Source organism: Strix uralensis, chromosome 23, assembly GCF_047716275.1.
Source record: "Strix uralensis isolate ZFMK-TIS-50842 chromosome 23, bStrUra1, whole genome shotgun sequence".
Lineage (NCBI taxonomy): Eukaryota > Metazoa > Chordata > Aves > Strigiformes > Strigidae > Strix > Strix uralensis.
This window is the reverse complement of record NC_133994.1, coordinates 7842105-7908888: the sequence shown is the minus strand read 5'-3', so window position 1 is coordinate 7908888 and position 66784 is coordinate 7842105. Positions and strand designations below refer to the sequence as shown.

Below are 66784 nucleotides of genomic sequence, written 5' to 3'. Positions count from 1 at the left end.
TCCCAAAACGCAACCGGTGCCGCTCCAAGTGAGAAGTTTTGGGTTGAGGAAGTGGGGGATGAGCCCAAGGGATGGCTTATTAAAATAAAAACCCTCCCAGGAGCTAAAACGAACAGCTGTGAAGCTCGCCGAGGGCCCACGAGGAGATGAGATGTCAGATCCCCCCACTGGCAGCGTCAAACCCTGCAAAGAGCGTGGATTCCAGGTGAAACGGGCACGGGAGGGCGAGGAGGAGTGTGCTGCCCTTCAAGAGAGCAGAATAAAGCAGAGGGCAAGGGGGTGCCTCGTACAAAGGCTTTTCCCCAGCGCTGTCTGCAGGGTTCACAGGAGGGGGAAAGTATCAAAACAACCTGAAAACAACCCAGTTTGCTTTCTGCACCTCCCCCAAACAGGCTGGGCAGCAAGACGCACAGCCCACCTCTCCACCTGAACTCTGCTGTTAGCAACAACAGAATTATTACGACTTTCTCAACTCTATAAGCAGTAAATCTTCTGGAAGAGAGCGCAAGCATGGCCGCAACCGGCTCTGTCCTGCAGAGCTGCAGCTCTTGCACAACCCCATCTCTGTCCCCGTGGGTTTTCTCACCTCCCGCTCCCATCCCGGCTGCTCCCCAGAACACGGCGAGCGAGAACGGGCTCTCACCTCGACTCGCCGCGCCTTACCCCGCCGCTTGCGCAAGCGGAGCCGTCCCCGGTTGGGATGGGATCGGTACAACCGTCATCACCTGCCCGCCGGAGGACGTGTCCGGGAAGCATTCGGCGGAGGGGAGGGCAGAGCGCCGCGAAGCTGCGCTACCAGTTTGAATCGCGGCGCAGCGGCCACACCTTGTCGGCAAACACGGCGTGGAGGCACCCGGCCATCCCTCCTCCGGCTCCCGAAGCTGAGGGGGTTTTACCCCTGAGCTCATCTGGAGAGCCCTGGGGAAAAGATTTGCTTCTCTCTCTGCTGCTAAAGGGGGATTGAGGGGACGGGAACAGCCAGGAGCGGCTGCAAACTCAGGGAGGGTCAGCGATGCACCAGCCTGGCTGGCAGAGGGAAGAGGGGAGCCACGATTCCCAGCTGATGCCAGGTTTGCGTGGCCAAAATGCTGCTTGAAGTCCCAGCGCCAGCTCCTTGCCTGGCTCCGAGAAGAGTTGGTGCCCTGTCTTGCACCTTTTAGAGAACCACCACGCGTCCCTGCTGTCAAAGTTTGGGGAAAATTGGGGAGAAAGCTGCTCAGGATGACCTGACATCTAGCACAGGTCCCAGCAGGGGAGGACGTACCCTCTGACACCAGGAAGTGAAGCTGGAAACCTGGAGCCTGCACATCTCATGGCACTGAACATCCCTCTGCAAAGCTGCCCCAGCCCTGGCAGCCACTGTCTGCAAACACCAGTGCCTGTCCTTGACCTGGGATTTTGTGCCGAGACGCAGCCTTTCTCCCCAGCAGCACACACACACTGAAAGCGGACGCATGTTGGTCCCAGAGTCCTTCTCCACAAGCTTCCTTTGCAGCCACGGCCCTTTTACAAACACCTTTCTTGAAGCAAACAAACCCCAAGGGGACTTGGGATCTCCGTCCGCTCTCATGGTCCCCATTGGATGCTCAGGGCTTCCCAAGCAGCAGCATCCATCCAACCCATATTCATCCATCCATCCATCCATCCATCCATCCATCCATCCATCCATCCATCCATCCATCCATCCCTCCCATATCATCCATCTACCCACCCCACATCCATCCATCCATCCATTCATCCATCCCTCCATCCCTCATCCATCCATCCATCCCTCCACCCATCCCTCCCTCCATCCATCCATCCCTCATCCATCCATCCATCCCTCCACCCATCCCTCCCTCCCTCCCTCCATCCATCCCTCATCCATCCATCCCTCCCTCCCTCCCTCCCCCATCCATCCATCCCTCCACCCATCCCTCCATCCATCCATCATCCATCCATCCATCCATCCATCCATCCATCCATCCATCCATCCATCCCACATCCCTCCCTCCCTCCCTCCCTCATCCATCCCTCCATCCCTCATGTTGCATGCAAGAAGAGGAAGGTCCACCCAGGGAGGTTACTGCTCTAGCCAGCAAGGTCTGCTGCTGTCTGGTCAACGGAATGGGGCTGGCAAGGTCAATCTGGGCCCTTGAAGACGGGTACATGGAAAATCAGGATGAGACAGAAGTAAGGAATGAGGGATGAGTAAAGGAAGACGACATTTGGGGCACGCAGGGCAAGATTTAACTCGTGAGGATCTTTCAGAGCAGCCTTCAGGCTCTAGTTTGGGATGAGAGATGTCCCAGCCAGCTGCAAGCCCAGACCCAGCGAGGGGTTGGGATGAGATGGCGTCGATTCTCCTGCCCTTTCCACCAAGCCAACATAAACTTGTCTGTGTGAGCCAACCGGAGAGAAAAACGTCGTCCCGCTTGCCACGCAGCCGGAGCAAACGTGTTTTACCAGGCGGTCTGGTCCTACCCAGACGTGGCAGCATCTGCTGTGGGGGGGGGAGCGCAGCCAGAAAAACGCCCCAAGACTGGAAGAAACAAAAGGACAAGACTGGCTTGATGCAAGGTGAGGACATGGAAGACAGGGATTCAGGCTCTGCCGTTGCTGGTAACCCCAGGGAAATCACTCTCGTGCATCAGGCCCTTGAGATGGGTGAGAAAATAAAGTCCTCATAGGCGAGGCACCCTCCCAGTAGACCTGTCCACCTCAAACTGGTTTCAGTTTGGATTTGTAGGGAAGGTTTGTCCACGAGGAGGAAGTCAGCAGCACAGCCAGCGTTTTCTTTGCCACGTGCTGACGACACCGGCTGAGGCCACGGCGGTCAAACCCTTCCAGCAAGGCGGGCTTCTCCCCTACCTGGGCAGGCATCGCCCTGACCTCTCCTGCACCCAGTTTTGCAAGACCTCGCTGTACGCCAAAACCACCTGCCAAGCTGGAGATAAACGCCCGGTGGCTTCAGGGAGCATCCTTCCTTGGGCAGCCACTGGCGAGGGGGGAAGAAAAAGGTCGTTTATATCCAAAACTCCCATTTTCCCCAAATTGTGGTTAAATAAAGGGCCCTTACCTCCCTCAGGGAGAGAGGAGCTGTGCTTCTCGCAGCCCATCATCCCTGTTTGGTGTGTTAAGCCAGGATTAGAGAATCTCCCGGCCCTTGAGCCAGCCTGCCAGGCTGGCAGCATTAAACCTGGGTACCCTGAAATTAAGCAGCGCTGGAAAAAAAAGGGGTGAGGTTTAACCCCCAAGTGCTGCTATGCTGCAGAGCTGGAGCAAAAGATGGGCGAAGGGGGTCTGAGCGGCCGTGAGCGGGGTCACCACAGTGGCAGGGACAGCGGTGACAGGGACCATGGCGGCGGCACAGCTGGGCAAGCCCCACAGAGCCCAGTCTGGGCACCCAACAAGCCTTACGAGGGGCCACAGTGCGGTCACACTCCTCCCTTTCCTGCCACAAAGCTCTTCCTTTCTCACGCCCGTGCCGCCTTCAAGAAACTCCTCCGCGCTGTCTGGGGCAAATTCGAAAGGAAACGGGCAAAGGTTGCACAGGCTGCACCACTTCCGTGTGCCCTGGAATGAGAAACGCTGCCGACACGAGGGATGCAGGCGCCGTGGTTGCTTTCTCCAATGCAATACCGCACTCAGCACGAGGCTGAACCTAAATCCGTGTTTTTTAGCCTCTTCTGAATGCCTGGGTAACTCTTCCCCCTGCCAGTCGTGACCCTGCCAATGGTCTGTAAGGCCAAGCCACGGCCGGCAGAGATGCCGGTTCAGGGCTCGCTTACCCCACGTCGCGTTACATCCTTTATTGATGGGAGAAATCCCCGGGATTGCTCCGCTCGTGGGGTCAGAAAGGCAACGCAGTCCTTTGCAACCTTAAAACCCACCCCCATTCCCACGCCACTGGCCAAAGGGATGCTTCGCTCCAGCTGCACACCCCGACTAGCTCGGAGCCTCCCCGAACGCCGAGTCGGAGCGACGGGCTCGCGGGGCTCCAGCTGTGGGGTTTGGCAGTTGTCGGAGCATCCCAAAGCGACACCTGAGTTTTGTTCCCCCACGTTTTTCGCATGGATTCATCGGCGCACGCCTCAACGCGGAGTCTCACGCGCCGATGTCGCCAGCAGCGGGGCCAAGAGCTCGTGTCCCGACGGGATGAAAAGCAAAATAGTTCTGCAGTAACGAAGCACCAACTAAAGGCTGCAACATCCCGCGACAGCAAACGCACGAACCTGCTCAGCCGCAGCCTCAAAGAGCGTTTTCCAGACCCACAGCACCCCAGGGTGGGCAGGGGGACAGTGCTGTGTCCCCCCCCACCTTTGCTCGGTCACCCCCCAAAGCTGCGATGCCAGGGAGGGGGCAGCACCCCGCTTTGCAGCATCCCTGTCTCCTCCTTTTGCAAACCTTGCTGGAGGGGAAAATAAAGCAAAATAAAGCAAAATAAGGCTGCTCTTCTCTCTGCACCCCGCATGCAGCCCCCCCCCCCCCCCCCCCCCCTTCCTGCAGAACCCACCGCACAGGCACGGCTGACGGGGGGTGAGCGCAACCCCCGGGGGCCACGCAAAATGCAACCGTGGGGCCACGCACACCACACGAACCCCGGAGCTCCCCGATGCAAGCCGGGGAAGAGGGGGGACGGACGGACAGGGACTGTGCAGACCGCGCCCCCCCACCCCACCCCACGCGTGGGTCCCCCTGACCTGAGCTCATGGCGGGTGGCCACGCGTGGGTCGGGGTGCGGGCACCCCGGGGCCGGAGCCCCACGCACACCCAGCTCCACGGCGCTCGGCGGAAGGGCGGCTCGCGGGGGCTGCTGGGACTTGTAGTTCTTTACCACCACCCCCCCCCCAAAAAAAGGCAAAAAAAAAAAAGCAAGGAAACACCCCGAGTGCTGCCCTTCCCCCCCCCCCCCGGCGTTTTGCAACCCCACCGTGGCAGGGCACAGGGCTCACGGGGGGGGGGGGGGGGGCTGCACCCCCCACAAACAAAATACCGGGGTTCTGCCTCAAAAAGACCTTTGCACCCCCATATCTTGTAAGGAAATACACAGCGTTTTGCCCCCAAAAGGGCCTTGCACCCCTATATCTTGTAAGGAAACACACAGGGCTCGAGCCCCAAAAGGGGCTTTGCACCCCCATATCTTGAAGAAAACGCTCTGGGTTCTGCCCCCAAAAAGGGGGGTTTGCACCCCCAAATCTTATAAGGAAATGCACCGTGTTCTGCCCCAAAAGGGGCTTTGCACCCCCCCATCTTGCAAGAAAATGCTCCGGGTTCTGCCCCCAAAAGGGGCTTCGCACCCCCACAGCTCATAAGGAAATACACAGTGTTTTGCCCCAAAAAGGGCTTTGCACTCCCCCCCCCCCCCCCCCCATCTTGTAAGGAAACGCACAGGGCTCAGCCCCCAAAAGGGGCTTTACACCCCCACAGCTTGTAAGAAAATACACAGCATTTTGCCCCAAAAAGGGCCTTGCACCCCCATATCTTGCAAGAAAACACTCCAGGTTCTGCCCCCAAAAGGGGCTTTGCACCCCCATATTTTGTAAGGAAAGGCACTAGGCTCTGCCCTAAGAAAGGGCTTTGCATCCCTGTATCTTGCAACAAAATACACCATGTTCTGCCCCAAAAGGGGCTCTGCAGCCCCCCCTTTTCTCCCCCCCTGGCTGCACCCCCTGCATGCTGCCACAGCTCCCACTGCAGCAGGGCTCCCACTTGGAAAGCTGCAGGAAAGGGGATTTTTGAAGCCGGGTGTGGACCCAAATAACCGGGTGCAGACCCAAATAACACCCCTGGAGCAGACCCCTGCACCCGAAGCGGGGATTTTTAGGGCTCCAGTTGCTGCAGAACCAGTCAGAAATATGAACAACTATGAGAAAGGCTGCTCCTGCCCCCCCCACTGCACCCATCCTTGCACGAGGGGTTTTGTTTCTTTCACAGGAGGGGAGATAAGACCAATGTTTCCTTCCAATGGGCCTCAGGTAGAGCCTGTGCTTCCTCCCGAAGCCAAACATGAAGCAGATTTTGCTAATCAGATCAGAAAAAAACCCCTCATCCAGCGCAGCGACTGCCACGGCAGCAAGGGGCTGCCTTCGGCTCCTCAGCACCCCGCTGTGTTTCCACCCAACCCTCAGCAAGCGTGCCTAGCTTTTAAACAAAACAAGGCAAAACCCAGTTCATTTGTGCTCAAAAAAACCCACGTTAACTAAAGAGAAGGGAGTAGTGGGCGAGGAGGGGGATCACAGAGCTCTTTTTATACAAGCTGTTGCTGGGAGCCCCTTGGATTTTAGCAGATGAGATTACGAAGCGCAGGGATGCAACAAATATAGAAATATCAGTATTGTGGGACTGATAACACGTCCCTGCTGTCTAACATCAGCTGAGGGGGCTTCTCCATCACAGCACCTGCACACAGGACCGGCGCTCACCCATCCTTAACCACAGCTCACTCCAGACACAGAAAATGGGGGGAATTCAGTGACATGGAAGAGCAGCGCGACACACGTGGATTTTAAGTGTAAAATCTCTGACCTAGGGAGGTCTGTCTCACATGAGCTCTTGGGAATGAAGGCATTAGCTCCAGGAAAAGAAGTATTTCTGTAAATGGAAATTAAGGCACCATCATCAGCTTGGCTTCTTGACACAGCCACAAGGTTCCCTTACTGCAGGATATAGATAAATGTATGGAAAAACAGGGTCATTTTTGGGGTAAGCCTTTCCAGAGCTGTGCACAACTTTTATGTCACCTCAATCTTCCAATTTGCTGCCCACTGGCAGCATCCTGGTTACCACACCACATCTCAGAAGCAGCATCATGACATGTCTAGAAGTTTTCACAAGTTTTCAAATTATTTTTTTTTTTTTTGGTCTAAACGTAGTAAACAGCAAAACAGAAAGCACTGCAAACAACTGCTTCAAAGCAACAACCTACACAAACATCACAAGTTTGAGAAATCTGGAGCTAAAAAACACTTGTACTAGAGCAAAGAGAAAGATTCAGCCCTGTTGTGATAAATCTCATCTACTTTAGGACTTGGAATGAAAATAAGCATCCCAGCAGGGCAGTGGCAAGACACCTCTTTCCTAGTGGCACGGCCACAGGTATTTTGCCACCTGCCTGCACCCTGGGAGCTCCAGGTCCTCACTTTGCTCCTCGCCAAGGAGCTCCCAGGGGATTTCAGAACAGGGTGAGATTCTTCCAACATTCCCCTTTCCCAGCCACTTCCATTGTTTTCTTGCTAATCGCCACAGGGCTTCCTACTCTTCCCACACAGGCATTTGCTTTCAAGACATGGGATCAAGGTCACTGCAGAAATTCTGTCTCTGTTCATCTCTGCTGCAGGGCCACTTCATCCCACAGCAGAGCCTCAGAGGTGACCCAGCTGCCCGCAGAGTCAAAAACTGCAAACCAGATTTGTTCTTTACAGTATTTATTGTACATGCAAACCTATGAGAAAAATGCCAAACTCCTTGCTGGAACCTTCTCTTGCTAAATCATGTATAAATTACTTTCAGGTAAAGCACGTTTGTGTGTTACGCTTCCAGTCAGGGAACAGCATTACGCAGCGGTCGCCTTCTCTTTGTAAGTTGCCATCATCTTCTTGATCTCAGCAATTGCTTTGCCAGGGTTCAAACCCTAAAAAGGAAAAGTTTGTTAGCTCCTCGGACATCAGCATGTCAGAGCATCCTCCCCCCGATCTAAGTCGTAATAAACTCAGAAATACGCGCTACTCAAAAATAGCTGGCAGAGGAGGTGCTCAGCACCCTTTTTTCCCCCTAAAAGCTGGTGTTCAGCCTAATATTGTGCTTCCTTAAAGCTGGGAGGTTAGAGGAGGCGGAGGGCCAGCTCTCAACAGCCTGCTCCAGGCAGGTTGAGCATTATGGTATGCAGAGCCCCTCGGTTAAGGTGTGCTGATGCAGGTTTGCTGCACTCCAGCCTCAATTTACAAGGAAGGAGCAAGGCAGCCTGGAGTAGAGACGCAGTGCTGGGAGCTCACCTCCTCTACCTGGAGGCTGAACCAGCAGCACTTCCCACCGCTCGAAGAAAAACGCTCATTTGACTTTGGAGGATTGGTTTTAATCAGCAACGCGAGGATCAAAGAGAAGAATGAGTGGCAGAGCGATAGGAACTTTTAATAAAGCTCAAGTAGGACTGAATTCAACACTTTTACGGGTGTTACAAGATGACTTCTGGAGGCAGGAAACTGCCTTGGAAAAGCTTGACAGTGACAGTACAAGAGAGGTGGTTTTTCTCCTTGTCTGAAAAAAAAAAAAAAGTTGTGTATGGGAGGACACTAGAAGTGAGCAAGAACACTAAGTCACAAGGTGAAAATGCTCCTCACACAAAAGCCAGCTAAGCTTTCCTAAGAAGGTTTCTCCACAATATAGACACATGTCATGTTGCAAAGGCCCTTAATCCTGCAGCACTGCTACCAAACCAAGCGTGCCTAATCTCAAAATGAGAGAGGGATCACAGCTGCCCTGCGCTGTCGTGATTACAGCAGCAGCACTGTGGGACAGAGAACGACCAGGAAATTACCCTGGTGCAAAGCTCACCATGCAGCCTTTCAGGGCTGATCAAGACAATAGCCAGGATTTAGAGCATGTGAGTGGAAAGGCGTTATTAACCACAGATGTGTCTCAAACTTGACAACAAGAACTATTTCCCTACACTACGTACATTCCTCCGTACAGCCAGATCTTCAAGTCAAACCTTCACCTTTAGCTGAACCATGGTTGACACCAGATCACAAGCTAGCTCCCCATACAAAGGGGGGCATTATCTGTAGTCAGTGAATCACTTTAGAAAAATACACAGAAAAATCAGCATGCAGTGCTCCTGACAAACACATCAACCCAGATCTCAGGCATCTCATCTTCCCCACATCCGTGATCTACTCAGACATTTGCCTTTATATTATTTCACAGCTCAAGGAGGATTACTCCACCGCCACCAGGTGCAAGCAAAGGCTGGCTAGAAAACAGCACAGCTGGCAGGAGAGCAAAACTTGATAATCTGCCCAACAACAGGCACAAGGTCATTACAAGACGAGGAAGAGGCATGCTCTCCGATTTGGGAAAGCTTGCTCAGTTCTCGAAAGAAATACTAGAGAGAACAGACCGTCTGGGAAATGCCCTGATAGCAGGACGTCAGCATAAAACATGTTCCCCAAAGGTGTCGAAAACTTGCTGAGGTCTTCTCCATTACACGAGTTGCACAATACACTGCTACTGCTGGAGTTTAAGGTTGCACTGTGTGTGGGGGGGGGTGTTAAACATATTACCCAAAGCTCACACCACTGACGGGATGAGGCAGGACAAACTTCCCTGTACTGTTTCCGGCAGTGTCCCTCGCACGAAAAGCATCCTAAATCTTGGAAACACAGGTTCTCAAAGTCCCAGCCTTGCTCACAAGGAAGATATGTGTAATACAAACTTTACCACATCCTCTTGTACAGTCACTATCATAAGCACGACTGCTGGTAACTCACTGTTTCAGGTTGAACAACCCAAGGCAAGGAAAACAAAAGCCAAAGCGAGTATTTTCCTACTGGTTTCAAGCAGGGTGTTTGGAAACGAGCCAGTAACCCTAGAAGGGACGTACGCAGGACACACACATACCTTAGGGCAGGTCCTTGTGCAATTCATGATAGTGTGACAACGGTAGAGAGAAAATGGGTCTTGAAGCTGTGCCAGGCGTTCCTCTGTGTAGTCATCTCTGGAGTCAATCATCCAGCGATAGGCCTGAAAGTCAGTGGCATTGGACACACCAAATGCTTCTCCAAGGTGTTGCAATCAGTGTGTGATTTTAAAAGCACCACCTAACTCAGGAATTCTGGTCCAGGATCTGGACTACGTAATACTATCCCACCTGCGCTCGCAAATATTTGTACTGCTCTTAGATGGGGAGTTCCTCAGCAGCTCCCCCCCTGAGAAACGGGGTCCGTCCTTACCTGCATCAGTACTGCAGGACCCAAGTACTTGTCCCCGTTCCACCAGTAACTGGGACAGCTGGTGCTGCAGCAGGCACACAGGATGCACTCGTAGAGTCCGTCCTGCACAGGGGTGGGAGACCACAGTCAAGCCACTCCAGAAACCCATGACAAAACCTTTTTTTTTTTTTTTTTTTTAAAGAGGGTATTTACAAGAGCACGTGCTCCCCTCACCGCTTTCCCCTCTAGTGTCTTGCCACAACAGAGCGGCTCCAAAAACCTTACACTGAAGAAGCACCACTGGAAGAAAGTGATTCCTACATGCAGGTCCTCTGAAACAAGACGCACACAATCCTCCCAGCTCGACCCATATAACAAGCTAGGGTTTTGTGGCAACGCAGGGAAAAAGCGTAAACTGAAGAAAAATGTGAAAATTGCTTGATCTTCCTGCGTTCCTCCCTTCCAGTCTGTCCCAGTAAGTGGCCAAGAAAAGGAACAAATACGTAACCAATTAAGGCCACGCTACAGGAGAGAAGGAAGAGCAAAGTCTGCCCAACAGCCTAAGGGAGGATAGCTCCTAGTTCAGCACGTGCTTTGAGGGGATCCCCAAGCATTTACAGAATGGAAATGGTGCAAGTCTTTAACCACTTCACCATTTTTACAGAGATTAAGGCCTTTATATTTCAGGCCTGAAGAAAAGAAAGTCAGACCTATGTGGAAGTGACACTGGGTAGAAGACAAACTCTGAAGAACAGAGGGTCTCCCAAGTCTCCCAGTCAACCCCCCAGGCTAAGAGACAGGGTCCCGTCTGGCTTAATTTACACATCTGAAAGTTGTTCTGGGACAAAGGTCTCATTAAATTTAGTCTAGAAAGATACCTGATGCTAGAACTCCCGGGATCTTGTAACAGATCTACTGCATTAGTCTTTTGGAAAGCTAGGCAAGTCACAATTACCTTCTCACCCTAAATTTGTCTTATTTCTAATTGTAACATTTCAAATGATTGAAAGAAAAAGGTGGGAGTTTTTCAGATGACACTGTATCCAAGTTTCTCCTGCACACAGGCTGTTCTCAAAGCAAGAGAAGCTTCAGCAATGAGATAAAAAGCAAGCTTATTAGTTGTGAGAAAGATTCAGGCAGCTCTTGCAGTCATTTTTAGGTTTGCTTATTTCTACTTGAATGAGAAAGTGATTTCAAGGATGCTGCTTTATGAAAACCACGTGAAGGGAGAGTCCCTTTTCGTATGGATCATGTAACGTTATGAAGGGTTGCCCGTGGATAGAGATTCTTTCAGACTGTAAAATCCTGCGGTTGTTAAGACATCACAGCACCAGTCGCACGGTGCTGCGACCTCTCGGGCACATGACCTATTCATCGACGTTAACTTCACATCATGGAAAACTTTCAAAGATCACTGCAGAGAATTAGGCTGCAGCTCACATGTTTTCACTGAATCCCCTTTAATCAGCCTTCCTCTTTGCTGTTCATATTCACCTCTTTTACTACTTGCCAAAATCTAGGCTGCTCGCCCACTTTGTGCCTGCTCAGTGACAGCACCACAGCAACGATCCCAGCTGAGCACTGACAGGTCGAGCTTTGAACTGGGAAGCGAGTGATGGATCCATCAAAACATGTCAGAGGCCAAAGAGAAACTGATGATTTAATGATACTTACTGTGGCAGCCAAGGAAATCCAGATAAGAACTTACCCACACTATCAGCTCTTTAAAAAGCTATTATGTCCCAGCTGTTCACGTGGCTCCTCAGACACCCTTCAGCTTTATGCAGAAACTTGGGACCAACACCACCACATTCCCAGAAAATCCCCTTAAAATAACGCCGTGCTCAAGACAGGCAGCGGAAGACTTGCACTAACACATCATGCTTGCACCTCCCCATCCAAAAGGGTTTAGCTTTGGCCATTAGTTTTTAGGGCTGTAAAACCCAGCAAGCAGCAACACGAGCGCGCTGCTCAGCATGCTGCAGCTAGACAAGACGGTGCTGAGCCCCAGAGCTACACGCCGGCACAAACTGCAGTGCCTTATCTCCACTGGAATATTACAAGCCTGTAGCCTTCACAGTGTTTTCACAAACACACACGGTTTCGCAGCGCAGACAGTGGAAATGAGATCAGAGGCCCCATCGCAACCGCGACTGCATTTCATTAGCAAACGTTACCCCTAGCAATGCTGGCATGCCATGACACTGCATTTCAGGGAGCACATTCCACCCACGTCGGGTTTTGCACCAGACAGCTTTGTCATTAAAGGAACTAGAAGCTACTGCATGTTAACGTTTAACCCTGGTCTTATCTGGAAGGGATTCCAACAGCAGAAAAGAAGCAGTAACCAGTTTCTGACGGTCTTCTATGGACTGCAGGTACTGCTCCTTGCCCTGTTTCGACTCATCCTTCTTCTTCAGGTAAGGCTCGATGGATTTGTACTGTGCATAGAAGTTACTCAAGTCCTAGGAGTCAAAAGGCAAAGAGGTCACATTTATTAAGCTAAATTGATGCATGAGAGACTGAACATCTGCTACCACTCCAACAGAAGAAGGCATTTTCTACCTCAACCTGCCACATTCCTCCAAATGAGGACAGATTTAGTCACTGCTGTGAAGCTCAGACCCACCCAAGCCAGAGAACACCAGCAGGAGTAACAAGGGAATTGTGAGACCTGATCTTGTTGGCACCTCCCAGCATTATCCTTTCCCAGCCAATCTGAACCCCACGCTGCCTGGAACCCTTGGTCCCAAGCTGAGGGAGGCAGATACTCACCGGAACAAGGTCTTTCACCACATACATGTGGGGGAGAGGGTAGATTTTAGTGATCTTGTTGAGATCGGGGTCAATTCTTTTGATACAGGCCAGTGTGTTTCCACCTGCAATGTTCATAGCACAAGAGCCACAGATGCCTGAGTGGGGGAAAAGGAGGGAAGTATTAGATATTTACCCTCTTATCCTACTCGAGGAAGATCCTCTTGGCCCCAAACATGCCCTCAGGCTGTCTTCAAGAAACTCTGTACGTGACAAGGAAAACGCCAGAACTTGCCATTGGGCCAAACACGTTGCAATTTAAATAAAGAACAAACACAGGAGTCATTTTCATTAAAGCTCAAACACATCCTCAGTGTTGAACTTCCTTCCACAGCAGAAAACAAGTGGCTTGGACACTTCATCCCTTTCGCATCATTCATTAATTTTACATGCTACTTAGGGTGGGGAAGACATTCAGCTTTGTTCATAAGTTTGAAGCACAAGTTCGTATCGATGCGAAGCAGCTAACGCTAAGATTGTAACATGGGAACCAGGCGCATCCCCCATCAGCCCTAGTTACGGTCAAAAGCATCCCTGAAGGTCAGGGACATAAAACAAAGTCCCTAAGACAGAAGCTTCTTTCTGTGCCTTCTGCACCAGGGTAGAGTGGTGCCATAAACTGCATTCATTAACTCCCAAAGGTGAGAGGACAGACACTCGCCAGAACAAACAGCATATAAATAGCTTAACAAATGGATTAAATGACACCACTAATGATCTCTCAGTAATAGAAGGATCAGATGAAGCGCAGGAAAGGCCAAGGTTTGCAAGAAAAACCACTGCAGAACTGTCGCAGATACTGCTCAGGTCAGGAGCTTGGTATCCAATTCAGAGCGATGCCTAAAACATCAACAAGACAAATGTTGAAAGGGCAAAACTCTAATTTCGGAGAATTTGACACATATCAATTGATATGAGTCAGAGGAATGCCACTGCTCCTCCCAGTGACGGCTAGCCCGCCCCAGCACCTGATGCACTGGCCCCTCGCTGCCAGATAAAGGCTGGCACTTGAATGAGGTTATTGCTCCCACTCGAGGAATGGTTACAAGTATTTTCCAGTCAGCTGGAGAGGGAACCAGGGCTGCAGACACAGGTCTGAGTATGCAACAACAACTGTTTGGTTTTTTTTTTCCTGCCTGGTATAAAAGGGGCAAGATTGAACCAGTCCAGCTTGAAAAATCTGTCTTCAGGTTCTCAAAGTACTCAGGGCAAGTAATTCCCACAGCGTTGGCTATCTGAGTATCAGACAGTGAGAACAAGCACACCAGATGAAATTCCTCCACCTGCTATGCAGATTCTACAGGAAACGGCTGCGTTAAAGCATGCTTTTCATTTAGATCCAAGTCAAAACATCTTTAGACACCTTTCTCAGACTTGCAAACCCACTTAATTAAATCAAAGGTCATTCCGTAAAGGCATCCTCCCTCCTTGCATTTCCACAACTATCATTTTAAGCTCAGTATCCCAACATTACCCAGGAATTAGGATTTATTTTTTTTTTTAATAAGGAAAGTCACCCGGACAGGTAAGTTTTAATGCAGTTAAGGAGACATGCTGATTTGTACCTGCATGAGAACCAGCCGCTCGCTCTGCCATGTTAAACCACCAGATGGCCTTTTCCTCAATCAATCATGTAGCTTAGTCAAAGGGCCAAAAAAAGATTCCTGAAGCTATTCCTAGAAGTCATAAGCACTCTTCCAGTTACACCCTTTCTTATTTCAAAGCAGCACTAGATAAAGCAGCCCCTACAATTCATTCCCATTTGCCACCTCTGCCCCCTCAATTTTGCTGTTGTAATCTCTCCTGCTGTATTTCCCTACGCAGTCCGTCACTGGAGGGCAGCAAGATGAACAAGATTAGGACAGAAACAGGAACGACTGGGGCTGTTTAAGCATATTGCTCATAGCTCAGTGCTGTGCGATTACACCCTGTGAATATAAGCTTTAACTTTACTACTTGATTCACTGTGGTATTTCATACGCAGCAGCTGGAAGAGGAGAGTGGTACGCTGCCATCTACCCTGAAGTTTTCTAGTGGTTACATGTACACTGTCGGCAACAAACAGTCTTCAAGGACAGTCTTCAGTTTAGCAGGCTGGAAATTCCTTCTTACCTTCTCTACACGATCTGCGGAAGGTCAGAGTGGAGTCCAACTCATTTTTAATCTTGATCAGAGCATCAAGCACCATAGGCCCACATCTGTAACAGAAAACAAAGCTGGTGAACCTGTATAATTTCCCCCCCTCCAGCCTCAGTGCTTGATCTCTGGCAACCCAACTAAACAGCACCTAAAAGGACTTTGATCAACTACAGTTAAGAATATGGGGTTTTTTTGCCAATCCAAGGCAACAAGATAGAGATCTCTTGATCAGCAGCATGACCCATTTGCCTCAGCACACCCCAGGGTCAGGGTGGGAGAGAAGCCCTTCCTTTTGCTGATGCCCAGAAGATCTGGCTCAGCTGCAGACAGTTCAGAGAGCACAACTGAAAACCAAGTGCCTTGCTACCGGTTCTCTCCTTTTGGGTCAGGTTTTAACAAGTCTGCGTGTCCTCATTAGTCACAACACGCAATGCTGTACACAAAAACAAACAGTCCTGGACAACTTATGTAATTTTATATACGGCAGACAAGGCAACACCCAGAAGTTATTAACTGATGCAAGTCACACAAATTTGAGTTCTCTGTCATGTGCTTCTCAAGTCGGGAGCTGCGTGGCTTTGTATCTGAAGCTTTCAGAAAGGGCTTGAGGTGATTCCTCTGGCAAGAGCACAGCAGCAACTGGAGCTCAGGGAAATCAAGGCACATGTGCCCATGCAAAGGTTTCTGCACCACAGGGAAAACTGCACCCCTTCGCAGAATCAGAGAACTAAGAGCTTTCTGGGCCATAGCTACACCAAAGCATGCAGGTAGTTACTACAAGTTTAACATGACCTGCAAATCATAAGTAACTAAACACGAAGAAAACTATGAGAAGAGTCGATAAGGCTTCCACCTTATCTCCCAGGTCTGGGACTGCGAGCTATATGTAAAACAGCTTCCTTTCAGAACATGCCCCAGAATTTTCCATATAAATAAATATATTAAAGTCACAAACACCTTCACAAACCCAAACTCCCTCACAGAAGTCACAAAGTGACCATTTTATTGCTGACAGCTATTGAGACACTGGCATTCGGGGTACAGTTTTATTTGTCACACTTAGCACCAACAGGTGAGGGAGAGGAAAACAATCCCACATGATCATACTAAGATTTATCAGGAAATTAACATTGATCTCACCTGGTGTGAGGATAAGGTGCTCTGTAACATGGCTGAGCACCACCTCCCTGGCCACTCCAACAAGATTTTAACAGTCCCTGAAGCTTAATGAGACTGCTGACACCTTTAGCTGTCAGCTCAAGTGCTCCGCAACCACCCTCCATTATCGCTTGTCAGATAACCTGCATGCACACACAGCCCCAGTGCACCTGTCTGGCAGCAAAGGCTCTCCCTAAAGGGAGATACTCACTTATTCAAATCCACTTCATATGTCTGCATGCGGGGCTTGTCCCCAGGCTTGTCGGGATCCCATCTGTAGATGGCAAACTTCTTGATACGGGGCACCACCGCAGCTGCTGTCTGCGCTCCCCGACATATCTGTATTCAAACAACAGCAAAAGAGCCCTTAGGTCCCTTTGGGTGGCTCTTAGCCAGGCAAAAAAAATGACTTGAGGCCACATGTTTGGGGTGAGAGCTGCAGGACCCATCACTGCTTTGTATTTGGGCATTCAGACAGTTTTGGGAAAACCCTCCCACAGATTTTCTATAGTAGTGTATGCTCGCGCATGTAACCACCCCTATCCTGGGGCTCCCTCCTCCATGAGGCTGACAAGATAATCCTAAAACTAAGGGGCGACCCACAGGCGCTCCTGCAGTGCCTGCAGACAATCCCTCCTCCAGAGCCCTGAAGACTCTCCCTGCCCCAAAACTGCCCTCAGAAGCTCCCAGCCACATCTCCACCCGGCTCCAGGCCAACAAACCACCTCCTCACAGTATTCCCCCAGGAGCTTCTTTCCCCTCCAGGCCACCTGCCCCTACCTCTCCCCAGATTACCCCACATCCCTGTTCCGCCTGTTCCCACATTGCTTCCTCAACCCCTTCTGAATCTCCCGTGCCCCTCAGTCTCCTGTCAACCTCTATCCCCCTCTAAACCCATCTCAGACCCCTTCCCACTCCTTTTTGCCCCCAGACCCTCCCCAGCACCCACCTCACACATGCTCTTGCCCCCCTACCCCAAGCCCACCTCCCCTTCTCTTACCCACTCTGAACCCACTTCACACCCTGTGCTGCACCCTGGACCCCCTCCCGCTCCCCAGCCCCCTCTCCTCTTGCCCATCCCCAGATCTCACACAGCCCCTCCCGCCCACCAGACCCGCCCCCAACTCCCTTCACACCCCCTCCAACCCCTCCATTTCCCCCCAACCCCTCAGCCACGCCTCCCCCGAGGACCCCCCCACCCGACTGCCCGGGCAGGAGGGCTCTAGGCCTCTCACCGGCCGCGGGCCGGCCCGCAGGAGCCGTGAGGAGACACCGCGCTTCAAGGAGACTCCCACTACGGCCGCCGCCATCTTGGCGTTGCGCAGTTCCGACCCCGCTCCCGCCCCGGAAGCGGAAGGAACCGCCCGCGCGCCCATAGAGCGCCGCAGCGAGAGGAGGAAGGGGCGTGGCCTCGCGGGCAGCCATCTTGGGAGTGGCGGCGGCCGCAAGCGCCATGTTGAGTGTGGTGCGCTCTGTGGCACAAGGCGGGATGGCGGGGCCAGGGCCCCTGGATTCCCCCTTTTTGGAGAGGGGGGAGAATTGTGCGTCCCTCCATTAATTCCCAGCCTCATTCTTTTTGGAGGGGAGGTCCCCAGACCCTCCCACTTGCCCCAACATCAGGCAGGGCAAAATGGTGGGCGCCGAGGGCCGAAATGGCGTCCCCCTTGCCTCACCCTTCCTGAGGGGTTGCCTCCCGTTCTCTCACAGTTATCACCCGTTATTATTTAATTCCACGTCTCTTTCCTCACAGCAAATTTATTTATGAACTGAATTGCAAGCAACACACGTTGAAAACACCACTGGGGCAATGGTGGAGGGGGAAGGAGGCCCCGCTATGGCGTTACATGCCACCATTTGAAGGCAAAGGGCTGCCGCTGGACGTTGGTGCCACAGCGGACCTCCCCAAACCTGCCGTGGTAGGAGGCCACCTCCTCGAGGAAGCGGCAGCGTAGGCCCAGCGGCTCCAGGAGGGAGCGGGTCCGCCGCTCCAGGCAGCATTCGCCCTCCAGCATGGGGCCGAAGGGTTTGGGGATGCCCAGGTCCCTGGCCAGGATGATCATGGTGACCTGTGGGGTGACACAAGGGGAGCCCAGCAGCATCGGGATTGATGAAGCTGAAGGAAAGTCGCTGGCCACTCTCCTCCATCAGCCTCACCCCAAAATGGGACATCGACACCACTTTTTGCAGCCACCCTCCCCCAGGCCTCCAAATCCAGCATCGTTTTCCCCTTTTTTATCATTAAAACACACATCACACCTTGCAATTTTACCGCTTTGAAAGGTTTCCGCCTCAAAGCTACACAGATTAACCCCAGCCACAAAGTTATGGTAGACCTGGGCTTATCTGAGCCTGGCTGGAAAGATTTTCTTTTTCTGGGCATCTGTAAATACTGTGGTTTTTTGGGACAATTTTGGGGACTCATCCTGGCTGAATAAGCTGTTTTTTGGAGAGGACCTGAGGAGCAGGAACCCCCCTCACCATGTTGGGGAAGTACGGCACGGCTTTGCCCTGCTTGTCGAGCTTGAAGAGGGCTGGCAGGTCGATGATGTCCTCCTCCGTCAAACCCAGCTCCTTCTTGAGGACATCCCTGTTCCAGTCGATGCAGCGCTGGAGGGGACGGAGAAGAGCCGGTCGAGGTGGGGGACACAGGTGGGCACAGTCCCCAAAACCATCTCATGCAGGAGGAGAGCCAAAATGCAACACCTCCCTAAGGGTTTGCACCACCTTGGGGCAGCTATTGCAAGAAATATCAATTATTATGAGAAATATTGGTTATTACCTGGACATATTGGTTCTGTTGCACCAGGATGTCGTTGGCAAGGACCTTGTTAATGGTGACCCGTTTCGTGTCTGTCCCCAAGTACCCTACAAATGCAAACCCCTGTCAAAATGAAGTGGTGCTAGCAGAAGCCTGGCTTAAGACGGGGTACAGTGGTGGAAAAAGTCCCCAAAATCCTGATTTCCTGAGCTTGGGGTTAAGGCTGCCGGGAGTCCCAGTTCTTAGTTTATTGGGAAACTGGGTGAGAAGAAAACCTTTGCCCACTGGAGAGAGCATTGGGAAGGTTGTATCATCCATCCTTCTGCCCACAGGAATCACCATCTGCTACATTTCTCCACTCAGCTCCATAAAACCAGAGCTGCCACCTCCACAAAAGCCACCCCTTGTTTGGGGACATCTGGGTCCTGGGCATGTGGCAGTGACCCAGAGGGACCTGCGGAGGTATGGAGACCTTCCCCTAACCCCATTGTGGATGGACAATGTTCAAAACTGCAATTAAAGGATGCTCAAACTGCCAACCATAACAACATTGTTGCAGGGAGGGAAGGGCGAGTGGGAAGAAACGGTGCTAATTGGGGGTGACATGAGAGCCCCCGTTTGTCCCACTCTGTGCTGGAGCTCTGCTGGCATTTACAGAGATGCTCCATCCCGCCAAGCAAGCATCCCCTCCGTGCAGAGGGCTTTATCCCTTCCGTCCCACTCGGTTTCCCAAAATAGGGTTTGAGGAGGCTGGGTATGGTGGGCAGGCATCCCGCTTGCCAGCCGTGAAGGGCAACTGGGTGGGAAAAGGTCCCCACGTCCCCCCAATACCCGCACGTCAGTCAGGCGCTGCCGCCCTCAGGCCGGCTGCTCTGCAGGGCGGTTCTGGCTGTCTCAGCTGACATCAAAGCTCGGCCAAAGCCACCCGCTGTCCCCTTGCCTTTGAACATGGTGGCTTCGCCCTGGCCCTCCTTCTGCTTCTCCCGAAAGAGCTTGTAGCACGCCGCGGGGCTGGCCATCAGCATCCGAAATCGCTGGGGCGAGACGGGAGGGAGAGCAGTCACCAAAAGTCCCTTATCCAAAGCCTTGGGGGACCTCAGGGACTTATTTTTGCAAGCTTAAACTATTAAAATTAGGTGGGTTTGCTGTTATTTAGTGCCTTTTTTATGCGGTGCTGATGGGATATACCTGAATGAGGTGCAGTGATTTATGCTGTTGGCAAATACCCACCAAACCACCCCTGAGGGGTTAAACTGCTGCTGGGACAGGGAGGAAAACTGCAATTTTTTGGCTGTAGCTGTGCCCAAGCCTGTCCACCCCGGGTGGGATATACAAACCCCTGGGAGGGGGTTTGCTGAAGGTTTGAGTGAGCTGAGATGGGGAGTGAGGGGTGTGGCTGCTGTCTAGGGTGGTATTTTTTCATTTCTGGGCTGGCATTGTAATGTGGGGGGAGGATGGAGTAAATAAATAATCATGCTCTGATTTTCCTAGGAGATGCCCAAAATCAGCATTAAGCTAATCCTATGGAAAGCTGAGAACTGTGAATTTGTAGGGTCTGAGCCCCGTGTGTGTCCTGGCTTGCTTTCCACCAGCAGAAATGGTCTCCTCGGTGAAGTGCAGGAGGCTGCTGTGGTCTTGATGGCATCTCTTACAGGGGCTTAGCACAGCCCTGGGGAGGGCAAAAGCACTGCATCGAGGGTTTGTGAGGGATGTCTGTGCATAAATACTCCTTTTCTGAACCATCCAGGTCAAAGCACGGTTTCCCCAGGGGTAAGAGTCTTGTGTCAGGAGCAGTAAAAACTAGGACAGAGGAAAGAGCTAGCTTCTGAAAATATCTGGGAGATGCTAAGCAGCTGTTAACCCTAGCCAGCCCATATGAATGTTGAAGTTTAAATTTCTTGGACTACCTTTGCAGGCACCTTTTTTCTTCTATTTGTGTTGATTATTAGCTTGGCAAATCCCTTTTTGTGTTCAGAGCCCTCATGTTGGGGACAGGGGTGAAAACCCAAGCAAATAACTGCCTGGGACTGTCAAGGAGAGGAGCTTTGGGGTTTTCCCTAGAGGTTCCCCAATGGGATTAGTATCTCAGAAGAGTAATCACGGAGCGGCGTGGGGTTTTGGGGTACCTTTGCATCAGAGGTGGGCACAAAAGTGACAAACTCATCGACGTGGCCCATGGACAGCCAGTCGGAGTAGAGCTCCACGGGAGCCTGCACTTGCTGGGCGTAGAGGAAATCCCGCACTACTCTGGTCATTCTCCTGCCTGCAGATCTGGGGGCAGAATACCCCCAAGAGAGGGAATAAGGGGAATAAATATTTATGCAGCAGTATGTACATACACACAAATTGTTATCAAGGTGGAGGAAAGAGAGGAGGGTGCAAATGTGAAGGCAGAGATTGGGTGCATGCACTCCATAGGGTACCAGATTTGCAGCTGGTCAGGGAATGACTAATTAAGGCTCTTAATGTGATTTTTTTGGATGGTATTTAGGGACACTTGTGGTTCCTTTACTCCCAAACATGTGGGTTTCCCATCTCTTACGTGGGGAAGCTGCTGCCGATAAGGATCCTCCCCAGGGGATACTCCTTCCCTGCCACGGTCACAGGTGGGCTGACTTCCAGGTTGCCGAAGGAGTCGAGACTGGTGATGGCTTCAAAGAGGGGCTCTCTGCTCACATAGCCAAAGTCGGGGCCCTGGGGAAAGAGAAATTGCTGTGGGCTTTGGCCCGAGCCCCCCCTGCCTCCATGTCTTAGCTTTTATCCCTCCTGCTGGGCGCAGACCTGCTCCAGTGGGTAAAAATATTGAGAATGAAGCTGTCTGTGGATGGGGAGAGGCTAAAGGAAAGGCAAGAAGATAAAGGTCTCTGGGTCATCTGAGCTCAGTAGTAAATGGCAAATGCCAGGGGCAGAGTTGCGGTGTTGAGCCAGGGAGAGATCTCCTCTACTATTCTGCAGCCAATGTTTAAGTGTCCACATTAAGCTAATTAGGTGCTGGGGTAGCCCTGAAGCTGAGTTTCTGGATGGCTGTTGTCGAGCTAGAAGAACCTCAGCCCCTGAGGGTAAATCCATCCCAGGCACAAGCGTCACCCTAAGGGCTATACTTCACTTAAATCCTATTTAAGCCCTGATTTTCAAGACTTAGTATATCTGGGATTGAAGGTGTTGTGCATGCAAGGGTAATTAACCCTTGGTTGTCATGTGCCAGCATCAAATGTCCAAGGGAGAGATGGCAATGTTAAAAACAGGGCAAAAATGACGGTGGTGGGACAAAAATCCTGCCTTGAACCTGTCCTTGCTCTCTGGTTCAAGCCAACATGGGCTTGGAGCGCAGGGCAGCTCCTGGGACAAGATCAGGTATCTGTTGGGTTTGCATTAAGTCCCAATCATTTGTCGTTGTTGGGTGTCCTTAGCAGTAAACTGAATGTACAGGTCAGTAAAAATGAGCGGGGAGGCCTGAGGGTGCGTGGTTATGATCTAGGAATTGCTTTTTTTTTTTTTTTAAATTGAGGTTGATTGGAGCAGCAGGGAGCTGCTGTTACCCTTCTCCGAGGCTCCCTGTGCATTTTTGGGGTCCATATCTGGAGGATGGCTGGGGGTCAGATCCTTTCCGTGGGTGCTGCAGGAGGGACTAAGCATGACACACCTGCTCTCAGCTTATCTCAGTTTAATAAACCATGGAGCTGGTACGGTTTTGACTGTCAAGGTGCTTGTTCATCCCAGGTTTGTGGATCACATTCAAGTCCTATCAGTTCCAGATTGATTTTGAGGGGCTAATGCCCTCTTGTCTCCTTTTTCCCTGGTGTGGGGTCCCAGAGGCTTAGGGCTTGGCCGGGGTGAGAGGAGGACCCGTGCGTGTTGCATTTGGCTAAATATTCCCAGCTGGAAAATGAGATTGGAAAGATAGCAGTGGGGATTAGGGCAGACTTCAAAGCAGAAACTGGAGTAAAATGTGTTAGCAGCTCCAAAGGCTGAAACTGCTTCTCTAAATATGAAGCAAAGCAATGCCTAAAGAGGACAGCTAGGAGCGGCTGCCCAGCTTACTTGTGAAGGAGCAGATCAGAGCGCTATTCCCATCCCGCCTGATGAAGCTGGGACTGCATGTACTCATCTCAGGCATGAGAAATGATGTATTTCAATGCTTTTGAAAGCACTTAACCTTCCTCAAAGTGATGCGCAGCAAAAAGAGTGAGCTGCACTTTTCACCTGTTACTGTAGGAGAGAAGACCAGGGCTGATGCTGCTGCCAGGGCTTGGCTGGGTGTATGGGGCAGAGATTTGGTGGCTACTTGGGGGTGTCCTGCCCTTTCTGCATGGTGATATCTCAAAGGCATCATTCAATCCATCTTTTTTTTCCATGCTTGTCTCTGCTGGACTCTCCCAAAATGCCCTGGCCAGGGTCACTGCTCTCCCAGGCAGCGTTCTTTGTGTGCCCTGCCTGCAGCTGGCCCTTTGCCTTGGCAAAGAAGCCCCCCCAGGGATGTTTTTTGGCATCTGGCTGCATCTTGTTCTCTTCCGAGGAAGTAAATTGATCCCTCTCATGCCTTCCTTTCCTCTCCTGCTCAGGAGTTGCTGCATATTCACAGGTGTAGAGGAGAGGAAAAACCAGCCCATTGCGGGGATACTCAGAGTGAAGGAATCCACTCCTGTCTTACCAGCAGCTTCTTGATGGGAAATTGCTCCAGCCCTGTATTTTGAGGGGAGTCCAGCACCACTGGAAAGCTTTTGTGGGGAGCATGGGTGTAGCCAAACTCAATCTCGTCCTAAAGAAGGGAGGAAAACCCACATGGGGCAGATCAGCGGGGAGAGAAAGCTTTACCCCGTCTCTGGTACCCACCTACCTGCATCCAGCGGTCCCTACGGTTGATGTAGCCGAAGCAAACCTTCAGCTCACAGCCAGCCTTGTTCACCAGGTTTTTTATCTCCTTGATGAAGAGATAGTTGTCCTTCATGCTGGGAAAGTGGATGGCAGGAGAGAAGGGGGTGAAGGGCTGCTGGAGGATGGATATCCCCTGCAGGCAGCTGCCTTCCCCCTGCCCATCACCTCCCCAGCTTGTCTGGGTCACCTCCAGGGAGACTGTGGGGCTGATGCTGATTTGACTGGGAAGGGTCAACCCTTGGCCGTTACCTGCAGACAAAGACGTTCACCGGTGCCAAAGTGTTGGGGGTCATGATCCACGGTGCTACCCTGAACACTACTGTGTCGGTGAATACTGGTGTATGGGGGATACCCTGGGGGAGGCAAGCAGAAATCGGGGACTTTCCACACCCTGTTTATCACTATTCCCCCCAAACACTCTACCCCTGAGGCCATTTTTGCGGTAAATTCATGGGGACTGCTCTCCATTCATGCCCCTTGGACTGTTGCAGCCTCCCATCTGCACCCCTTCCCTGGTGCCCCCAGACCTCAACCAGTGTCTCCAGAAGGCTGACATGGATGGAGACCAGCCCAGAGAAGGTGTCATCAGGAAAGCGGAGCCCCTCAATAAAGAAGTCGAGCTCAGCGACCCCACCAATGTACTGCACGGTGTGGTACAGCTTCCTCCGGCCCAGCACGTGGATGTAGCGCTGCCCAAAGAAGGGATCTGCAAGAAGAGAAATGGGGAGGTCGGCAATTACCAATGTTCCAGCGGTGGTTTCCAACCTATTTTGCTTGTGTGCAAGGAGGTACCACAATCCCTCTGTGCTGGAGCTTCTCCCCCTCCGTGGGTGGATACAACTTCATCTGGCAGAAATACCTTAAAACAGGAGTTAAGGGGCTTGTAATTTTGCAGTCGTGGAGAAGAGAGGTGAGGAAAAATGTCTCGGCCTTTCCTTGGTTGGAGCAGTCATGAGGAAGATGTTTTCATGGGGTTTCTGCCCTTGCAGCCCCCTCTGACCTGCCATGGGATGACGATGCCACCAACCCTCCTGCTGACAGACTGCCTCTATTTAATGGCATGTTTCTGGGCTGGATGAGGGCTTCTGGTCCCAGGGAATAAATCACTGTGCCCATAACAAGGAACAAGGAGGGGAAAATGTATTGTAGAGCATGTTGCCATCATGCACAAAGCATCTGGGTGTCAGGAAACATGGCTTTTTTTTTGCTACTCCTTTGCTGGATGACCTTGGTTAAATGGTTTTGTGGCCCTGTGTTTGTTAATCTCCAAAGTTTTCCAACTGATTGAGAAGAGAGAATATTCCGTGTTGGAAAAATTTGGAGAAGGCATGCTGAGGGCATGATTTGCTTCAGAAGTGCCATTTGAAGAGCATGGAGAGGACAAGGTCAGAAAGAGAAAGAAAAGAGCTTGCAGGGATCTCAAAAGCACCACAAATGAGGAGGAAGGGACAGAGGCGGAGGTGAGGAAGGACTTACTCTGCACATAAAAGACCCCAACTTTGTCGGCGTCAGAAACAGGAATATAGAGAACGATTTCGTACCCCCGGGGCAGGCGCGGTGGCCCTTCGGTCCTTAAGACCATCCGAGACATGTCCAGCAAATCTGGGGCACAAACAAACAAAAATAATTGTGTGATGGATGAATGCACCATGCAGCTCTGGCTGGCTTGCATGCTCCCTCCTGGGGTTTGCATCTCCCATGCCAAGAAATCTGCTTTTCCCTTGCTACTAGCTTTTGCAAGCTGGAAAAACAACCTGCGGTCCTGCTAGCATAGCAAACCTGTGACCTGTGCTGTGAAACAAATGCCCTTTTCCCCCACCACCACCACAGCCCTGGCACAGCCGGTCCCTGGCCTCAAAAAGCCAATGGGCACCGGCTCCGTGTGGTTTTAGTTTTCCAGGAACAGGTGGGTGTATTCCTGGCTGCCTCACCCTGAGCTCCTTTCACCCGTGCAAAGCATCCCTGGGCCAAGCTCTGCCATCAGTGGCACCTCTGCTATTTTCCTGGCCGTGCTTCATGCCCCTGCTTGACCACAATTAGTTTTCATGGCATTAAAAAAAAAATTCCCGTGTGGGAAGCTTACTCAGCAGCTTGGTGGAGAGCAGCTCATGGGCAGATGGTTCCCAAGCAAAGTTTCATCTCCAAAAAGGTTAAAGAGCAGGAATAATGGAGCATTTTTTGCTTTATATGATTTTTTTTTGAAGCTGTGTTACCTTCTTTGCTGAACACCCTTTCGTCATCGCAGTCTGATGCCGGCGTGAAGGGGCTCTCCTTGTCACAGCTGACGAGCAGGATGGCCCCGTGTCCCTCAGAACCCCAGGTCCAGCTTGCCTAAAACACCCCACTGGATCTTTAGCAAGCTCAGGCTCTTGCAAGCCTTCTGTGCAGTGGAAGAGGTTGAATTACCTTGTTGGGGTTGTTCTTTTCCACCACGCCATCCCGGTCCGCATCAACGTCCAGAGAGATCCCTGGATGGACAGACCCCACCATCATCCCAGGGTGCAGCGAGGTTGGGGGATGCAAAAGCCCCCCAGACCCGGCAAACTTGGGTTGATCTCTGCCCCTACATCACAGCACCCTACTCCAAGGGACTGAGGAGGTGGATTGCTGCATTGCAGAAGCCTTCTTACTCACCGATGCCGGTGAGGAAGACCCCGGCTTGGTTGATGGGCTGCCCTCCCTCCGCGTAAAAGCTGACAGTTACCTGCAACCCCCCAAATCCCTGGTTGAGGAAGGATGCTCTCCCTCTGTGGAGGTCCCACACCCCAGCACCTCACTTCTTACCTTGTTATCGTTGACCTCGGTGCTGGCCCGGCTCATGCTGAACCTCAGGACAGTCCCCTCGTCCAGCGGCCACCGTGTCCCTCTGCCAGGGGCTGACCTGACCTCTGCTTGGCCCCGGCACGCCACCTCCACGCTCACCCCCTCTGTGTGCTTCACGCTGAAGGAGACTGCCCCAGCCGGGGCCGCCCTGCCGAAAACACTCTGCATTTTTAGAGGTTTGCACCGAAAACACCTGGTTCTCACTGCAATTAATTTCACTGCCCAAAACACAGCCAAGACTGGGCACGCTGGCGTCTCCACGCTCACCGCCAGCACCTTTCTGCCCTTTCCTCCCTTCCTGGGAACGCTTGAAGTGTCTTTTTTTTAGGGCAGAACACGCTATTTTAGCAAAATGAGTCTATTTTGTAGCCATGGGTGCAGATTATGATCTGTAATAATCCCAGCCAAAGCACTCGGTGCCATTGGAACCAAACTTAGGTTTACACTTCAATGGAGAAATCCATGTTTATTTTCCAACCGAGGCAAAGTCGGTATTTAACAGCTCATCATAACGGCGTGGCAACCCAGCTGAGAGACTTTACCATGGGAAACTCTAATTTTTTGGGGTGATTTTATCCAACCCCAAAGCAGCTGGTGTTGAATCACTCCCAGTCCAATGTGTCCTTACCCTTCCCCAGCTGCTCTGTGCATCCCTTTCCCCTCTCCTGGCTCCTTTTCCCTAATTTCCCCGGTTTGCCGGAATTATTATTTTTGGGCTGCTTGCAGCTCCTGAGGTGCGGGCTCCCTTTGAGCGTGCATTCTCCTGACACCCGAGACCTCACGCTGTATCACCATTACAGCATCATTTATTGGATGCTGATGGCCCCGCCAAACCTGCATCGGTGGGGGGCGAGGGGAGAGGAAATCTGAGCACTCGTTTGCTGCTGCTGCCTGGGTGTTTCTTAAATTGTTAAATTACATTTAATTATGCATGGAAAAACTGGTTTGGTTTCCTTGTTTCTGGGTTTTGGGAATCCCAATGGGAGGAGATTTGACCTGGAGAGATGCCAGATGAGTTGTAACTGTGCTGCTTGGCTTGAATATCAGGAGTGAGATTTGCAAAAGCAGCAAAGTCCAGAATTAACCATGAAATGAGCTTTTAAACTTTTTCCTTTGGGGGGAATAATTATCTTGAAGGGCAGCGTTGGGTTTGTTTTAGGGGAGCAGGGTTGGTGTTGCGGGGACTTGCATGCTTTCCCAGGACACTGCTTGGTCACGAGATCTTGTTTTCCTCCCCTCTCCCAGCTGCATCCCCTCCTTTGCAGTCTATCCCTGTGGCTCCTGCTCATCCCTCCGCTCTCCAGCAGCTTTCTGAGATGACACTGGACCTGTTGACCGCATGGATCAAACCCGGGGTAAATACTGTATCATACAAACGCGGGTGCTTGAAGCTTTCCCAGGACTTGTGCAGATTTGCAAAGCCCAAAGAGGATTTTGCCCATAAATTCCACTAAATCACAGTGTCAGGGCTGTGGGTTTTGGGGGACCAGAAGGGAAAGTGAGGAGGGGGGATTTGCAGAAGGAAAAACGAGGGGTAAAGGTGAGAAGAAAGGTGGAGGTGTGGAGATGGAGGAGGAAAGGGAAGAGTTAGGGCGTCCCACTCACCCGTAGACGTCGGCGGAGATGCGGGTGCCCAGCACGCACAGGGCCTCGATGCGGTTCCCGTGCTGCAGCCGGAGCGTGCGGTTCCCTGGCATCTCCCCGCGCAGCAGCCCCGATGCCCCGATGATGGGCACGCTCACCCTTCCCCACCCTCTCCGCGTGGCACTGAGCCCCCCAGCAGCACCCAGCTGCTTCTCCTTCCTCCCCCGCACACCTTCCTCCTCCTCCTCGACTGGCCCCGGAGCAAATCAATGGGCTTTTGGAGCTGGCAAAGTCTGGGATGACCAATTTGCAGCTCCCACCCCGGTTCGAAGGGAGGAGGCGGTTGGATTGGACCCTCTAAAGCCCCATGAAAATGATCTCCGAGGGAGGGCGGCTGGCCCCAAGCCCGGCCGGCTCCCGGCCCTGTGTGCAAGGAGCTCCCCCAGCTGTCCCCAACTCCTCGTCCCTCCAGCATCTCCCCGACCCCAAACAGGGACAAGCAGCCCAACACAGAGGTGATTTTGCAGCGCTTTGGGTTTTGGCTCTTTTTTTTGCTTTCTAGGGAAAAGCTCTGGCTGCTCTTGTGAGGAAGAAACACAATTTCCCAGCCCTTAGGCTAGAGCAGGACTCTCCTTTTTTTTTTTTTTTTTTTTTTTTTTTCCCTCCGCTTATTTTTAAAAGGAAGCTGGGGAGCCAGTTGCTGATGAGGGGAAATCAGAGGTGGTTTTGCACGGCGAACCTGCTGCTTGTCACCCCACACCACAGCGGAGCACGTCAGGAGCAATTGCTGCCCACGCAGTCGTTTGCATTATTTATTAACATCAAACTAAATATTCATTTTAAAAACCAAACTTCTGCCCCAGATTTTGAAAGCCACAAGCAATTAGTGAGGAGCAGAAAAGTTCAGGTTGATGTTCTCTATTTACATCCCTTTCGGGCTTTTCTTTTTTAGTGCTCTCTTCCCTTCATGGCTGGGGTGTAGGAAATAAACTCAAATCCAGTTTCCCATCTGAAGTCGATTCTAGTTTGTTGTTTGTTTGTTTTTTTTTTTCCATGACCTGAACAAATGTGAGCGAGGACTTCGCGTTGCTGAGCAAACACTTGGGAACACAAAAAAAGGCAGTTTTGCTGGTTTACTGCACATGCAAAAATGAGATTGTGACAGTGGGGAGATTCTATTAAAGGCCGTACATGTTCTTCCTGAGGAATATGAGAAGATTTAAACCACTTTGCTCCCAGACTGTGCCTTTTGTAGAGCATCGTGGTCTGGGCAGCACTGCCGGGAGCTTGGGTTAAATGACCCCAGGTCTGACTCAGGAGCTGCCCCAGCTGGCAGCTGGAAAATGCTCCTTCTTCTGAGAAGCATCATGATTTATCTGTTTAACCCCTGTCTCTTTAAACCACCAGTAGTAAGAAACACTGGTGAAAGAGGAACCAGAAAGAGAGAGAATTTAAAAAGAAAAAAAAAAAGGAAACCAAAACTGCGTCGTGTTTGCACAAGCGGGCTCTGTTCTCCAGCACTGTATGAGGCTTATTTTCCCTCTTTTTACCCCAAAGCAGAGCTAGCAGCTGGCCTCGCATGGGCCAGGGTGGCCTCACCTCCCTGCGCTCTCCTGGGACCTGTGGAAATAGAGGTGTAAACCCATCAGTTTGGAAGAAAATGATCAAAAAGCAGCTTCTCTTTTACCATTTTCACTTCCCAGTTCCTGTACCCAATTTCAGTTGCCAGTGAGGAAAACACATGCTGTTTAAATCCTCTTTTTCTTCAAAAAAACCTCCAACCCCAAATCCCTCCCATTTTACGGAAAGGCCCCAAGGTCACCGCATCGCTTGTGATTTTTAAAATCTGCTGGAACGTTTCTAGCTGGTCATGGGGGCAACCACACTGCGGAGAGGTGGCTGAGGCATCCTCTTCGTGTCTGCGTCCGGTGCTGGGGACAAATGCAAGGACCTGCCTGTCCCCATCACAGCGAAAGCCTGGGTGACTCGCCTCACGAGTTGCTAAATAAACCTTGATTTATGCTGCAAGAATGGGATTTTTCAGGAGGCAAAAGTGCTATTTGAGATGCAGGCTCTGCTCTGTGCTATCAGGTGGGGGATTAGACATGGTAAACCGTCACAGGACGTATATATAGATATATATACACACATGTAGATGTCTGGAGGCTCGTGGTTTTGTGGCTATAGTCAATCTGGTCAGAGGAGTTCTTCAGTTTTTTTAAAAATCAGATCTGCCAGATTAGGAGCTGCTCTGCATAAACTTCCCCGCTGCTGATGGATCTCTGCCTGCCCTAATTTCAAGGACCTGGGAACAGATCCCAGTGCTAGAGCTTGCAAACAACCCCAGCGAGATGATTCCTGAGGGTTTTCACGTGCACGTCACCCAACCTCTTCTCCCCAAGGAGGACCGAGCCGGTAGGTGCGAGGGGGTTTTAAGCTCTGTGGGTGCTTGGTGAGGAGTTTTGGGGTGGTTTTGTCGCTCCCTTCCTGCAGGCACGTGCCTTATTGCAAGGAGTAGGAGGGAAATGTTCCCCCCACAGAGTCCTTTCAAGCTGACCTTTCGCGTTTAGGAGGTGCAAACAGGTGCCCGTCCCAATCGAGCCACGAGGCGCTGCCCGTTCCTGCCCATTCCTGCCTGCGCCGTCTTTATTTTGGAAGAGGCAGGCAGCTTCGAGGAGCCGAAACCAACCCACTGGTGAGGATGAAGGAGCTTGGGGGAAGCTGAGCCCACCCGTGGCTTTATTGCTCTCCCTGGGGGAGGCATCCAGCACGCTCCAGCGAGGGAGATATTTATAGGGCAGCAAATCTCATGCAAAGCTGGGGGAGAGCGTGGGCAGGGCGAGCACAGGGGTATGTGCACAGCTCCAGCCCCGGGGGAAAAAGCAATTTTACGGGGTGCTTGGCTCTTGGATTGCCAGGTATGAAGTCTCCCAGCAGGCAGACGCCTTTATTCTGCAGAGAAGAAATGACCGAGGGGGATTTTTGGTGTTTTCTCACCCAGGAGAAAGTGGTTGCAAAGCCGGCTCTGATGAGTCCTGGCCACGGGTGTTTTACCACAACGGGGACCAACCTCTCTTGGATTTTACTGGCTTTAAAAGCATTTTTTGCTGGTTCAAACCAGCCTCCTGCCCTTCTTCCCTGGCTTCCAAGTGGGATGGGGAAGGCAGGTCCCCGGGAGGGGACTTGGTGCCTGCCTGGGATACTCCTGCTGTGCTGTTACAGCTACGCACCTATAGAAAATAAACCCTCATGCAAGCTGGAGCGGGACTTGATAACTGGTTCGATGCTTGCCCTGTTGCAAGTAATTAGGCTGACATGGCTATTAAAAATTCCTGCCTGCAATTACGCACGCAGAATAATAAATAAGGTGTAATTATCAGCTTAGGGAAATTATCAAACTTTCCTTGACAGAGTGGCGGTGCAGGATGGGTGAGAAGAAACACCCCAAGGGGGTCTGGGCTATTGGTGGGCTTCCTGGGGGAGCACTGGGGGGTCAGGTCTTGCTCCATCATGACTAGAAACAGGCTGAAATTGGGAAAAAGATGAATTAAGCCTCAAAAAACAAGGTCTACCAAGCTCACTCAATCTGATGGAGAGGCGGGATCCCATCCGTCGTGTACCAGGGATCTTAATAGCACCTTTGCAGGACAAGGTGTTATTAGGAAGAAACACTCAGCTCTGAATGGGCCAGATGACTTAAAATCGTCATTCTCCCTGTGCACAGGCATGTACCTGCTAATAGCAGGTGGAGGAGGAAGAAGAGGTGAGTGTAGGTACCACCCAACAAAGATGAGGTGCGTTGGGCTTGAGCGAGCATCCGCAGTGACCGTGGTGGCTCAAACTGTGCCGTGACTAAACTTGCCGAAAAAAATCCCAAACCCAAAATGAAGATGAGGTTTCGGCACTGTGTCTCCATCCCTTCTGGATGGGTGTGATGCTGGGTGTGCTTGGAGAAGCACATGCTCCCAAACCCTCTGCTGAAGCCCTCATGCTTGCTGGGAGCCCGAAACCACCATCCTCCACCTCCCTCCAGATTACAGACCATACCAGCCTGACCCCGTGGGGATTAAGGTGTGTTCCCTGTCCGGCACAGGGCTCAAACCAGCTGAGCAGGATACGATGCTAAAATCACAGCAGGCGGCAAGCTCAGCACCATGCCCAGTCCAAACCAGTGTGACCAGCAGCCACGAGTGGGAAATCCAACTTGCAGTTCTCTTCAGTAGAGATGCTTCCATGGCCAGTCTCTTCCTCAGAGGATGCAGCGAGCTCCTCACCCACCCTGCTGGCTCTGCTTTGCCCCAGCTGAAGGGTTTTAGGGGTGTGTGAAGGCTTGTCCTCCCCTGGGAAGGCTCGTCCTCCCCTGGGAAGGCTCGTCCTCCCCTGGGAAGGCTCAAGAACCAATAAAATTCACAAGTTTATGAATATTAGGAGATCGGCTTGTGCTGGGTTTTGGAAAAATGGGGTTTTATCTAAGATCTCAAGCAAGGCAAAGTCCTGGAGAGCCTGGAAATGCCACCAGCATTCCCCACTTGAGCATCCTGGCTGTCCCAGCAGGCTCCCACGATCTTATTAAAGCCGCTCTCACGTACAAGACACGGTGCTGGGTTTTTTTCTGCTGCAATTAAAGTCAGAAGGAGCCCTTTAATGTAGACTGGCTGGGGGATGTTTAAAGCAGCTGGTTTGATCTTGCAGGTGAAGGTGCGCACAGGTTGCTGCTCCTCCAGCTGAGGACGTGCAGCTCGGTGCAGTGGTAGGGACCGGTCCTCCTAGCTCCGCTGAGCCTGCTTTGACCTTTTCGGCTTGCAGGGGGTCCTGCTGCTCGCAAAACTGGGTTTCTCCTGGCTCCAAGCCTCTCCTGCCCGTTGCATTGCTAATGACCACATCGCCCCTTGTTCATCTTGCTATGAGGATGAACCTTGCGGCAACGGGGCTGTTGGTGCGTTCTCCGTCCCCGTGCTGCCTTTTTACTCCATTTTAGCTACCGCGTCCATCCCCGAGCTCAGTGGAGACCTCCTTCCCGGCTTCAGCAGGATTAATCTCACCCCATTTCCCTCTTTGCAGGCAGGTGAAACCTCCTGGGATGGCCCGGAGAGAGATGGCTATCTCCAGTAGACAATGTCTTCCAGCCATGGGGATGTTTCCCGTGGGAGCTTTGCTGCATGCCCAAAAAAACCCAATTCCCCCGAAACGCAAAGTCCAAGCAAAACACCGAGAACTTATAATTTCCACTGAAAGCCTCTTGTTGTTTTGTTGTTTGTTTTTTTTCCCCTTCCCTGCCTGCCAAATAACCAGTTTTCCCTGCACCCGTTTCTGCTCGTCGCGCTTCTCGGGAGTTGTTATGATGGGAAGGACCGACCTGAACAAACATTTCCTTTTGTTAGGCTTTATTCGGGCATTGCCCTAATGGGGTAGCCGAGGCCGTGAGTCACCTGCGGAGAGGCTAGATGGAAAATTTGGGTCGTTTTAAAGAAAATGCTTTATTTTAATGATACTGTGTATTGTAATAACCCTAAACAACCACGTTGAGCAACAGGAGGAGTTGAAATGTTTAATGCATTAAGCTTTGGAGTCCTTATATGGAGCTATAAGGGAAGAAAAAGGTGAGAATAAGCCCCGAAAGAGCTCGCTGCTGAGCATCCTAGGGCAGGGCTGGGTGTCACCCACCCAGTCCTGCCCCTTTGCGTCGTGTCCCCTCCCCAGAGCCGCCTGTCCCCCCCGGGGGCTGCCTTATCACCTCCATCTCCCCGTGCGGGGCGGCAGCTTGCTGGGTGGTGGAGGTGGAGACGGCAGGGTCCCCTGGCTAAACCCCGTCATCGAGGGAAGGAGGAGTTAAATTCCCCTGCCTTTTAATCCAGTCGTGCTGGTTTACCTACAAAGCCAGACAGCAGCTTCCGTCACATGCGGCCGCAGTCCCCGGCACATCATGCCCCAACGTCACGTTGTGCAGATGTCCACCAGCCACGCCAGCTACGGCGTCTGCGTGTTGGGTACCGAGGTCTTCCTCGATACGCGCCGGTAAGGCTTGGGATTGGGGTATCCTCATTGTTTTCCATAGGGCTGATGGATTTTGGGGGAGCCCAGTGGTGTTTTTGCTTTTTGCTTAGAGGAGAAATGGCTACTAGAGGGAAAATCAGAGCTCATTTTGAGCCCATATCATGAGTTCATCCAAGGATTTGTCAAGCTGGTTCCGTGCACGGGGGACATGTCCTGCTGGGTCTGTTTTAGGGGATGATGTGCCACAGGGAGCTGCACCCAGAGGAGGGACGTTGGCTCCGGCAAAAGCGAGGTGTCAAAGCGTAGCCGAGCCATGACGATTTGCAGGCAAAACCCATGCACACCCTGGCTAAGTGGGATCTATTTCTGGCTGTGAAAACATTAGGCAAGAGCAATTCAAGTCAAGCAACTTGGCCAGAGCTAAAATGGGGGAAAGAATAAAATGTGTGGCTCAGGCAGAAAAAATCCACCAGCGGGTTTGCATGGGTGATTTCACAAAAAGAGATTTTTCCAGCATTAAATATGGGGGTTGCTTTATTGGCCAGATACGAGGCTGTATTTACCCTGCTGTTACATTGTCATTATTTAATAAATCACGTTTATAATGATAGAGACTACAGGACAAGCCAGTCAGCATCGCATCCAGGGCAATTATGGGGGTTGTGTGTTGGAGCTGGGCCAGGATGTGCTGTTGTCCCCCCGAAGCACTTCAGATTGAGTTTTAGCTGCCCTAAGAAGTATTATTTTTCCTCTCAGCCAGATGGGAATATATAAAACCTATTATTTGCATTTTTTTTTTTCCTGGATTTGGACTCAAAGCAAGCTCCCATTTAAACATGGAGCCTGAGACCCAAAATGGGCTGATTTGGCTCCTCAGTAACAAATTTGAGCTTTGGTCCAAAAAAGCAGATGGTGAATGCTCTTCCAGCTAAAAAAATGGGATCATTTTGTTCCTGGAAAGCACTGGCGGGGGAAAGTTGGTGGTGACAAGCTTTGACTGTGGTTTGGGCTGTTTTGTGGCAGAAAATGGAGCATGGTGGGAATCTGGTGGCGATGCTTACGTGAGAGGGCTATAAAATCAGGGCAAATAGACCCAAATTTGAGAAGTCACAGCATGCAATGGCATGCAACAGCTTGCAGGTGGATTTACGACATTGCATGATGTTAAATATGAGGGGTGACAAGTGGGATGATGCTTTAATCTCCCCTTACAAGCTGCTGTAGGCACCAGGGATGCCATGCCAAAAACAACACCGGGAATGAATCTCTTCTGTGGGGTTTTTTAATTTTTTTTTTTTTTCTCGCTGTTACAATTTACTGCCCTGTCCCTTTTCACATGTGGCTGGGGAGGCTGGCTTCCGATGGCAGACAGGTCGGAGCACTCCTGGGATGGAGGTGCTGGGGCTGTAATGAGCAGGTAGGCAGCACTTCAAAGGCAAGGGATGTCATGCAGGTGGGGTGCAGGTTCTCCATGCTCGGATTCAGGCTCCGCTCCAGTTAGGGCATCTCTTGGGTCAAGGTATGGTCCCATGATAACCATCTCCTTGGATGGCTGATACCAAAAATTGTCCTGGCTCTTTGTCAGGGTTTTCTCACAGGATGCTGAAATTTTGGGGGTTTTCTTGCTGTTGTGGAGGAGGTTGGATGCCCAAACTTCAGCAATTCGCAATCTAGGCTTAACCACAGATGTACGTGCTGAAGCTCCAGTGGGAGCTCTGCTTGCTCAACACTGCCACAGAGATAATACATATAAAATTCAGACGACGCATTTCGTCACTTGAAGATGGTTTCTGAGTCCTTTCCATCCAGTTAAGGCTGGATTTTAATTCCAGGTTCAAGTATTTGACTCCACAGAAGAGAACAGGAGGGACAACTTGGTCTGTAACCCAACACTGCTCTCTGTTTCAGATCTACCCCCAAAGGTGCCACGTCATTTGATGTCCATGCCACCTCTGCGGTTACAGTCCACATCATCCACAGCCCCATGACAAAACCCATGATTAACTCCAGATGGCCCCTGGATCCTGATATAGAGATTTTAGTGACCATTGATGTCACCAGCAGGACTGTCAATGACAATAAGGTTAGTTGCTTTTTATGCACCGAAACCAGAAAAATAAGTCAAATTTTCCAGGAAAGAAGGAAGGATTATGGGCAGGCTCAAGCATTTCTAGATAATGCTGACATGAGGTTCATTTCCATGGAGAAGACTCAAAAAGAATTGTGTAATTATAATCTATGAAAAATGAAACTAAGAAGGAGAAGGAGATCACATTTTGTACCCTAAATAAGAGATAGCGGTGGTTGCAAAAGCTGGTGTCAGAAGCTCCATGCCAGGCAGCAAAAATACTGCAACCACGGCTTTTTTTCATGCCTGTTTTTGTGCTGAAGCAGGCAGAAATGGTTCGGCAGAACTATGATTAATGGAGAATGGCTTGGATGAACTCTCCAAAGGCTTGGTGTATAGCGTTGGTTGGTCAACCCAATGAGTGGAAAGACCTACTCAGCATGACAGGACATGGAACTTGGGTCATGATCTGCTGATATCTTCACAGGTTAAGATTTCATACTATGGACGGGAAGGCAATGAGCTTTCGGTGGCTTGGTTGTATCTCACGTGCGTAGGTAGGTATTACAGCAACGCTCGTTCAAACCCGGCCAATCCTTTGTGATGCCAAGATCTAGTTGAGTTCATGGGACGGGAGTTAAGTGGGGGGCGCGGGCTGTCCATCTGCAATGTGCAATGAACGTTTGGGTGTTGACTGATGCTGACAAGCAAGAGGGAAATAATTAAAATGTTATTATGTTGCCTTATATGGTGCAAAAAAGACACAGGCTGGGCCGTGTCCCCACCCAACGCACACACTGAGCATCCTCTTCCGCTTGCCAAGACCATTGCGTTGGCGGAAGAGGATACGAAGGAGACCATCTCACCCCACTTTGGATGGTGTCCCCCTCCTTGACCTCCACTGCAGCTAGTGGAGAGGAATAGGCACCAAAGTGTAGTTGTCTGACCTATTTTAGAAGTTTAGGATGAGATGAATCATACCCTTGAAATGCCTATTTTCCTCTGCTGACTACAAAGGGAGTCTAGACAACCAGTCTGGATGCAGAGCCTTCCACTTGGATGGATTAATTACCCTAAATTTGAGATTTTCTAAAGTGTTCACATGACAGTCAGACTTGCACCTGAAGAGGTTGATGGTTTCCCACGTCCCACGACTGATGGGCTCTGCTGGAGCCAACTGGGTCCACTGCTGTCCGCAGGGCTTTTGCCTTACAAATGCTCTTCACTTGCTTAGATTTAGAGCTTCATTTCCAGCTTCTCCACGTCCTCCTCTCTGCATCAAAGTTGCTGGTCAAGCTCCACTTTATTGCAGCAGAGGCAGAGATTTCGGCCAAGAAGAGCTCTGTAAGGGAAAGTCCTTCTCAAACGTTGCACCAAGCCTAGTAATTATTTAGGTGTCCACTCAACCATGGTGAAAACACTTTCATGCCTCCACCGTGTTTCAGCTTCATGAAAAATGCTACAGTCAATTTGAAATTGGTGAAAACACAAAATACGCCATGAAGTGGGTACATCCCTGCTGGGGGAACCAAGACATGAGAAGATAGTTGGAGACCGAAGGGAGAAAGGCATGAAAAAGCCATTGGCTGGCTTTTCTATCACCATTTTGTTGGAGATGTTGGGTCTGGAACAGCTTTGGGGCGTGAAGGTGGGGTTAATGGTGGGTGACTCATGCTGAGGAGAAGCCCAAAATGCAACCAAGAGCTCGTTCCCCTGCCGGGTGGTATCCTTTCCTCTCTTGATGTTTCAGATGTATCTCTGGACGTGGACTTGAGCCGTAATGGCAGAGTGAAGAGCAAAGGGAAGGACAAGGTAATGAGAAGCTTTGCAATGTATGGAGGGTCAACTCAGGGTGCAGCCACTTGCAGTCTATTCCCTGAAAATCTCCAGGAGGGAGAAGGACGTGGGTGGTGTCTCTGGTGTCTGAATTAGAGAAAATAACACGGCAAATTCTCAACCTACTAATTGGGGAGGAAAAGACTTTATTTTCTTATTCAGTGCCAATATCTCCTGCCTCTCCAGTCCAGCCCCAAGGCTCATATAGGACAAAATACTCTTTTCTTTCTTTTTCCTTTTTGGACTTGAAACATGCCACTAAATGAGTCAGCTGCAAGTTTTGCAAACAGCAAGAGATTTACCCCTTTGGCAACAAATCTGCATATGCCCAAGCACTTAAACTCAGGTAATTAGCTGCACCCCGATCGGCAGTGCAAATTGTACATGGAGATGAGATGCATTTCTAGAAACGGCATAGTGTTGTCCAGATGAGGCCTGGCAGATACTTTCTGGCTTGTTAGAAGATAAGATCTGTTTGAAACAGTCGTTGCTGGCCCTGCTAGAAGCTGAGGTTAGGAAATTTAGTGGCTTGAAAGCATCACTGCTGTCACCCCACCAGCCTTGACTGCATGCTGTGGGTTGTCCTCCAAGCGTGGCCGTGGCAGTGGGATTTTCCCTGGTGCAGGAGGAGGCTGGGATGGGGGAAATCTTACTCCCATCCCCTTTGGGTGTTTCTCCTCCAGGCTAAGTGGACATGGGGTCCGGATGGGCAAGGTGCTGTGCTGCTGGTCAACTGCGACCGGGACAGCCCCGGCGCGGGGGGGACGGACAGCGGTCAGGTGGACATACGGACCACTGCAGGTAAGGTGCCATCTGCAGAGCAAGGAGACCCAGAAGACCTTACTGGGGTGTTTCCTACTTGCAACACCTCCATCCCTGCTCTCTGCATCCCCCGTCTCCATCTTTTCCCCACCGCAGACCTTCAGGACATGTCTGTCATGCTGCTACGGACTCAAGGGCCCAGCGCTATCTTTGCCGAGTACCAGGTGGTCCTGCATGTCCCCGAGTCGGACGCAGATAAAGTGCGGGTTTTCCACGCTGTCTGTGAGTATTTCTTCCTTTCTTCTGTGCATGATCCCAAGGTGGGAGAAGCCTAATTTTTTTGTTCACCGTGGGCACCTCTAGTTGCTGAAAATGCTTATTTATCCCCAAAACTCCTCTGCTGTTGTAGAAAATGGGGTTATATGGGAAAAATCAAGGGAAAAAGCATAAAGGCAGGCTTTTCTCAGCGGACTTGCTGAAATTTTGACATTCCCACGGGGCGGATAACCCCCACGTGGCTCCCGGCACCTTTTTGGCGCGGGTGATGACCCAGCCACCAAAGCAGCCCATCTTGTCGGGCAGCACATTTTGCCTTTGAACACCCCGGCGGCTGGATCCCCGGCAGCTCCCCGCCGAAAATCAGGTCAGGGAACTCAAGTGTATCATTAGATGCTTAATGCGAGCCACGCACCTTGAAAGGGTTGGACCTGAGGGTATAGAGTCCTCTTTGTAGGAGGAAGATCAAGTGTGTTCCCCAGAGAAGAGGAGGCACACCCGCTCCTCTGCAAACCACGCTGGCATCAGCCACCTCCTTGCTGGTGCCTCCTTCCAGCTCGGTGGACAGGTTGGTCACCCCGTCTTGGGTTGGGTATTTCGGTGTTTCTCCAGGGAGTGACTCACACCCCCACTACAAACCCGTGCTGGGGCCCGACAAGCTCTCCTACGTGCTGGACCATGTCGGCAGTGGAGAAAACACCTTCTATGTTGAAGGGTTGGCTTTCCCTGACGTGGGCTTCTCCGGGTTGGTTTCCTTCAGCGCCAGCTTGCTGGAGGTCCCCCATCAGGTACGTGGGGTTTGCCCCATCCCTGCACAGTCCCCCAACTTTGTCAGTTTCAACATCCACTCCCCAGCATTTTCACCCCTTGCAGAATTCACCGGGCACCCCGATTTTCACGGATACGGTGGTTTTCCGTGTGGCACCCTGGATAATGACGCCCAACACTCAGCAGCCTATGGAGGTTTTTGTCTGCAGGTAGGAGGGAGGTCAACCCATCGCTCTCCTGCCTTGGAGGACTCTCCAAGGAGGAGCTTTTGGCCATTCCTTGCTACGTAGCAGCTGTAGCGTGAGCCAGGATTTATGCATGCTCTAATTGGGCACTGGCACTGCTGCAGACATTGCAACCCCAAGGAGAAAGGCTGGAGGACCCTCTCCAGGGTCTAACCTCAAGCAGGACTATTACCCAGCACATATAGGAATGAGGAATGGGCTGCACAGTTGGGGGGGCTTCTCCTGATCACTCCTTCCTCTCCCTCCAGCATCCAGCGGGGCTCAGACTCCAACGAAGTCTTTCTGGAAGGGCTCCAGGTCCTGCTGAAGAAAGCCAACTGCAAGCTGACCATCTGCTCGGAGGTGGAAACCCGCAGCGACCGCTGGATCCAGGTCATCCATCGATGCTTGTAATACACAGCCCTCCTGGTCCCTTGCAGGCTCCTGGGGCATGTAGGTTGTCACCCCCCTTGCTGACACCCCTGGGAGGGACTAGCTGAGGTGCTTGGGGAAACACCGAGGTCCTAAGAGGTGAACCAGGCAAACGTGAACTAAAGCACGGGGAAATGTTGCTGGTGGTGGCAACCAGCACAGAAAGAGATGTTGTCCAGGGACCCAACGGGTCATTGCAAGAGAGACCCCATGGGACAACGCAAGAGAGGTCCCGTTACAAGAGGGACCTATAGGAGCATTGCAAGAGGGACCCGTGGGGCATTGCGAGAGGGACCCCATTGCGAAAGGGACCCTGTGGGCCATTGCAAGGGGGTCCCTACTGCAAGAGGGACCCCATGGGACATTACAAGAAGGACCCTATTGCAAGAGGCACCCCCGTGGGGCATTGCCAGGAGGATACGGCGCGTGCTGGCTGGACGTGCCGTGTGCTCCCTGCTGCGTGCCCAAGCCCTGCCGTCCCTGCCCCGCTTCCCTGCCCGTTGTTGACACGTATGGCTTCCCCAGGGGTGACCCGTGCCAGGTGTCACCCCTCCCAGGAGAGCGAGACAGCTGCCTCCCTTGGGGTTAAGGGCAGCAGTTGGGCTTTGTCAGGTTTGCCCCATTTCCTGCTCCACCCTCACCGCATGCCTCACTGAGGTGGCTATCACCCTGCCAGGAAGCCTTCCTCCTCTTCCTCCTCTTCCTCCTCTTCTTCCTTTTCCTCCTCTTCTTCTTCTTCCCACCACAGGATGAGCTGGAGTTTGGCTATGTGGAAGCGCCGCACAAGACCTTCCCCGTAGTCTTCGACTCGCCCAGGAACAGAGGCTTGAAGGATTTTGCTTTTAAAAAGATCCTGGTGCGTCGTTGCGTCGCCAACCCTGCTTTCTTCCCCCCAAAATCCCCTTGCCCAGAGGGGTCCCTGTCACTGCTCCCCTTTTCCCCAGGGCCCCGATTTCGGCTACGTGACCCGTGAGCCCCCCGGGAATGCCGTCTCTAGCCTCGACTCCTTTGGCAACCTGGACGTCAGCCCGCCGGTGACGGTGCGGGGGAAGGAGTATCCCCTGGGCCGGATCCTGATCGGCAGCCCCCTGCCTTGGTGAGATGCAGGGGGGGCTCGATCCCTCCCTCTGGAATGCAGGGACGCACTGAGAACCCTGGCATGAGGAGGGGTTGCACCCTTTGAGGTGGAAATTTGGGGCTGGTTCCCATCAAAATTGGAATCTGGGGCTGGTTCCCATCAAATCCCAGATTTAATGTGCAAATCAATCTGCTATTCCTTCATCCCTTATAAAATCCTGCCAATGCTCTGATTTTTACTCCCTCCCAAACTGCTGGTGCTTTTGCTCCAATCCTACAACGCAGTAAGCATCCAGGCTACTTTTTTCTCCCCATTAAAAGGAAAAGCCAGGGAATCCAGGAAAGGGTAAAATCCTGAATAACTGGAAATTGTTTTGCTCTGGGCAGGCAGTGCTAGGCAGCCCTGCGGGAACAACAGCGCCCTGCAAAATCCTCCACAAAGGAGGTTATTTTCCCGGAGAAATAACAACGGGGACGAATCCAGATGGGGTTTGATCCGGGATAACAAACGGGATGCTCCGACCCCAGCCCCGCTGCAGGCCGGGGGACTTGCTTCGGTTACGGCGGCAAGTAAATGGCATTTTCCCAGCCTCGCTGGGACCGTAATTATCCCTTATTACTAGAAGTTTAATTAATGTTTTCCCAGCCTGCTGCTGTCTGTCTAAGAAAACTTCGCCCCCGCGCAAAGCTCTGTGTAAGGAGCGTTTTAAGATTCACGAGGACGGGGGAAATTAAATCCAAAGGTGCCCAAGCAGAATGGGGGATGTAACGCACAATTGCCTATAGACATCTTTGGCCTAGATATATACAAATATATATATAATATGAATATATTAATATATAATATAGATGTAGTAACGTAATATTTTTGCAGATATTGATGTGCTATATATTACTATGCAATGTAGATATATTAATATATATTTGTATATATTAATATATATAATATAGATATATATTATACAGACTATTTCCAGACTCTTCCCAGCGTTTCCCATAAAAATGGGATGTGCAGATGCATCTTCCCCCCTTGACATGACGTTTGGGGGAAGGATGGGGGTAAATCTTGGGAAGGGTGCGATGGGCACCCATTTTCTCCTCTTACCTCTGCTCCCCAGGGCCTCCGGCCGGCGGATGTCCAAGGCGGTCAGGGATTTTCTTTATGCTCAGAAAGTGCAGGCGCCGGTGGAGATTTACTCGGAGTGGCTAAACGTGGGCCACGTGGATGAATTCCTCACCTTCGTCCCTGCTTATGATAGGAAGGTACTGGTCCCCAGAGCTGTCCCTGCTCCTGCACGGGATGTCTTCTGCAAATGCAAAAAAAAAAAAAAAAAGGGTTTTTTTGCAATTGCTCGTCCCCCCTGCGGGGACTGGGTAATGCACCTTCTTTTGGGTGTCTTCCTGGAAAATGGCAAGTCCCTGGGTGGCCTCCTGCACCCTGTGATGGTGGCATCCCATGCACCCTGCCATGCCTGAGGCTGGCTTTGGGATCAGCGCGGTGTCTTTCAGCAGGACAGGAGGATAAAATATCCCACCTACAGCAGAGCGTGACCCCCCACTCCGGGATTTTTTTCTGCAGGGTTTCCGGCTCCTCTTGGCCAGCCCCAACGCCTGCTACAAGCTCTTCAAGGAGAAGCAGAGGCAGGGCCATGGTGAAGCCACGCAGCTTGTCGGTAAGGGAGTGGGCGAGGGCACCCCGCAGCGTGGTGAGGACCACCCCCACCCCTTACTGGTGTCCCTTACCCCTCTGCTCCCCGCCCCCCCGCAGGGCTGAGGGGCACTGAGAGGAGAAGCATCGACGAGATTCTGGAAGATGAGTTGTTGAAGAATGACAACAAACATGTGCAGGTGGGTCTTTGCAGTCATGGATTTGGGTGAAAGCAGGAGGGCGAGAAGAGCAGCCATGAAGGAACCGGACACCCTTGGGTGCTGGGTCAACCCAAGCCCATTGTCCCACTGGGAGATGTCCCAGGGGACTGCAGAGGGGTCAAAACCAAAGGAAAAAGAGGTTTTTCGAGTTGGGGACGGCTCCAGGAGGTTGCTCAGAGGGATGGGGTGGGATGCAGGGGAGCAGGTGAGGATGTGGGCAGGATGCGACGGGGCGCACGGGAGTCCATGCGTGGGATTTGGGAGGCTGGGAGGGCCAGGGGTGGCAATTCCAGGTGGCCCCTCCCTGCAGCGCTGCATCGACTGGAACCGCGACCTCCTGAAGCAGGAGCTGGGCCTGAGCGAGCAGGACATCATCGACATCCCCCAGCTCTTCATCCTGAGGGGCTCCCGCGCGGATGCCTTCTTCCCAGACATGGTGAGACCCCTGACACCTCCTGCCCTCCCACCCCTCTTTTTCTATCCACCCCTGATGCAAACACACCTTTTGGGTGGAAAACACTGATTTTTTTGGTCCGGCTGCAGGTGAACATGCTGGTGCTGGGCAGGCACCTGGGCATCCCCAAGCCCTTCGGACCACTGGTGGGTGGGCAGTGCTGCCTGGAGCAGCGGGTGCGGGCGCTGCTGGAGCCCCTGGGCCTCACCTGCACCTTCATCGACGACTATTTCTCCTACCATGTCCTCTCCGGCGACGTCCACTGTGGCACCAACGTCCGGCGCAAGCCCTTTGCCTTCAAATGGTGGCACATGGTGCCCTGAAACACCCGGGGACGGGCTCGGCTCCTGCAACCAGAGGATGAAGGCGCATTGGGTGCATCGGAAGATGCATCAAAATAAAGGGTTTCACCAATAAAGCTGCATTAACACCGAGGGCGCAGCTCTTCTGCATCTTCCGTCCTTCCTTCCTCAGCTGTTGGGTTGAAAATATCATTTGAAACCTTTTTTTAAGCACGTGGCTTTGTTATGGGAGCCGGGGGGGACAACACGTGGGATGGGGACAACACGGGGTGTCTTCAGGAGTGTGGTGCATGTGAGTTGGCAGTGAGGAGGCTGCTGTGGGTTTGAGACCCCATCCCCCTGCTAAAGAGATATTACAGTTCCTTATCCTGAGTTTGTAGATAATAATCCCCCCACAAAATTCCCTTTATCAACCAAAAACCCACCTCCCAGCTGGGAGATGGGCTCTTCGCCCCGGCACGGCGTGGAGGCAGAGCCCCCTCCTTGTGCAAATCATATTACACCTTCCCCAGCGAAAACAATTTCCTTTTCCCTTCGCAGCGGCCCCGCTGCTCCTTCTCTCCCTCTTTTCATCACAAACAAAGCGTGGCATTTCCCCGGGCCGAGCTGGCACCCCTGCCTGTCTCTCCTGCCCACACTGCCCTCACCCAGCAGGAACCAGCACCAGGAACCGAAACCGGTCCCCTGCCCCAGGCATCACTTAGCCCTTTGCAACCCTGAGAGCTACTATGGGGCTAAAACCACTTTTTTTTGGGGCAATTTGTTTTTCTAGCGCCACTTTTTGAGGTGTAAAAGCGTAGCTACGCCTCCAGTGCAAACTGCTGCGACGTTGTGTTTGCAAGCAGTGCTGGAGTATCCCAAACAGGGTCATGCATCCTGCTTGGCACCTCTCTTTTCCCCCAAAAGATGATTTCTAACCCCATTTTCCCTGCAGTTATGGTTCTGCTGAGTTTCCCCAGCCCCGAGGAGCAATATTAAATTCCAGCGGCGCATGACCCCGCAGGGAGTTGGTGGGGGGACAGCTGCATCGGTAAAGGGCTCTCCCACGCTGAGACAAGGATTTAATTAAAACAAAGATGATTAAAGCCGCGACAGGGTCTGCTGTCCCCACCGCAGGTGACACACCGACCCCCCGGCCTGCAGCACCCAGGGGATGGGGCAAGCACACAGCTTAAATAAGAATTTAAGCCAATTTTTCCAGCTAGGCAAATAAAACCCTTTAGAAGGAGAAATAAAACCCCTCTGAGCCCGGCGCTGGCACGTCCCCAGCTCGGCTCGGGTGTCGCACTGAATATTTTACGGCGTGGGTTTAAGGGTGACTGGTCACATCAGCGTCTCTTTGTGCTAAGAGAGGAAAAAAAACCCACCCCTGAGCTTCTTAAAAAGAAAATAAAAACCCTCGTGGGTGTCTTGGGGTGCTTTTTCCCCCCCGCACTGATTCATGCTCCATTGCTGGGAAGCATGGCCGGGCACCTCGCACACCCAGCCCAGAGGCTGGGAGCCCGGAGGTGGGATTAAGCTGGGCTCTGGTTAATCCCCTCCCAGCAGCCAGGCTTTATAAATCCCTTCGTGCCACCCATCAGCACCCAAGGGTGCCGCAGGGGCCCGCCGGCATGGCCCAGCAGCACCGTGTCCAGCTCTCCACACAGCGTCCCACCAGCACCGTCTGCGTGCTGGGCACCGAACTCTCCCTGGATGTCTGCGGGTAAGCAGCCACGACGCTGGGGGGAAAAAAATAAAATCTGGGTCTTTTTGTTTGTTTTCTGACTTTATTCCATTAATCAAGCTGAAAAAAATAGCTCCGGGTGGGGTGGGGTGGGGGTGATGCTGCTGCTTGGGGTGGATTTCTCAGGGGAGGCCAAGTCCCGGGAGGAAGGGGATGCTCCAAATCACAATGTGGTGACCCCTTGAAGGGGGATTTTGTAGTTTTTGGGGTGCAAAAAGCCCCCCCAGAAGCTTTAAGCGATGCCCCAGGCTGAGTTTCACATCCCTGCCAGGGGCTGCTGCATCCTCCTGCAAAATGGAAATATTTCCCTGTTTCGGAGGAATGCGGAGAGTGAAACCACCGGGGCGTCACCTCCGGGCACCGGGTGTTTTATCTGCCTGGTTGGCCCCAGCCCAAGTTCAAGTGTTTTTTAGCAGCAGGTTTTGCTTTTTGCTTCCTTAAAGCCCAGCTCAAGCAGCAACTCAGGGTTTTATTTTCCTTAATGCATCCAAATTCACTGCTGACAGCACCCCATCCTCTCCCACTAGCCCCAGGGTGGGTTTTTCCCCTCCACCCTGGACACGGATCGGTGTGGATCTGTGCTTCCCTCCTCGCGGGTCAGGATTTGTGCTCCTTGGCCCATCGCCCGTGGTCTCTTGCACCGGGGCGGAGCGCCGCGAGCTGCAGCCTGCCCAACTGTTGCAGCTTTGCTTCGCTCTTAAGGGGCTGCAGCTGGTCAGGGCTGGCGCTGCTGTGGGGTGAAATGCGAATATTTGGGAGGCCCCGTGTCAAAAAAAAAAAACCCTCAAAGAGCTCCAAGGTTTTACTGCAATGGAAAAATGCAGGATTTGTTGCGATCGCATTTTACGGGGTTTGTTGTATTTTGCAGGCTTTGTTGCAAGCGAATATCGCAAGATTTGGGGCACGTTGCAGGGTTTATTGGCATTAATATTGCGGGGTTTATTGCCATTTCATATTGCAGGACTCGCTGCATTTTGCATCATTTGACGCGCCTGAATATTGCCAGATTTTGCGCATATCGCGGGGTTTGTCGCAATTAATATCGTGGGATTGGTTGCCGTTGCCTTTTGCAGGATTTGTTGCCTCTGGTGGGATTTGTTGTAATCACCTTTTGCGGGATTTGTTGTAATCGCATTTTGTAGGATTTGTTGCCTATTGAAGGATTTGACGCACAGTGCAGGATTCCGGGCGTTCTGCAGGACCGGTTGCAGCTGAGCTTTGCGGGATTTGTTGCGTGTTGAAGGTTTTATTGCAGCTGCACGGGGCGGGACGCGTTGCAATCACATTTCGCAGGACTTGCTGCAATTGCACATTGCAGGATTCCTCGGATATTGCAAAATTCCTCGCACGGGGCAGGATTTTCATCCCCTAGAGGCTGTGCACTGTATTATTCCAGCAATACCCCCACCTGGGGCTCTCACTGGACTTTCCTCCCCTCCCCAGATCTGCACCCAAAGACGCCATCGCCTTCCACGTGCAGGGGACGCCGGGCGTGAAGCTCTACGTGGTGCACGAGACGCAGAGCGTCAAGTTGCCCTCCAGCGTGGGCCGCTGGCCCCTGGCTGCCGGCGCCGAGGTGCTGCTGGCCATGGATGCTCTCAGCAAGGACGTGGGCGATGAAAAGGTGGGTGCTGGCCTGCCGGCAGGATCCGGCCCTTCTTTGCGCGGTGACGAGCACCCGCTCCTTGTTGCAGGTCAGGATTTCTTATTTCAGGGAGGCTGGCGGGGTGCCCGTGGGCAGAGCCATGCTGTACCTCACCTGCGTGGGTAAGTGGCAGGGGGGGAACCCCCAAACTGTGGCACCCGTGGGGATGTCCCCCCCCCTCCACCAGCATCCCTCTCCCCGCAGAGGTCTCACTGGATGCCGACGCTACCCGCAGCGGGGCCGTGAGCAGGACGCTGCTGGATAAGGTAGAAAGGGTGGGAGCCCCCCGGGACCACCGTGGAATGGGGGTGGGGTGATGGCTGACACTCCCAGCCCCACTTCGGTGTCCCCACCCCCCACTAGACGACATGGACATGGGGTCCCGATGGCCACGGGGCCATCCTGCTGGTGAACTGTGACCTCGACGATCCCAAAGCCGAGACGCCGGATAACCGCGACACTGCCATCCGCTCCTACGCTGGTACCGGCACATCCCATACAAGAAACCCCCGTTTTCCTATTTTTTTTTCCCCCCAATTTTCCCTTTCTTACACCCCTTTTCCACCCCAGACCTGAAGGACATGTCACAGATGGTGCTGCGGACCCGAGGTCCCCGCACCATCTTCACCGGCCACCGCCTCGTCCTCCACGTGGACTTTGGTGACGCTGATAAAGTTGGTGTTTTCTACGGCGGCAGTGAGTGCCCGATGCTGGGGTTTGGGGGGGGAAAAGACACCCCAAATTATTGCGGTTCAAGCCAAATGCTTGCAGCAAAGTGGGTACCACTTCTGCAGCATCCCACCTACATCCTACGGTGGGGTTTTATCTGACGCACCGAGTGATTTTGCTCCTCCCGTGCATGCTCCACGGGGTCAAATATGCCTTTTTTGCAAGGTTTTAGCAAAAAAATAGAGCTGAAATGCTGCGGGAAAGGGGTCAGCTGTTTAAGGGGGTTGCACGGCGCTTGTACCCACAGACAGCATCGCGCTGGAGGAGTACAAACACGTGCTGGGGGGCTCGAAGCTGGCCTACACCGTCAAACCCAGCCGTCATCAGGAGGAGAGCGTCTTCTATGTGGAGGGACTCGCCTTCCCCGACGTTGGCTTTTCAGGGCTGGTGGCTTTCCACATCACGCTGCTGGAGAGCCCTGAGAAGGTACTGGCCACGGGGGGGGGTTGGGGTGAGCCATAAGAGGGGGGAGCAGAGCCCAAACACTGTCCCCCCCCACCCCAGGGTTTGCTGGAGACTCCGATATTCACTGACACGGTGGTTTTCCGTGTGGCTCCATGGATCATGACCCCCAACACAGCAGCACCGCTGGAGGTCTTTGTCTGCAGGTGGGTGCTGGGTGGGCGGCCGCATCCTGCCCGGTGCTGGATCAGCTCCCATATCCCATTTTTCTCCCCAGTGTGGATGACAACGAGGATTTCGTGGCAGCCGTGGGCGCCGTGGCCGAGAAAGCCAAGTGTCCGCTCACCGTCTGCCCGCTGCTGGAGAACCGCCAGGACCGCTGGATCCAGGTGGGTGCAGGATGATGCCCAGCCCCATCCTTGCTGCAGCAGCTCCAGGGGGGCTCCCCCTCATCTTCTCCATCCCTTCTCCAGGACGAGGTTGAATTTGGCTACGTGCAAGCCCCCCACAAGACCTTCCCTGTTGTCTTCGACTCGCCCCGCGACCGGGGGCTGAAGGATTTCCCTGTCAAGAGCATCCTGGTACCCAACCCCTTCCTCCTCCCTCCTCCAGCAAGGCGTAAAGCTTTACAAACCCATAAAAAAAATAGAATACATCTATTTTTTTCTTGCATTTTTTGGGAAGGGAAGAGCCAGCACAGAGGGTGATTTGGGTGCGCTGCACTTCTAGGTGCTTAAGGCTTTTTTTTTTTAACCATTATCACCTTTTTTTTTCCCCATCCAGGGCCCTGATTTTGGTTACGTGGCCCGGCAAGCGCCGGAGGGTGCTTCCAGCCTTGATTCCTTCGGTAATTTGGAGGTGAGCCCCCCCGTGACGGTGCGGGGCAAGGAGTACCCCTTGGGCCGCATCCTGATCGGCAGCAGCTTCCCCAGGTGAGATGCAGGATGGAGGGGTCAGAGCACTGAAAAAAAACCTCCAAAAAAGGATTTTTATGCACCATTTGAGGTTGGTTGCAAGCAGAGCATCACCTCGGGCACCCTAAAATGGCAGCCCTCCCCTTGTGCCCCCCCAGATTCGGCGGCCGGAGGATGGCAAAAGCCGTCAAGGATTTTCTGGTCGCCCAACAAGTGCAGGCGCCGGTGGAGCTATTTTCGGACTGGCTCCAGGTCGGCCACGTAGATGAGTTTCTCAGCTTTGTCCCTGCGCCTGATCGGAAGGTAACGAGTCCAAGGGAGGGAAAAAAGTGGGGTGAAACCTTTACACTCCCCCCCTAAATCATCCCTTTCTCCCTCCCCAGGGTTTTCGGCTGCTCCTGGCCAGCCCCAGCGCTTGCTACCAGCTCCTGAAGGAGAAACAAGAGGAGGGGTTTGGAGAGGCAGCAATGTTCGAGGGTAGGGGGGGGGGGATGAAAAATGGGGCTCAATGGGTTCATTTTCCCTTTTTCCTGCAAAATGCAATGGGGCGGGTAAATGCACAACACCCCAAAACCCAGCTAATGGCTGGAAAGCGCTGCCTGCAGAAAGGATGGGAGGTAGAATTAAGCAGAATTAATTAAAAAATTAATTAAAAAATTTGATTTCCTGGGTTGGGATGGAGCTCACTGCCCGTGACCCCTGAAATGGGGGAGCTCCTGGCTCAGACCTGGCAGTCTCGTCCCACACGTGCTGGGGGAAGACTTCCTGCGGGTTATCTGTGCTGCAGGACTGGAGGGGGTGCCCAAGCCCACGATAAATGAGATTCTGGCTAACGAAGGCCTCCGGAAGTTCAATAATTATGTCCAGGTGAGGAAGGGGAGCAGGGGGCTCCTTTCCAGCCCTCCCTGTCCTTCCATTCCTCCAACCCTCTGTCCAGTCATCCATCCATCCACCCGTCCCTTTGTCCCTCTGTCTGTCCACCCACCCATCCCTCCATCTGTCCACCCATCCCTCTGTCCCTCCATCTCTTCACCCATTCCACCCTCTGTCCACCCGTGTCCACCCATCCCTCTCTCCATCTCTGTGTCCATCCCTTCCTCCCTTCATCCCTTTCCATCTGTGTCCATCCACCCATCCCTCTGTCCATCAACCCCTCCCTCCACCCCTCTGTCCACCCCTATGTCCCTCCCTCCATCCCTGTGTCCATCCACCCCTCCCTCCATCCATTTGTCCAGCTCTGTCCACCCACCCATCCCTCTATCCATCCCTCCATCCCTTTGCTGCTCTGTCCCTCCATCCCTCCACCCATTCCACCCTCTGTCCATCCCTGTGTCCCTTCATCCTGCTTTCCATCCATCTCCGTGTCCATCCTTGTGTCCATTCACCCATCCCTGTCCACTCCTGTGTCCACCCATCCCTCTGTCCATCCATGTCCATCCACCCATCCCTCTGTCCATCTCTGTGTCCATCCCTCCCTCCCTCCATCCCTTTCCGTGTCCATCCACCCCTCCCTCCATCCCTGTGTCCATCCACCCAATCCTCTGTCCATCTGTGTCCCTCTCTCCTTCCCTCCTTCCCTCTTTCCATCTGTGTCCATCCACCAATCCCTCTGTCCATCTCTGTGTCCATCCCTCCCTCCCTCCATCCCTTTCCGTGTCCATCCACCCATCCCTCTGTCCATCCACCCCTCCCTCCATCCCTGTGTCCATCCACCCAATCCTCTGTCCATCTGTGTCCCTCTCTCCTTCCCTCCTTCCCTCTTTCCATCTGTGTCCATCCACCAATCCCTCTGTCCATCCACCCCTCCCTCCATCCCTGTGTCCCTCCACCCAATCCTCTGTCCATCTCTGTGTCCCTCCCTCCTTCTTTCCATCTGTGCTCATCCACCCATCCCTCCCTCCGCCCCTCTGTCCATCCCCGCATCCCTCCCTCCATCCCCATGTCCATCCACCCCTCCCTCTGTCCCTTTGTCCATCCCTCTGTCCCTCCATCTGCCCACTCATCCCTTTGTCCCTGTCCCCCCACCCATCCCTCTGTCTACCCCTCCTTCTGTCCATCCTTCCATTCCCCCATCCATCCCTCTGCCCCTCCAATCACCCATCCCTCCCCCCACTCCTCCCTCTGTCCCTCCATCCCCCCGTACCCCCACTGACACCTCTCCCCCTGCTCCCACCAGAGCTGCATCAGCTGGAACAGGGACATCCTGAAGCGGGCGCTGGGGCTGGCCGAGCTGGACATCCTCGACATCCCCAGCTCTTCCGCGGCGACGTGGCCGCTGGCGCCGAAGCCTTCTTCCCCGACATGGTAACGCTCAGCATCCTCCCCCAGCCCCGACCCCCTGGGGCGTGAGTTTGAGGTGGGATTTGCACCCTCACCAGCACCCCTGTGCTGCAGGTGAACATGCTGGTGCTGGGCAGGCACCTGGGCATCCCCAAGCCCTTCGGACCACTGGTGGGTGGGCAGTGCTGCCTGGAGCAGCGGGTGCGGGCGCTGCTGGAGCCCCTGGGCCTCACCTGCACCTTCATCGACGACTATTTCTCCTACCACATCCTCTCCGGGGAGGTCCACTGCGGCACCAACGTCCGGCGCAAGCCCTTCGCCTTCAAATGGTGGCACATGGTGCCCTGAAGCGGCTCCAGCACCGAACGTTCCTCCTCCCCACATCCCTCTCCCCATCCCTGCAAAGTGCCTTCAGCGGTGGCGGCCGTCGGCCGGCCTTTGAAATAAAAAAGGGCTGCAGGTTTTTCCTGGCCTCCCCTCTTGCTGGGTGCAAGGTTTGTTTTAAACGGGAAGATGGTTTTTTCATCCCTGGGTGACACTTTGTGGTGTCCGGTACACGGGTATTGCTCTGCCAGCACCGCGATTCAAATTAAACCGGTTAAAGGGGGCGAGGAAAAAAGGGGTGAGTGGGGTTGTATAATCCTCCCGTCGCGCTGCACCTGCAAAACCACCGCCCGTGCGCGCGGAAAAGCGAGCGTGTCCCTGAGGGCAGGTGCGTGTACAAAAACCCACGTGCGTGCACAAAAATCCACGTGCGTGCACAAAAACCCACGTGCGTGCACAAAATCGTGCACGGCCATGCAAAAAAAAAGCACAAACCCACAGCTGCGTGCATGGAAATACTCCTAAATGTATGTAGTGCCGCGGGTTTGCACCCTGCCTGCCAAATAGTAACGGGAAATGGGGGGGTGTTTGGGGATGGAGGGTGCTGGCGGCAGCAGGATGGTGCCCTCTCATGGCTGGGGATTGGCTTTTGGGGATGCTGGGCCGGCAGCAGGGGGAGGGAAAAGTATCCCCTGCACATGGCCCTTTGGTTAAATTCATTAAATTTAAATTAAAAAATTAAAAATTAAAATTTAAAAATTATTGAATGGAAAATTAAAATTAAAAATTAAATTAAAAATTAAAATATTAAATAAATGGAAAATTTAAAAATAATTTAAAAATTAAAAAATAAGAAAAAATACAGGTTAAAATTTAAAAGTTAAATTAAAAATTAAAATATTAAATAAATGAAAAATTTAAAAAGAATTAAAAAATTCAAAAATAATAAAAAATACGGGTTACAATTTAAAAGTTAAATTAAAAATAAAAATATTAAATAAATGAAAAATTTAAAAAGAATTAAAAAAATTAAAAAATAATAAAAAATACGGGTTACAATTTAAAAGTTAAATTAAAAATAAAAATATTAAATGGAAAATTTAAAAATAATTTAAAAATTAAAAGATAATAAAAAATACGGGTTACAATTTAAAAATTAAATTAAAAATAAAAATATTAAATAAACGGAAAATTTAAAAATAATTTAAAAATTCAAAAATAATAAAAAATACGGGTTACAATTTAAAAATTAAATTAAAAATAAAAAATTAAATAAACGGAAAATTTAAAAATAATTTAAAAATTCAAAAATAATAAAAAATACGGGTTACAATTTAAAAATTAAATTAAAAATAAAAAATTAAATAAATGGAAAATTTAAAAATAATTTAAAAATTAAAAGATAATAAAAAATACGGGTTACAATTTAAAAATTAAATTGAAAATTAAAATATTAAATTAATAAATGAAAAATTTAAAAATAATTAAAAAAAAATAGGGGTGGATAAAGCAAGCGGAGCAAAGGGGGGTTACACAATGACGTCGTTTATTTAAACATTTACTCCAAGAAATATAAAAAAAAAACAAACCATGAAGAAGACAATTACAGCACTAACCCAGGACCCTCTCTGCTAAAGGACGAGTTGTTCCCAGATCCTCGTGGTTTTGGATTATTTTCTTCCTCGAGCCTCCTCCTTCCCTTGCCCGCAGCCGGCACGTGGCAGCCGAGGTGGGAGAAGTTTAATCAGGCTAAAAAGATTTTTTTGCTGGCAGGCAGGATGAACCGAAATGATGCTTTTTTTAAGGGGTAAAAGTGGGGTTTTGGTGATTTTTCCACCCCGTTTTATTGGGGCTGCAGCATCTGCTCATACCACAACCCCAAAAAAACTAGTATTGCTAAAAAAGCGGAATATTTGATTTTTCCGCCCAGCTGCTCTCCCTGTCCTGGATATTTTATTTCTAACACACCCCCAAAAAACCCCAAAATAACCCCCAACCCCAACTCAAATGAAAAAAAAAAAAAAAACCCAACCCTTTTTTTTTTTTTTTTTTTTTTACTGCAAAACTCCCCAAATGGGTGCGAACGTGGCAACCGCCGCCCCCCCCAAGCACCCAGCGCGACCCCTCGGGGGGAGCGGAAAGGACTTACAAAAAACTGTTAAAAATTCAGAATAAACCCTACAAATTCAAAAATAAAAATTAAAAAAAAAAATAAAATAAAAAAAAAAGTCACCCTTGGGTTGCGTGGAGGCAGAGCTGGGCTCTGCTCAAAAAGGCACCTCGTTTCTCCAGCACAGTGCACAGCGTTGTAGGAGGGACTTTGGGCTGATACCAGGCAGAAATAATTAATAATAATTAAAACAAAATGAAGAATAATTCCAAGAAAAAGCTTACGTGATGCTTTAGGGCTCCCCTCTTCATACCTGAGATCTCCCTGGGGTGGGCGAGGGCTGGGATAGCGGGGAGGGGAGCCCCAAAATGATGCTGGGGAGGGGTTTGGCCCTTGGGGGATGTGGGATAACATCCACATCCTGAATCCGGCTGGGAAAAGGGATGCTGGAGGAGGGGGGGGGGGGGGGGGGGAACCCCCAAAACCACAGCACCCAAAATGGGGGGTATTTGGGAAAAATGCCAAAAAAAATTGGAATATTGGGGGAAAAGAGGCGTTTTGCAGCTGCTCTTCAGGTCCCCAAATTTACCCCCCCGAACCTGCAGCTGGCGGGGGGGTATTTGTGGCTGGGAAAAGGGGAAATAATAAAAAGTGATGCAGAAAAATACAAATAAAATTAAAATAATTAAAAAAATAACCCCCAAAAAACAAGCCTGGATGTGCCAAAAGATCCTGCTACGGTTGGGAACTCAAAAAAGCCGGGGGTGGGGGGGGGAAATAAAAACCCCCCCAAGGCTTTGGAAATGGGAGAACAGGTAGTTAAAACCACGGCTGGCTTGGAAAAGCGGGGTTTTGGGGGGTCCTGGCGGGGGGGGGGGGCGTCCCTCAGATGGTGCGGGGGTTGTACTCGGGCAGCTTGCGGAGCTTCTCCTTTTCGGCGTCGGTCTCGTCGCGGGCGATCACCAGCGAGTGGGCGTAGCCCATGGCCACCTGGGAGCAGGGCAGAGGGGGGGAAACTGAGGCACGGGGCCACGCGCCGCATCCCCGCTGCTTTTTTCCCCCCACCTACTGTTATCCAGGACCACGTTTTGCATCCCATGGGTGTGATGAGTTGTGTACAGCCTCAGCTGCTAAATCTATGTAAAGGGGGGGACTCCCATGTGCCCTCCCTCCAGCATCCCATGGGTGTGATGAGTTCTGTACAGCCTCAGCTGCTAAATCTATTTACGGGGGGGGACTCCCACGTGCCTTCCCTTCAGCATCCCATGGGTGTGATGAGTTGTGTACAGCCTCAGCTGCTAAATCTATTTACGGGGGGGGACTCCCATGTGCCCTCCCTTCAGCATCCCATGGGTGTGATGAGTTCTGTACAGCCTCAGCTGCTAAATCTATTTACGGGGGGGACTCCCATGTGCCCTCCCTTCAGCATCCCATGGGTGTGATGAGTTCTGTACAGCCTCAGCTGCTAAATCTATTTACGGGGGGGACTCCATGTGCCCTCCCTTCAGCATCCCATGGGTGTGATGAGTTCTGTACAGCCTCAGCTGCTAAATCTATTTACGGGGGGGACTCCCACGTGCCCTCCCTCCAGCATCCCATGGGTGTGATGAGTTGTGTACAGCCTCAGCTGCTAAATCTATGTAAGGGGGGGGGAACCCCACGTGCCCTCCCTCCAGCATCCCATGGGTGTGATAAGTTGTGTACGGCCTCAGTTGCCGGATTTATTTAAGTGGGGGGTGTCCACGCACCCTCCCTCCAGCATCCCACAGGTGTGATGAGTTGTGCACAGCCTCAGTCACTATATTTATTTAAAGGGGGGGGCCCACACAGCCTTCCTCTGGCATCCCATGGGTGTGATAAGTTGCGTACGGCATCAGTTGTTGTATTTATTTAAGGGGGGGTCCACGCACCCTCCTCCAGCCTCCTCCAGCATGTTCCCCCACTCACCTGCTCCGTGTAGATCCCATCCAGGGTCTTCACCTCCTGGGCGGCTGTCGAGGATTTGGGCTTGTGGTCCCCGTAGCCCTGCCAAGTGCATCCATGGAGAGGGGGGAAAATCAGTGGGGTGGGGTGGGAAGCAACCAGTCCCTCCTGCTAGTGGCTGGGGGGGATTTTGGGGTGTCAAGGGGTTGGGGATCCCTGGTAAATCCTTCTTACCAGTTCCCCGAAGGTGGGCGAGGGACCCCAGCTGATGGTGCTCTCATCCGCTGCCACGATGATGCTGCTCTTCCTGCAGCAGGGTGCAAGGCAGAGTGACCCCATGCCCCCCCCCAAACCACCCTGCAGGTGGCTGCACCCCAAAAAACCAGGAAATTGGGGTGGGTTGTGGGGGGGGGGGGCAGAGCTTGGACTTACCCACAGGCCAGGCTGCGGATTTTCCAGCCGCAGAGGTCCTGCACAGCTTTGGGGTACATGGTGGACTCCCGGGAGGTGTTGGTGGCACCCCAAAAAAACAAGCCGCCTGCAAACCCCAACATCACCCGTCAAGCTACGGCACGCCCCAAACATCCCCAAAACACCCCAAATAACGATGGATTTGCTTCAAAAAGCCAAAATCCCAACCTGTCTCGCTGACGGCGAAGGAGCACGTGTAGCCGGCGTAGATCTGCGCCGCCCCACGCCCCGGGAAGTCGAAGAGCTTGACCAGCCGAGGCACCATCTCGTCCTTCTGCTCGGCGTGGCCCAGCCGCCCATAACCCCCAAACCCCCAGGAGAAAACGCGCTTCTGCGAGTCCAGGACGAGCTGGGGGCCAAGAAACGTCCCCCCGCAACCATGAGCAGCTGAGACCTGACCAGCTCAGTGCAGGGAAAGCCGCAGCGGCCACAATAAACGGCGATTGCCCTGTGCATTGCAAATGCTAAATGCACCCTGCAAATATTTATCCTTAATTCCGCCCTGCAAATCTTTAGCCTTAAACGCACCCTGCAAATATTTATCCTTAAACGTACGCTGCAAACCTCAATCCTTAAATGCAGCTGCAAATCTTTAATGCACACTCCAAGGACTTATCCTTAAACACACACTGCAAATATTTATCCCGATACACTGCAGATCTCTATCCATAAATGCGTGCTCCAAGGATTCATCCTTACATGCACAAATCCTGCCCATAAATGCACGCTGCAAATCTCTACACTTAAATGCACAATGCAAAACTTTTATCCTTAAATGCGGGCTGCAAATATTTATCCCTATACACATGCTGCAAATTTTGATACTTAAAAAGCCCCTGAACATCTTTAACCTTACACGCACCCTGCAAACCTCTGTTCTTACACGCAGGCTGTGAGTATTTATCTTTACATGCACACTGCAAATCCTGCCCATAAATGCACACTGCAAATATTTATCCCTATACACATGCTGCAAATTTTGATATTTAAAAAGCCCCTGAACATCTTTAACCTTACACGCCCCCTGCAAACCTCTGTTCTTAAAGGCACCCTGCAAGTATTTATCTTTACATGCAGGGTGCAAGTATTTATCCTTCTACGCACACTGCAAATCCTGCCCATAAATGCACACTGCAAAACTTTTATCCTTAAATGCAGGCTGCAAATCTCAACCCTTAAATGCAGGCTGCAACTATTTACCCTCACACACAAGCTGCAAATTTTGCTATCTAACTGCACCCTGAAGATCTTTACCCCCACACCCACCCTGCAAACGTCTAGCCTTCCACGCACGCTGCCAGTCTTTATCCTCAAATCCTCCTGCGAGCGTTTACCCTGCACCCCTCCCGCGTACCGTGTGGTTGGCCCCGCACGCCACGTCCCGCACCACCACGTTGGGGACGGGCAGGATCTGCCCATCTTTGGTCTTCTCGATGAAGATGGCCACGCGGCGCGGCACCAGCTCGCAGTCGTACTCTATCCGCTGCGCCCGGGCGATGAATTTCCCATCCGAATTATGCCCTGTGGACAAGCCCCGGGATGAAAACGGGGTGTTCCCCCCGCCCTGCGCCCCACCATTTCCAAGCCAGCTGCAGAAATCCCCCCTCCTCTCGCAAACCCCGCAGCTCCCACCCCGCTCTTTTTGCTGGAGGTAAAGGGATGTTTTGGTTGCCCAGATGGGGAAACTGAGGCAGGGAACTTTTCCCCTCCCCCAACCCTGTAATAGCTCAAAATTTTAGCAAATCACCCCAAAACAGCACCGTACCCAGCTGCCCGTACTCAGGGCACCCAAAGGAGTAGAGGTTTCCTTTGCAATCCATGATCATGCTGAATTCAGCCCCACAGGCCAGCTTGGTGATGGGCTGCCCGTTGTACATGATCTGCAGGAGAAGCAGAAAAAGGCATTAAAAAAACCCAAACAACCCCAACACAAGAAAAAAGGGAAAAAGCTGAATTTTCCAAGGGAAACCACAAAATCCTCAAATTTGGGGTTTTATTTCAAATTCCTCTTTGCATTTGTTTGCACCAAAGCTGCAAATAAAGCAGCACCCCCAAGAGGGATGCTCTTGCATCCTCAAGAGGTTTGGGCTCTGCTAGGGATTTTTTTTCCATAGGAAAACCCCAAATCTGCTGGGTTTTCACCCAAAAAGCATGAGGGGAAGCACGGAAAGGCGCGGCGATACCTGTGTAGGGCTGGGTACGGCGTCTGTCTGGTTCCCCAACCCCAGCTGCCCCATTTTATTCTCGCCGAAGGCAAACACCGAGCCACTCTCTGCAACGCAAAAAAAAAAAAACCCAAACGAGTGGTGTTTTAGGGCAAAATGAGGTCGTTTCAGACAATTTGCCCAAAAAAGTGAGTTTTTCCCCGCAATACCTGTAAGTGCCAGGGTGTGGTTCCGGCCACAGGCTGCCAGCACGATGGCTTCACCCCCCAACACCTCGATGAGCTTCGGGGCTTCCACCCGCTTCGTGTCCCCGTGGCCCAGTTGCCCTTTTTCGTTGCGACCTAGCCAAAAATCGCGATTTTTTTGGCAGCAAAACGCGAGGATGAAGCCTCCTGGCATCACACCGGGATTTTTTTTTTTTTTTTTGGGGTGCCCCCTCCTCGCTGCTCACCCCAACTCCAGAGCTTGCCCTCGGCGGTGATGAGCAGGCTGTGCGCAGCGCAGGGTCCCGACACCACGCTCCGCACCTGAATACCTGAGAGACACCCGTACCTGTGCGGCCCCCACAAGTTCTGGCCCAGATTCCGATATGCAACTGTATTAACAGCAAAAAGGAGAAAAAAAAAAAAAAGTTAATTAAATAGAAATGCATAAAAGCGAAGCAGAAAAAATTAACTGAATAAAACGCATAAAAAGGAAGCAGCGTGGTTATTTTGCTTTGCAGGAGCTCCAGCGCACCCCAAGTTCTGGCCCAGACTATCCTATACAACTGTAAAAAAAACCCTCAAAAAATATTAATTAATGAAAATAATAATTAAATATACACGCATAAAAAATAAGCAGAAAAAACCCTGAATATAAATGCATAAAAAGGAAGCAGCGTGGTTATTTTGCTTTGCAGGAGCTCCAGCGCACCCCAAGTTCTGGCCCAGACTATCCTATACAACTGTAAAAAAACCCTCAAAAAATATTAATTAATAAAAATAATAATTAAATCTACACGCGTAAAAAATAAGCAGAAAAAAACCCTGAATATAAATGGATAAAAAGGAAGCAGCGTGGTTATTTTGCTTTGTGGGAGCTCCAGCGCACCCCAAGTTCTGGCCCAGACTATCCTATACAACTGTAAAAAAACCCTCAAAAAATATTAATTAATAAAAATAATAATTAAATCTACACGCGTAAAAACAACTGGATATAAATGCATAAAACATAAGCAGCAACGTTGTTTTGCTTTGCAGGAGATCCAGAGCACCCCAGGTTCTGGCCCAGGCTACAATATACAACTTTAACTGCCCCCCAAACTAATAAAGAAATAACAATTTAATTAAATATAAATGCAGAAAAAATAAGCAGAAAAAAAAAATTGAATATAAATGCATAAAAAGGAAGCAGCGCAGTTATTTTGCTTTGTAGGAGACTCAGCATACCCCAAGTTCTGGCCCAGATCATGCCATGCAACTGTAAAAAAAAAAAACCCTTCAAAAATACTAAGTAATAAAAATAGTAATTAAATATAAACGCATAAAAATAAGCAGAAAATTTAATGGAATATAAATGCATAAAAAATAAGCAGTGTGGTTATTTTGCTTCGCAGGAGACTCAGTGCACCCCAAGTTCTGGATCAGATTACAACATGCAACTGTAAAAAAAAAAACCACCTCCAAAAATATTAATTAATAAAAACATTAATTAATAAAAATTAAATATACATGCATAAAAATAACTGAATATAAATGCATAAAATGTAAGCAGCACCGCTGTTTTGCTTTGCAGGAGCTCCAGCGCACCCCAAGTTCTGGCCCAAGAGTACACTATGCAACTGTAACTGCCTCCCAAATTAATAAATAAATAACAATTAATTAAATATAAATGCATAAAAAATAAGCAGAAAACAATTAATTGACTATAAATGCATAATAAGGAAGCAGCGTGGTTATTTTGCTTTGCGGAAGATCGAGCGCACCCACAAGTTCTGGCCCAGGCTCTAACATGCAACTGTAACTCCCCCGCCCAATTAATTAATTAAGGAAAATAATTAAATGTGAACGCATAAAAATAAGCAGAAAAAAATAATGAAATATAAATGCATAAAAAATAAGCAGCGTGTTTATTTTGCTTTGCAGGAGACTCAGTGCACCCCAAGTTCTGGCCCTGATTACAATATTCAACTATAAAAAAACAACCCCCAAAATATTAATTAATAAAAAATTAATTAAATGCATAAAAATAAGCAGAAAAAAATAATGAAATATAAATGCATAAAAAATAAGCAGCGTGGTTATTTTGCTTTGCAGGAAATCCAGCACGCCCCAGGTTCTGGCCCAGATTATGCTATGCAATTGTAAAAAAACCCCTCAAAAAATATTAATTAATTAAAATATCAATTAATATGACTATCAATTGCCCCCACCTTGCTGCTTAGGCACTTCTTTGCGGCCGATCAGGTCCCAGTTGGTGGCTCCGAAGATGAGGAGCTGCCCCCGGCACCGGGAACCCTCCAGCTTCTGTGGGGAGCCGACACCGTCAGGGGGACATCGGGGACATGGGGGACGTGGGGGACACAGGGGACATCGGGGACATGGGGGATGTGGGGGACACGGGACACTGGGGACATGGGGGACACGGGGGACATCAGGGGACATCGGGAACACGGGGGACATTGGGGACATCAGGGACACAGGGGATATCAGGGACATTAGGGACACAGGGGACATCGGGGACATCAGCGACACAGGGGATGTGGGAGACATGGGGGACACAGGGGACATCGGGGGACACGGGGGACATGCGGGTCATGGGGGGCATTAGGGATGTGATGGATGTGGAGGACATCAGGGCTGTGGGGGACATCAGAGAAATGGGGGACACTGGGGACATGGGGGACATCAGGGACACAGGGGTCATGGGGGACACAGGGGACACTGCGGACATGCGGGTCATAGGGGACATCAGGGCTGTGGGGGACATCAGAGACATGGGGGACACTGGAGATGTGGGGGACATCAGGGACACAGGGGACATGTGGGACATAGAGGACATGGGGGACATTGGGGATGTGGGGGACATCAGGGACACAGGGGACATTGGGGTCATGGGGGATATGGGGACACGGGGATCATGGGGAACACTGGGGACACAGGGGACATGTGGGTCATGGGGGACTTTAGGGATGTGATGGACATGGAGGACATCAGGGCTGTGGGGGACATCAAGAGACATGGGGGACACTGGAGATGTGGGGGACATCAGGGATACAGGGGACACTGGAGATGTGGGGGACATCAGGGACATGGGGGACATCAGAGACATGGGGGACATCAGAGACACAGGGGACACTGGAGATGTGGGGGACATCAGGGACATGGGGGACATCAGAGACATGGGGGACATCAGAGACACAGGGGACACTGGAGATGTGGGGGACATCAGAGACATGGGGGACATCAGAGACACAGGGGACACTGGAGATGTGGGGGACATTGGGGACATCAGGGACATTGGAAATGTGGGGGACATGGGGGATGCTGGGGACGTGGGGGACATCAGGGACATGGGGGTCATGGGGTCAGGGGACACTGGGGACACGGGAGATGTGGGGGACACTGGGGACATCAGGGACATCGGTGACGGGGGGGATGGGGGGGCATGGGGGGGACACGGGGGACGCAGGGGGGACATTCTGCAGTGTCACCCCACTGAGGAAGCCCCTGTGCCCCCCAAAAGGGCCCCGAAGCCAAGCGCTCCCCTTGCAAGGCAAAGAAGGGTGGGAAAATGGTGGGGGGGTGCTCTGGACCCCCCCCAAAATGCACCAGCGCTTGCAGGAAGTCGGGGGGGTGTCTGATACGGGGGGCAGGGGGGGTACAGGGTGGGGGTACACCCAAGGGGGGGCCTGGGACACGCAATGACGGGGTGCGTGGGGGGGCACTGGGGTGCAATGATGGGGTGTTGGGGGCACTAGTGGGGGGCATTAAGGGTACAATAAGGGGGGGTGTATTGGGGTGCAATGAGAGGGTACGTTGGGGGGGATATGGGGGTGCAAGGGATGTAATTGGGGGTACGCTGGGGGTCGCGATGTGGGGGTGTAAGAGGGGTGAAGTATGGGGGTGCAGTGGGGGGGCACATTGGGGGTGCAACGGGGGGAGAGAGGGAGAGGCGCAATGTGGGGGGGCAAAGCCAGGGTGCATTGGGGGTGCAACTGGGGTCCATTGGGGGTGCGGGTGGGGGGTGCATTGGGGGGTTCAAGGAGGGGTGCGGGGGGGTTCATTGGGGGTGCAATGGGGGGTTCATTAGGGGGTTCATTGGGGGGGTGCAATGGGGGGGCTCATTGGGGGTGCAATGGGGGGTGCAATGGGGGGTGCAATGGGGGGTGCAATGGGGGGGTTCAAGGAGGGGTGCAGGGGGGTTCATTGGGGGGGTGCAATGGGGGGGCTCATTGGGGGTGCAACGGGGGGTTCAATGGGGGGTTCATTGGGGGTTCACTGGGGGGGTGCCCTCCCGCCGCCCCACTCACGACGCGCTCCTTGCTGTGCTCGGGCTCGCAGATCACGACGCTCTGTCCCCTCGCCGCGCCTCCTCCTCCTCCTCCTCCTCCTCCTCCACCGGCCCCTCCGCTCCCGGCCCCCCCGGGCCTGCCGGGCCGCCTCCCTCCGGGGCTGCCGTCCCGCGGCCGCCGCTCTCGAGGCGCTTCTTCATCGCTGCTCCCTCCGCTGCTCCCTCCTCCTCCTCCTCCTCCTCCACCTCCTCCTCCTCCTCCTCCGCCGCCGCCGCCGCGCTCGGGCCGCGGCCGCCGCCTCCCTCCGGCCGCCGCGGGGCCGGGCCGCCGCCTCCCCGCCGCCGCCGCCGCCGCCGCCCCGTTGCCCGGAGCCGCTTCCCAGGGCGGCCCCGCCGCTTTCCGCCGGGGCATGGCGCCTGGGGACAGCCACGCGCCGCCGTCACCCCCCCGCCAGCGGCCCGGCCCCCCCCCCCCCCCCCCCCCCCCCGGGGGACACAAAAGGCCGGGGGGGGGGGGGCGGGGAGAGGGGAGCGCGGGGTGACCCCCCCCACCCCCCCCCCGGGCCTTGAGTGCACTTGGAGAAAGTTTAAAGGGGGGGGGTGGGTGCATGGGGGGGTGCAAAGGGGCGATTTGCAAAGGGGGGGGTCATAAAAGTGGGGTGGCAAAGGGGGGTGCAAAGGGAAAACTTGTAAAGGGGGGTGTAAAGGGGGGGTGTGTAAAAGTGGGGGTGCAAAAGGAGGGGTAGAGAGGGGGGGTGCGAAAATCGGGGTGCAAAGGGGGGGTGCAAAGGGACGATTTGCAAAGGGAGGGGTATGAAAGGGGGGTGCAAAGGGGGGTGTAAAAGTGGGGGTGCAAAGGGAGGGGTAGAGAGGGGGGTTGTAAAAGTGGGGGTGCGAAAGTGGGGGCGCAAAGGGACGATTTGCAAAAGGGGGGGTCGTAAAAGTGGCGTGACAAAGGGGGGTGCAAAGGGAAAACTTGTAAAGGGGGGGTACAAAAGAGGGGTGCAAAGGGATGATTTGCAAAGGGGGGGTACAAAAGGGGGGTGCAAAGGGGGGGCGTAAAAGTGGGGGTGCAAAGGGAGGGGTAGAGAGGGGGGGCGTAAAAGTGGGGGTGCAAAAATGGGGTTGCAAAGGGGGTGTGTGTAAAAGTGGGGGTGCAAAGGGACGATTTGCAAAGGGGGGGTTCAAAAGGGGGGTGCAAAAGGGGGGTGTAAAAGTGGGGGTGCAAAGGGAGGGGTAGAGAAGGGGGTTGTAAAAGTGGGGGTGCGAAAGTGGGGGCGCAAAGGGACGATTTGCAACGGGGGGGTCGTAAAAGTGAGGTTAAGGGGGGGTGCAAAGGGAGGGGTAGAGGGGGGGTGCAAAAGTGGGGTTGCAAAGGGACAATTTGCAAAAGGGGGGGTTGCAAAAGTGGGGGTGCAAAGGGGCGATTCGCAAAGGGACGATTTACAAGGGGGGGGTGCAAAGGGGGCGGTTCGCGAAGGGGGGGCTGCAAGGGGGGGGTGCACGGGGTGTTGCCAAGAGGGGGGTGCAAGGAGGAGGTTTGCGGAAGGGGGAGACTGCGGGGGGGTTGGAAAGGGTCGGTTTGTGGGGGGTGCACAGGGGGTTACAAAAGGGGGGGTGGGGGGGGCACGGGGGGGCTACAAAGACTATTTGCAAAGGGGGGTTGGATGGGGGGTTGGAAAGGGGCGATTCGCGGCGGGGGGTGCACGAGGGGGGGTGTAAAGGAGGTTTGGGGGGGGGTGCAAAGGGGGGGGGGGTGCAAAGGGACGGTTCGCAAAGGGGGGGTTACGGAAGGGGAATCACAAACCGGGGGGGCTGCACGGCAAGAAACCGGCCCGGAGACAAAAAGCCCGCCCCGCCCCCCCCAAGGGGAAGTGGGGGGAGCTGCGCACCGGGGGGGTACCGGCTCCCCCCTCCTCCCACCCCCCCCCCTCCCCGCACCCCCACACCTGCTCTCGGGGGGGCCCCGCTTGTGCTCCTGCTGCCTCTGGCCTTTTTTATTTGCTTGTTTGTTAGGGGGGGGGCTTTTTTTTTTTCGGGGGGGGGGGGGGGAATGATATTTGAGGGGGGGGCTGCAAAATAAATCCCAGCCCCCTGCGCGGCTGGGGCCGCCCCCCCGGCTCCATCCCTCTCCCTCCGTCTGCCCCCCCCCCTTTTTTTTTTTTTTTTTTAATTTCCCCTTTATTATTGCTGGTGAACAATGGGATCTCTGTCTGGCCCCATTAAACCACGTGGATCCGCCTGCCTGCCTTTTTTTTTTTTTTTTTTTTTTTTTAAAGGCTTTTTAAGCCCCCCCCCATCCCCTTTCCCCTCCTCCTCCTCCCCCCAATTCCCTGCCCTCCCCCCCCCCCCCCCCCCCCAATTGCAAACCTGATTTTAGGGCGAAGGGTGCAGCATAAAGAAAGCAACAACTCGGGGCCTTTGCAATATTTTTGGTGGTGTTTCCTGTTGCAGAAAAAAGGAGGTAATTTTTTTTTTTTTTTTTTTTTCCCTTTCCTCCCTTAGCGCCCACCCACCAGATGCACTTAAAATGTAAATATGAGCCGCCAGAACAAATGCTACAATACAAAACAGAAACACATGTATGGGCAGGAAAGGGGAAAAAAAAAAAAAAAAAAAAATCATCTTGCTTTGGAGAGGAAGAGGCTGCAAGTCCCGCTCTGCACACACAGCTCCATCTTTAGGACGGGAAGACTTGGGGAGGGTGAGAGCAAAGGGATTCCCCTTCTGCAGCAGCCAGGATGCACGCGCTCCCCTTCTTGCGGAGGGATTTATTTTTTTCGTAAAGGAAAATGCACAACTTATTGCAAAGAATAATTATTTTTTGCAAGAGCAAAAGGCACTCGCTCCCCTACTTGAAAAGGTTTTTTTTTTTTTCACCAAGAAATAAATGCACATATCGCCTTTATTGCAAAGTGCTTTTTTTCTCAAAAAATCAATGCACATATTTCCTTTATCGCAAAGTTGTTTTTTTTTTCCCCAAGAAATAAATGCACATATTTCCTTTATTGCAAAGTGCTTTTTTTTCCTCAAAAAATAAATGCACATATCACCTTTATTGCAGTTTTCCCCCCCAAGAAATAAATGCACGTATTTCCTTTATTTCAAAGGTTTTGTTTTTTTTCCCAAGAAATCAATGCACATATCGCCTTTATCGCAAAGTGCTTTTTTTCCTCAAAAAATAAATGCACATATTGTCTTCATTGCAAAGTTTTTTTTTCCCAAGAAATAAATGCACATATTTCCTTTATTGCAGGTTTTTCCCCAAGAAATAAATGCACATATTTCCTTTATTGCAAAGTGCTTTTTTTCCCTCAAAAAATAAATGCACATATCACCTTTATTGCAGTTTTTTTCCCCCAAGAAATAAATGCACGTATTTCCTTTATTGCAAAGGTTTGGTTTTTTTTCCCAAGAAATCAACGCACATATCGCCTTTATTGCAAAGTCTTTTTTCTCAAGAAATAAATGCACATATTT

General features: G+C 52.0%; 6 protein-coding genes across 9 annotated transcripts in view; 2 read left to right on the top strand and 4 right to left on the bottom strand.

Annotated features, from left to right (window-relative positions):
* Window positions 1-4768, bottom strand: part of ATP13A2 (ATPase cation transporting 13A2) — an 18660-nt gene extending 13892 nt beyond the window's left edge. For both annotated transcript variants that reach the window (XM_074892795.1, XM_074892796.1), the window contains exon 1: window positions 4683-4768. In XM_074892795.1, coding sequence (XP_074748896.1) covers window positions 4683-4692 — 10 coding nt within the window. In that variant the 5' untranslated portion in view covers window positions 4693-4768. The remainder of the gene's footprint in view (window positions 1-4682) is intronic.
* A 2621-nt stretch (window positions 4769-7389) lies between these two features.
* SDHB (succinate dehydrogenase complex iron sulfur subunit B) lies at window positions 7390-17380 on the bottom strand. Its single transcript, XM_074892734.1, has 8 exons — window positions 17255-17380; window positions 16231-16358; window positions 14835-14920; window positions 12684-12820; window positions 12257-12373; window positions 9930-10031; window positions 9598-9720; window positions 7390-7612 (listed from the first exon to the last, which is right to left on the bottom strand). Exons 1-8 carry the CDS (start codon window positions 17327-17329, stop codon window positions 7535-7537), a joined length of 846 nt encoding a protein of 281 aa, XP_074748835.1. The 5' UTR covers window positions 17330-17380; the 3' UTR covers window positions 7390-7534.
* A 471-nt stretch (window positions 17381-17851) lies between these two features.
* LOC141953851 (protein-arginine deiminase type-2-like) lies at window positions 17852-28264 on the bottom strand. 2 transcript variants are annotated; one of them, XM_074892739.1, is made up of 16 exons: window positions 28081-28264; window positions 26437-26623; window positions 26287-26356; window positions 26059-26120; window positions 25866-25983; window positions 25129-25254; window positions 24180-24358; window positions 23902-24005; window positions 23615-23726; window positions 23429-23536; window positions 21320-21471; window positions 20904-21048; window positions 19703-19811; window positions 18799-18869; window positions 18498-18626; window positions 17852-18085 (listed from the first exon to the last, which is right to left on the bottom strand). In XM_074892739.1, exons 1-16 carry the CDS (start codon window positions 28170-28172, stop codon window positions 17852-17854), a joined length of 1998 nt encoding a protein of 665 aa, XP_074748840.1. In that variant the 5' UTR covers window positions 28173-28264. The 2 variants fall into 2 exon arrangements, with proteins under 2 accessions (XP_074748840.1, XP_074748841.1); XM_074892740.1 differs by having other exon boundaries at window positions 18799-18884; window positions 19718-19811.
* Window positions 28265-30087: 1823 nt separating this feature from the next.
* Window positions 30088-44253, top strand: LOC141953967 (protein-arginine deiminase type-1-like). 2 transcript variants are annotated; one of them, XM_074892964.1, is made up of 16 exons: window positions 30088-30474; window positions 35962-36136; window positions 36609-36678; window positions 37872-37933; window positions 38641-38758; window positions 38876-39001; window positions 39608-39783; window positions 39869-39972; window positions 40257-40380; window positions 41168-41275; window positions 41364-41515; window positions 42615-42759; window positions 43076-43169; window positions 43265-43344; window positions 43676-43801; window positions 43909-44253. In XM_074892964.1, exons 2-16 carry the CDS (start codon window positions 36038-36040, stop codon window positions 44140-44142), a joined length of 1818 nt encoding a protein of 605 aa, XP_074749065.1. In that variant the 5' UTR covers window positions 30088-30474; window positions 35962-36037; the 3' UTR covers window positions 44143-44253. The 2 variants fall into 2 exon arrangements, with proteins under 2 accessions (XP_074749065.1, XP_074749066.1); XM_074892965.1 differs by lacking the exon at window positions 30088-30474 and adding an exon at window positions 30717-30754.
* A 1273-nt stretch (window positions 44254-45526) lies between these two features.
* LOC141953966 (protein-arginine deiminase type-1-like) lies at window positions 45527-52299 on the top strand. The gene is given in 17 exon segments (XM_074892963.1): window positions 45527-45826; window positions 47291-47471; window positions 47542-47614; window positions 47697-47758; window positions 47856-47973; window positions 48063-48188; window positions 48469-48647; window positions 48726-48829; window positions 48901-49012; window positions 49097-49204; window positions 49407-49555; window positions 49696-49840; window positions 49921-50014; window positions 50325-50404; window positions 51714-51786; window positions 51789-51841; window positions 51932-52299. Coding segments are annotated over 17 exon segments (1983 nt in total). The 5' UTR covers window positions 45527-45734; the 3' UTR covers window positions 52166-52299.
* A 1371-nt stretch (window positions 52300-53670) lies between these two features.
* On the bottom strand, window positions 53671-66518 carry RCC2 (regulator of chromosome condensation 2). Its single transcript, XM_074892682.1, has 14 exons — window positions 65675-66518; window positions 63584-63721; window positions 63324-63535; window positions 61224-61317; window positions 59262-59405; window positions 59020-59151; window positions 58829-58917; window positions 58411-58525; window positions 58000-58166; window positions 56814-56994; window positions 56607-56712; window positions 56409-56481; window positions 56199-56276; window positions 53671-55241 (listed from the first exon to the last, which is right to left on the bottom strand). Exons 2-14 carry the CDS (start codon window positions 63714-63716, stop codon window positions 55137-55139), a joined length of 1629 nt encoding a protein of 542 aa, XP_074748783.1. The 5' UTR covers window positions 63717-63721; window positions 65675-66518; the 3' UTR covers window positions 53671-55136.
* Window positions 66519-66784: the final 266 nt, after the last annotated feature.

What these genes read in the sequence shown, in the direction of transcription:
- LOC141953967 (XM_074892964.1), top strand. Translation starts at nt 36,038, where the DNA reads ATGACAAAACCCATGATTAACTCCAGATGGCCCCTGGATCCTGATATA. An exon ending in AGAGCAAAGGGAAGGACAAG is followed by an intron (nt 37,934 to 38,640) that starts GTAATGAGAAGC and finishes TTTCTCCTCCAG; the next exon opens with GCTAAGTGGACATGGGGTCC. An exon ending in ATGGAGGTTTTTGTCTGCAG is followed by an intron (nt 39,973 to 40,256) that starts GTAGGAGGGAGG and finishes CTCTCCCTCCAG; the next exon opens with CATCCAGCGGGGCTCAGACT.
- LOC141953851 (XM_074892739.1), bottom strand. Translation starts at nt 28,172, where the DNA reads ATGCCAGGGAACCGCACGCTCCGGCTGCAGCACGGGAACCGCATCGAG. An exon ending in AACAGAACCAATATGTCCAG is followed by an intron (nt 18,627 to 18,798) that starts GTAATAACCAAT and finishes CGTCCCCTCCAG; the next exon opens with CGCTGCATCGACTGGAACAG. An exon ending in TGCCGTACTTCCCCAACATG is followed by an intron (nt 18,086 to 18,497) that starts GTGAGGGGGGTT and finishes GTCACCCCACAG; the next exon opens with GTCACCATGATCATCCTGGC.
- RCC2 (XM_074892682.1), bottom strand. Translation starts at nt 63,716, where the DNA reads ATGCCCCGGCGGAAAGCGGCGGGGCCGCCCTGGGAAGCGGCTCCGGGC. An exon ending in AGAAGTGCCTAAGCAGCAAG is followed by an intron (nt 59,406 to 61,223) that starts GTGGGGGCAATT and finishes CTGTTAATACAG; the next exon opens with TTGCATATCGGAATCTGGGC. An exon ending in CCCTGAGTACGGGCAGCTGG is followed by an intron (nt 58,167 to 58,410) that starts GTACGGTGCTGT and finishes GCTTGTCCACAG; the next exon opens with GGCATAATTCGGATGGGAAA.
- SDHB (XM_074892734.1), bottom strand. Translation starts at nt 17,329, where the DNA reads ATGGCGGCGGCCGTAGTGGGAGTCTCCTTGAAGCGCGGTGTCTCCTCA. An exon ending in TGCGGGCCGGCCCGCGGCCG is followed by an intron (nt 16,359 to 17,254) that starts GTGAGAGGCCTA and finishes GTTTGAATACAG; the next exon opens with ATATGTCGGGGAGCGCAGAC. An exon ending in TAGAAGACCGTCAGAAACTG is followed by an intron (nt 10,032 to 12,256) that starts GTTACTGCTTCT and finishes ACCCCTGTGCAG; the next exon opens with GACGGACTCTACGAGTGCAT.